Raw genomic sequence first — 60948 nt, 5'->3', positions numbered from 1 at the left:
GTCCAGCAGCAGCCTGCAAGGCCAGAGTCTGTGATTCCACATCAATGGCTCCTACCAGTCCTGAAGAGTTTCACCAAGCAGTCAGGCTAACAATACATAATAACTAAAACCAAAATACTCTGCTAATTATTCCAATACTTAGTGTTTCTTACATTTGAATTTGATCTTGCGAAGTCCTGTCAGAGAAACAATGAAATGATCCCAGCTTCACCTCACAAAAGCTTTTAATTTGAAGAGAGAATAGATTCCTTGCCCACCACCCCCCTCCGGACTCTCTTGAATACAATTTTGTAAAAGATCTTCATGGCTAAGTTAAACATTGGACAAGAGCATGGCAGAATGCCAACCACTTTATCTCATAATATTATAATAATAAAGATCTCATATAATATTATTACCCTTTTATACTCATTTTGGCCTTTTCCCTGTTGTCTCGGAACATCTCCTTTGTCATTCGTTGATTTTATTCTTAATGATAGCATTACCCTGAAACACAGGCTAGACTGAGGCTCATGCACATAACCATGCAAGAAGACAGAGCGATCACATTCACCCACGGTGCTTTTCAGTGTAATATTGGTTGTCTTCAGTGGAAGTTGCACCTCCTCTCTGTCTCTCTCCATTGTGGGCTCTAATATACGCAGAAACCAGGAGCTCAGGGAGTCTGAGCTAAAAAAGACTGGAGGCTGAGGAAGCAAGAAAGTAAGAACTACCGCATACGTTTGCCCTCATCCCCAGGCATCCACGTCTGGGCACTGTCGTTACAGGACACGGGGATAAATTGTTCTTAGGGCAGACCCAGCACAGCCAGTTTTATATATTATGCAGCACCTGAATTTGGCTGTGGGAAGTGGTAAGAATTAAAACCTGAATCTCATGGAATTTTTGCCATTGACTGAAGCTTTGTGATTAGCAAATTACACACCATCACAAATCATATCACGCATTCACTGGGGAAACATTCCGCAATCGGTTCCGTTTCCCTGTTCAAGCAGCTTTATGCGCTACTCGTAATGCTGTATAGAAATGGCATACATGACATTACATGCACATAAAAATTCCTCTACAAAAATTAAACACTTGCTAATCTTGTGGGGACATTGTGCTAAAAGTGGTGTATCCATCAAAAGAAAACCAAATTCCATTTCATGCAAGCTCATCAAGAAAACATACACAATATGCAACCATTTCACAGCTGCCAAAAGAGATCAGTCTAATTTCTTTTTTTTAGCTAGAAGGGGAAATCTAACCAGGCAAAGCTGTTGGGAGCCAAGAAGACTATTAAAAAAAAAAAGAGAGAGAGAGAGAAATAGAAACCATCCACAATTCCATGCAAAGGCAGAAGAGTTTCTCAGTGAAACGCATGCACTGGGCCAAGTAGTGGTGACATTATTATGGCTGCACACAAGGCATGTCAATTAGTGAATTTGTTGGAGGGTTGTTTGTAATCCTGGGAACTAGAGCTACAGAAAACATTTTGTGCAGTTCCGTTTCTGGTATTCCTCTGTCCTTATCCCTCCCATTCTCCCCCTCCTCCGTCCGCTTCTCAGCCCTTCCCCATACAACAACTGGTTGCATGCTAACAATATTTCTGTGCCTATGCAAATACCGTTCAATCCAAGGATATCCCATGGAATCTGAGCTTATCGTCTATTCGCGTGTACTGGGTAGTCAACAGCTTCCACAAGACAACCATTCTCCTCACCCAGCTTTAATTTCCTTAAAAATATCTCAGGAATGGTTATGAATTGCTTAAATGTTTTAAATCAGTACCAAGAGAATCCCTCCCCAGCCACCCCCAACCCACGTGCCATTAGAAACCCATTCAGCCCAAAGAGAGGCCAGATGTTAAAATCATTTGGAGAAAAGGAGTAGTTGGACTGTGGGCAGGGTGGCCAGATTATTCCACCCTGCTGGAGAATGAGAGCTGTCGGTTCCCTATACGTAGCAGCTAAACCAAGGGAGGGAGGACAAGGGCTGCACAGTCCTTGCCCAGGCTCTGCTAGGAAGCAGAGTGGAGAGGGTGCAGGCATGTGAGCTGTCACACAAAAGATGGCTCCAGGAGACTTTGTGCGTCAGAGATACACCTAGGAATCAAAACTTTTCTGCTTTCTGGGAGAAGGCAATTAATGACGTACTCCAGGAATAAATGACTCCAGGAACAAGTGACCCATGTCCAGCTTTGGATCCCAATGCAAGCAGCCCTTATAGACACTATGGGGATATGCTTACATTTTTCTGCTGGTGGTGCTGTCACTCTTCAGGCCCACAGGGTTTCCAGTCACTTAATTAACCTCTTGGGACCTCAGTCACCGCCTCTGAATGAGGTGATATGTCCCTAGCTAGGTATTCCTCAGATGAAAGAAGTGGTATTATTATAATTACTACAGTACCATCCTGCTGCAAATGGACTGCTTGTGCTTGGTTACCTACCGCAGATTCCATCCGTGAGCATAACAGTCTTCTCTTTGTGTTTTCACAGCCTGGCTCTTCAGAGGAAGGCCCTTTGTTCCCAACTAGGATGATAAATGGGGTTTAGCTTTATTTTCTCAGAGGGAAGCTTATGTGATTGTGCTGTCTGTCATCTGTCTACGCTGATAAGTTTTCAACTGCCACAGCCAATTATAATTATTTCCAAAGAAAAAAATTGCTAGAGGCAGACATCTCCATGATAATTGTACTTCTACGGATTTTGTGAAAAACAGCGGCAGACTGGGTTGGGGCTAGGAAGGAGGAGGAGGGAGAGGACAAAGCACAAGACCACACCGAGAGCATGCCATGACAAGAGAATCTGGGAGGCCTCAGCTGATCCTCAGCCCATCCTGGGTGAAGGCAGCCAGTCAGTCTGCAGGCGCCAGAGAGTCAGTCGGCATGGGTGTCTCTCCAAATGGCTCACAAGACGTACCGCCTCTTGCCCGCGGGTATTATTTCATAGGGGACATCACTGCGGCTGCAGCTGCCACGGTGCAGGGGGGCAGCAGGCACAGACCTTCTTTCTGCTGGCTGTGATGGATGGAAAAGATGTCGTTTTGATGCAGACAGTGGCACTATTTTGCCCTCGGCCTGTACTTGCAGGTTGCAAAGCTTGGATGGCGGCTGGGCTGGGCTGGTAGGTGCCTCCAGGGAGGACAGATTGGCTAAGTGCAAGGCATGGTGAGAATATGCTCCATGCTGTAACTAACTGAACATAATTAAGTGCATCGCTAACAAATACTTGTAACGTGGGGGACAATGTGTTCTCTGTGCTCAGAGACCTGCCAATACACTAATGAAAGCTGCTAAGGCCAGGTTTGTAAATGCATTTAGGTGACTGAGCCAAGATATTTGAGAGCCTAATTCTCTCAACATCAGAAGGGATTCTGACTTACACTCTGTGGGAAGTCATACCTTTACACAGCTTTAAAGCTATGAACCTTTCTTCTTAAATATTTTAGAAGAATTGACCCTCTCTCTGCGCGAATCTTGACTGAAATGAGAGGTTTCTGGAACTGCCCTTGAGAACCGAGTAGAAAGTTACAGTTTTTGCTTAACTGAACCATTCCCTGGAATCAAACATACTGTTTCACCATTACAGAACTTTCTTGGAAGGGGCAAAATGCCTAGGGTGAAAGCGGATCACCATCTTTACCACCTACATACCGTAACATAATTTCTATAAGCTTGTTGATAATCTGATCCAGTTCCCCAGGCGTCTCATTTAAGTGGAGGGCAGCTGCAGATAACATCCAAGATAGTTGCTCTACCTAGCTGTCCCAGGCAGTGGCCGGTAGCGGATGTTCGGTAACCTCAACTGCAAATCTTCTCACTGAGTTTAGGAGCCCTCATGGCAGGAGAGTGTTTCACAGGCTGAGTTTTCAGTGGCCACTAAGTCACTAAAGGGATAAGCTGCGTGAGGATTCCCAGCAGCTACAGCGGCAGGTGAATGGAGAACACAAAACAAAAATGGAAATGCAAAAAAAAAAAAGGCATTCAAATACAGAAATACAGAACAGGAGCAGAAAGACAGTAAGGGGGGGGGGGGGGCGTGAAGGAAGCACTATTTCCCTAAAATAGTTATTTTTGAAATGGAGGAAAAATGACTGCATTTTAGCCCTATCAAACAACTGTGAAAGGTTAGCACTTTTTCACATCATTGCTTTATTTTTGGCTAGGTCTCCAGCAACTACTACTCAAAGTTAATTCAGGCTTTCATCTTTGGGAACTTTTTTAATGTGCTAGTGCTTAGAAGGCCATTAATATTTATAAATGTCACTTGAATCCCATTTCTACCCTCTTGCCCAGGCAGGATTTCTCATAAGAAGAAAATATTGTTGCTTTTCTTTTCCTTTTTTTTTTTTTACTGGTTTGTTTTTTTTTTTTTAGTCCCATAGCAAGTTCAGGGTTGAGCCTGTTCTAAAAATGTCGTACTCTGTAGAGCTGTGATGTACAGCTTTGGTAGCCTGCCTATGCCCCCGAGACAGGTCTGAGAGTTAGATCTTAGGCCTGGAGAAATGGAGTCTATTCTCAGCTCTGCCACTGGCTAATTATGGAACCTTAGTCAGTTCATTTAACCTTCGCATGCTTCGGTTTCCAGATCAAAAAAGAAAGGGATAACAGACTCCTTTGCGAATGCTTTGTGGTGCTGGAGGGAGAGCAGGGTATTACCCATCACGTTGCTGCTGCACTGTGACTTCTGGGTACGGATGGTTTCTGTGAGTGTTATGATACGTACGTCGAGTGAGTCCAGGAACAGAGATGGAGGTCTGGCCGCTGCATTTCTTGCTGAGGGAGACAGCTCTCACAGTCAGTTTGACAAATCACAGCTACAGACACCTGTCGCTTTAGGCATGCAGGCTTTTATGTTGCTCTTCAGCATCTTCCTGCCAGCCGTGGCAGTCGCTGCCTCCTGTACATTGGCTTGTGTATGTGATTCACGCCTGCCGTAGCTTCACTTTTGCTGACTACAGATAATGATCTCCACTGCACTCCAGAACTGCACTCCAAAGAGCAGTAAACCAGTATAAAATGGCAGATCAGTGCCTAGTAGTGGTAATAAAATAGTTGCCTAATTTAAAGACCCAAAAGCGTGCATCAGAAGTCATAAATGAGGGACGCATGCACAGTTTTCAAAATATATGACCTATTGCTTTTGGAGCACTTGGACCCTACTATGCAAGTGAGAGATGGGTCTGCCCTTTTCACATCTTCCAAGATGTGTTTCTGTGCAAGCTTCTAGAGCATGCACACACTCGGTGAAGAGAGACGCAATACTGCAGGGCAAAAAGAGAGGGAAATAGTCACAGTGATGTTAGAAAAAGTGGTTAAAAGCACGCAGCTCTTCTATTACAGCAGGGTTTGCTTTGCGTACCTGGCTCAGAAAGGAAGGCAGAACCTTTCTCTCAGTAGGAATCAGAAGCATCAGAACTGCCTTGTGCTGCACAATCCTGCTTCCTGAAACCATCAGCAAGCAGAGGCATTGCAGACCTTTCTCAGCAGCAGAAGGCAGAGCATTACAAGACAAAGTATTGCAGATGCACACCTAGCTAGATGGCACAGCCACCTCCAAAAAAGCCCAAGGAAACTGCATGCACAGAGAGTTATCTTCCGGGGATTTGTGAAACCTGGTTCAGTAGTATAGGAGACAGCACCTGACACGGAGCAACGCTCTCTCACGCAAGACTCTTGGCTGTATGAAATTTCCCATGTGCGCTGTTTTGCTTTTAGGCTAGCGTGGGTGTGTTACGTGCTACCGTAGCAACAGCGACGTACTGCAGCTGTAGCCTTCTCCTCTTTGCAGCAGGAGTAGAGTGTAGTCTAACAGCGTAGTCGAACAGGAGCTGGTGGAAGGCCAGGGCTTACGGAAAGCTAAGGGGGATTCAGACGGGAGCGCAGAACATCTAAACAAGAATTACTGTCCTTGGGAGTAAAGCACATCCTGGAGAAATATGTAAGTCAATTAAGATGTTTTGGGAACCATCTGAAACTACTCGTAGAAGTGTGATAAGAAGCACCCTCACGCGAACTACCTTCATTATAATAGTAAAAGTCACAGTCCTCGAGCTGGAGACCCCGGCCCAAGCAGAGACCCCTCACCTTTGAGCATGAGCAGAATATTAAAGTAGCACTGTAGCTTTAAGTTGAAATAAGAGAAATGTAGACCAATAGAAAACTGCTTTGTGTAATTACTTATGCATATGCATAACTAGACTGTATAAATACCGTCCCTGTATGACTGAACTTTGTGCTAGCTTTGTGGACCTACCACCTAGCACCCATCTCTGCGCAGACATGAAATAGAATACCTCTGCCCTGTGTATATACTGGCGTCTCGCACACCGGGTAAACGACCTCACACTTGTGGGGTAACAAGAGCACCCCCAGTTTTCTCAAAGACAACATGCTGCGCAGCTCTCCACAGAGCTGACCCTGTCCCCCAACGCCTGCCTGCGGCTCTCAACGTGCTGGCACTCAGTCTGGGCACAGATGCATGAGCTACCACTGAAGCAGACATGTCTTCCCTACTCCCTTCCCTCCGCTCCAGCCTGTTTCTTCTGGCCGCCGGGGAACATCATCTGAATCAGTCTGCCAGGAGCAGGATCAGCTGCTTTGTGCCAGCCCCCTCCATCGTTTCTGGAGTCAGATGGCTCCCACTGCTGAAGGCTTTTTTACTAAACTTAATGCTGGCGGATGTCTGAGTGCTTTATAAATATCTGGAGAAAACAAATGCAGTAGTCAAGGCACTGGCATCCCTTCATCACTTAAGGAGGGCTGGGGAAGGATTTAAGAGAATAGAGTCTCAGGAAGCAGGGGTGTGTGTGGAGGAGAACCACCCAAGCCAATATTAATGTTGCAGCTAAAAAAACCCCAGATGTAGTAAAACCATGTGTGACATAAAAAATACGGACATGCAGTTTCTTGCAGAATTTTGATTCTGCCCTGGCTTTCATCCTCTGTTGAAGTTTTGGACTTGTTTATATATATATGTACATATGTGCGTGTGTCCCCCAAATATATTTAAGAATCCTTTTTTTAATGCTTTGCCAACACATCTGCCCGAGAACAAAGTATGTATTTAGGCTGCAAGTATTTATAAATCCCAAATTTTGGGACAATGCTACCACTAAAAAAAAATAAAAAGTCCTAAAGAGGGCTACTTCTGGGGAAAAAAAACCATTTGTTGGAACGTTGCTGAAATAGTAAAATGTGTATTACCCCAGACGTAGGAAGAAGAGAGCATTTATCCTCAATTTTAATTGAAGGGCAACAACAGATCGCTTACAAATTATTCTGTGTTTTGTGCTATCTTTAAAAACTTTGTATTTCAGTTCTCTGTAGAGTGTATCAGTCCGATACCGAAACGCCAAGCGCTGTGGAGCTGGCGGTTGGCAGGAGGGGGGCTGAGGGCCCCTCGGCGTGTGAGAACCGGGGAGGGCATCGGGACAGCGCGGACTGAGACTCCTGCCAGGGGCAAGCGTGCCGCTGGCAGGGGCAGGTTTTCCGTGGGGCTTTTAACGACAGGCAAAAACCCCTCTGCTCTCCTTCCCCGGATTATTTACAAGTGCCACGTCATGTGATTAACGAGAACGGGAAATGGAAACCGAAAGCGCTGGCGGTCCCCTCATCCCGGTTCGGGGCCGCGGCCCTGCTCGCCCCCCTGTCAGGCAGCCGCCGCAGAAAGCGGGCGAAGGGGAGGGTTTAAGCGTTGCTGGCGGGAGGGGATGCCCCCCCGAAGGGGGTTCTGACCGCGTTTTGATCAATAAAGCGACTGGGGAGCCGCCCTCTCAACGCTTCCCCTTTGATTGGACTCGGCACCCTCCTCCTCGCAGCCGCGACCACGTTAGTCAGCCATTTTATTCAGCCGTTACTCGAAACACCACCTTCGGCTCTGTGCATGCAGAGAAGAACAAAACAAACATCCGACCCCAGAGCTCAAGCAGTCAAGGCAAATACGCCCTGATAATTACTTAAAACACAAAACCCGAGCTTTGTTGAAGCTATGGCCGCGGGATGTTTCGCTTTCCCCGAAAGCGGGAAGAAGCGGGGCCAGCTCCCCGCCCGTGGTGCCGAGCCTGCCCCCAGCGGAGGGCCCCCCTGCGACCCAGCCCCGCGCTCCCCTCGGCGTCACCCTGCGCTGTCCGCAACCGACAGGCGAGCGGGCGGGGCCCAACGGCCGCCGGCAGACGGTTTACTCCGTCACCGCGCGGCGGGGGCGGAGAGCAGGGGCGCTCATCACCACCCCCGCGCCAGCGGCCGCAGCCAATCAGCGGCGGAAGACGCCCCCTCCTCCCCCGAGCGCCCCGCCCCCGGCGCGGATCCGCCCGCTGCGGCGACCAGCTCCGGAGGCTGTCGGGCTGCCTCGCCTCGCCGCGCTGCCGCCGCCGCCGCTCCGCCATGTGGCTGCTGGCCGCTTGGGTGCTGCTCAGCGCCGTGGGCGCCGGTGAGTTCTCGCTGCCCTCATTCTCTCTCCCTCGTCGTCCCGACCCCTGCGGCTGGGGCCGCGGCAGCCGGGTCCGAGACACCTTCCGCCCACCCCCCGCCTCCAACGAGTTCTTGGTGCAGGCGCCCCGCCAGCCCCGGAAGTAGCCCCGGCGAGGCCCCGGGGGCGGGAGGGGGATGTGTGGGTGTGAGGGAAGGAGGGCAGAGCCGCCTCCCCTGGCCCGCGCAGCCGTTGGGCGCGCGGGTGTCGCCCTGGCGGCGGGGGGAGACGGGCCGTGAGGCGGCCGGTCCCGTGGGGCGAGCGGCGTGGCGCGGCGCGGCGCGGCACCTGCCCACCCTGCCGCCGCGGCTGCGGGGAGCTGCGGCTCCCTCCGCTCGGCGTGGAGGCTCGCATCGCCCCTGCCCGGAGCTCCCGGCTGTCGCTGGTGGCCGCCGGGCAGCGACGGTGGCAGCAGGCGTGTGTGGGACTGCGGTCTCCTTAGCTGTAGCTCGCCATCCGTTGGCGGGGCGTGCCTCCCGCCCCACGCCTTACCGCTTCCCTCGTCCTTCCCGGGTTTGGGGGTGGGTTGCTTGCAGAAGTTGCGGGGAAGAGGAGGGACACCGTGACCAGCGCAAAGCTCCTCGTCTTCTTGTGCTGGTAGCATTAGGGCGGCTTGGCTTAATGTGCTTTCTTGAAGAAATAACGGTGATCAAACTGGTCGTCTGCTGTACAGTTTCTGGAGTTGATGGCATTTCTTGATCTTAAAGTTTGGGTGTCATTGATGTGTAAATGACATCTCGCAGTCTAACTTCTTGTTTTTCTGTGCCTCGAGAAGAAACTCGGGAGGGGGGAGAGTTAAAAAATTGCAACACTTTCACCGAGATGCAAATGCTAGATTGTTCTTCTGTCAGTAAGCAGCACATCTAAACCTGCATGTTTAAAGCTAGTATCTAAATTAATGTCTGGGTTCCTGAGTTAGCAGTAGACTGGCTTAAATGCTGAGTGCCCTAGCATGTTTTGTAGTCAGTGAGAAATGCAGGTGTCCATCAGGTGCAACTACCAAGCTTAGCCAATTTTGACATAACGTGCAGTAATCCCGAATTTGCACTGCATATGTCATTTGAAATAACCTTTCTGTGGCAGTTTCACAACTGCGTATTGTTTAGAAGCAGCCCCCCAAAACTGCTTAGTGTAAGGATCTAAAATTACCATCTTTATGTGACACCTCTAAGTTGATAATCCATGAGAAAGTTTGAGGCTAGGAGCCCGCCTAGTAGTCCACTGCCTGCAGGATTTGGGAGCTGTTGCTGAAGGATTCTGATGACTTCCTCATACCACAAGAATGTCACTTTTTGTCGGAAGCGAACGTCGGAAGTTTATAGGGGAAATATCACCTGTCGTAAGCAGGTCAGGTTCCCGTTAGTGAGATGGCAGCCATGCAACCCTTTCTGCTAAAGCAGTCGGATTTGCAGAGGACAAAACCGGCAAGTATTTGTTTGTGTGCTTCTGCTGGTGCCTGTCTGCAGCCTGCTCGTTCGTTATTTCCCCAGCACTCTGCTGGTGGAGCAGTTCACATGAGTACTTCTTAATTGGCTTCAGGCAAAATATGCCAGCTCTCATAGACTACACAACAGCAAACCAGTGGAATCAGTAATTTACAGCTCCCTGCCGTTCTGTGCTGATATTAGGGAGAAAATTGTGATCAATTTGTTTTAATTCCTTCAAGATGGTTGTTTTTTATTTGCTTTGGTAAATATTTGGAAGTATAGTTGCTTCCTTGAGTTGAAAATCACCTTTCTTCTCAGTGATGGAGCCAGCAGAGAATAATTTTTCCTACAAAGTAGAAATGTGCTAGCTCTAAAGGAGAAGAAAAAAAAAGAACAAAAAACAAAACCCAACAACCCCACACTCAAAACCTTTTATCGTGAAGTAGTGTTAAAATAAAACAGATGTGAAAATTATTTCAGGAAGAACCACTGAAGCACTACAGCTTTTAATTGTGTGCATTTATTTTTCATTAGTGCATAGTTTGGGGTTTGGGTACAGTTTCCTTTTGTTCTGCTTTTGTTACTTTTATTTTTTGAGATACAGTTTAAAAAATGCAACACAAGGAGTGAACCGGAGAGTAACTCTTCATTGTTAAGTGCTGTCATGCATAATCCATATTTAGTCAGTTTGTTATAAGCTTTTGATATTCAGCAGTAATCCAGTGACTTGTGTGAGAGTATTAAATCAATGTTTCAAGGATCAGTGCTTTTTAAATTTGATCGGAGACTGTTGCTTTGAAAAAACTGAGCTGCTGCAAATAGTGACACAACTTTTATTAATTTTTTTCCCCCCTTTTTTTTTTCTCCTCCCTTTCCTGTAACTGAATTTAGTCATCAAATGCATATCACAATTCTGAGCTGGTTTAGGCATGTGAATACCAGTAGTTCCTCTGAAGTCACTGGAGGTACACCAGTTTGTAAGTCTGTGTGCTTACAGTATTAGGGGTTGTGTTCTTGTTTTACAGTACGTATCTTTTCGCATATTTGGTTTTATCAGGTGGATATAGTCAAGCATGTTGAATGATTAATGCCACTGGGACTTTGGGGAGCAATGAATATTAGGACAGCTATTAAACTAAGTTACAGTTTCATTCAAATGAGGAAAAATAGAGAAAATACAGGATTCAAAGCCTTCATATTTTGCAGTCAAGTTAGTTTAATTAACCTAATTTAAACACTGATTAATTTAAATACTGATGTTACAATTTTTGGTATTCTCAAGAACTGATGAATGGATCTTCATTTCAGATAGAATCTTGGCACAGGATTTAGGTCTTTCTTGAAACAGTGGTCAGTCAGTACTACTGTTTTTGAACTGTGGTGCAATGTGGGAGAGAAGTGATAAAAAACAGCAGTGAACATAATCCTATGTGAATGCTGCATTAAATGCTATTGTTAGTAGCATTAATCACAACGATTTAATACAGGACATTTGTTGCTACAAATTCTCCGTTTTCAATTCTATTGTGTATAGACTCAAATACTAAGTAAGTAATAATCTTATTTAATATATGGTATTGTGTGTGCTCCTCCTCCATTGGAAAGGAAAAGAGAATTTGCAAGAAACGATCTAAACCTATGGGCTTTTGGCTCCACCTTCAGAGATAAGAAGGAACAAATGACAAACCTTTGTTGACTAAGCTGCCTTGCCTGCCTTCTCTCAGAAGTGTAAAAGTAGAATTTTTTTTCCCCCCTGTCCTTAACTAAATGTAAAGGATGCTTGTGTGGAGCTGATGCCTGGACCTCTGTTTTTAGATACCTGTGTGATCAGTGGCAAAAATTTGAACATCAGTGGGACAACCTGTGGTTAATGTTATGAGTATGCTTTGCAGAAACCAGGCCTTAATGCAGTATTTCTGTGTATGGCATTTTAGGAGAAGTGTCCAAGTAAGTGGCAGCCCAAAGTTTTATTACTTTTTTTTAAAATTTATGATAGGTTATGTTACCTATACATTAAATGAATGTGAGAACAGCTAAGTCTGTGTAGAGGGGCTGGGGCAGAATTATAAGAATGCCTTTTTTCCTTCTTTTGTTGCTCCCTTAAAGCATGGTTCTCTTTTTGTGGTTTCGCAGGAGAATTTGTTCTGTTTTCCCAAGTCATGTGTTGCAATTCTTTTTTCTTTCTTCTTTTTTGCATTAAGAAATAATTCTGAATGTGTCAATTTTCATTTTTCTTTATAGGTTCTGCCCAGTTGACATTTAGCATCACAGATGTTGTTGAAAAATCTGACTGTAATAAAACTGTGATTTTACCTTGCTGTGTGACCAATCTAAAGGAGAACAATACAAAGGTCATGTTTGTTAGGTGGAAAAAACAAGGAAAAGTAATTTTTTCTTTTGATGGAGCAAGACGGCAGTTTTTCAGAGATCCAGTGGTTAAATCAGCTAACTTCGTATCTGAGAAGGATTTACCCAAGGGTATGGCCTCTATAATGCTTAACAGTGCAGAAGCAGATGTTGGAAATTACAGTTGTGAAGTAACAGAATCAAACAGAGAAGGAGAAGTAAAAGTTGAACTTAGAAGCTACTCAGGTGAGTTGCCTGCCATTGTTTTAGAACCTGTTGGGAAAGAAAACAAGCAAAATCTTATGGGAAAGAGAAAAATAATGAATATGACAATGTATTACTTTAAATGGAAAATACAGAAAATGTAGCACCCAGGACTTCTAACTTGAATGCTAATATGAGTTATTTTGGATTAAGTTATAGGGGAGTGCTTCTGTGGGAAAGATCCGAACACATTTTTTCATTCTATAATAATGTCTGAAGATCACTTGTCTAATGTAGTAAAATCTATGCTTTCCCACATCTTCTAGATTATATAGTTGGTGATATTTTCAGCACGCTCATGTTATTGCATTACATACTGAAACATATTCCTAGTGTCTTTGTAATACTGAGATATATACGTCCATTACAATGGCTTTTCTTTGAAGAATTGCATTTTGCAATCTTTGCTATGCTGGAAAAATTACAGATAGAGCTAATAGAAATTCTGTATGAGAGCTCTAAAACTTGATCTGAAAGTATGCAGTTTTCCAGTGAGGTTGAAAATGCTACTACTAGATGGTAACTTGTTATGGTTGCCTAGCATTAAATGTCATCTTCAGAAGGCAATGTTAAACTAAAGTAATGGTGACTAAGTGATGAAATTCTCATTTAGTGAGCCATTTTACCTTATCTTGTCAGACGCAGCCCATGCACTCTAGCACCTCAGCTATTGAATAATGGGATCTGCTGTACATGTGCAGTGTGTCTAGTATTCTGCAGAAGTGATGGTGTCACCAAACATATATGTGTATTGTTTATCTGTTCTGCACAGGAGACTGGGCTTCTTGCTTCTGGAAAGTTGCTCAGAAGCACTGAGTATGTTACATATGTGTAGTGTGTGGAGTCTTACCTGTGCACTGTAGAATTGTCCTAGGATGTTTTTGCTATTAATTTTTGCATTTGTCATTAAAATATTTATGAAGCTCAAACAGATGTTACTTGTGTCTTGCTGCAAACATCTGTGTAATTCACAGTTGGGTCTAATTATTGAGTTAACCATATAGACTGCAAAACAAATGTGATCCTGAAATGGATTGAGAGGGGCACAGCCACTGAAAGAGTGAGGATGCTACAAAATAACTCAGTTCTTAGAACACTGCAAAAACAGGGGAAGAGGTATAGGCAATTTCCTTCCTCTTACAACTTCTTCCTCACTCAACCTTTTTGGACTGTTTTTGCTATTCAGTGTTAAGCTCTAGAAGAGGAGACAAGGCTTGAGGATGTAGTAGAATCAAGTCCCATTTGCAAGTTTTATTGTTTTATTTTTACTTTCTCTTTGTTTAGAATTTTGAAAGCCATGTAAAGACTACAAAGCAGGAAACTGATGTAATTTTTCTAATCTCATTTTCTAGTTGCCAGCTGTGGCGAGGAAAGTACCCCAACACCAAAGGAAAAATGTGGTTGGTGAAGAATTCATAGTTGCGAGGTCACATTAGGTTTAAGAGTATATGCTAGAAAATGTAAAACTTAGTCTTATGTTTGAGGATTTAGCTGAAGGTAAAACAGTCACTTGTTCTCTCTTTAAATTCTTCTGCATAATTTTTGTTTGTTTGTTCCTTAGTGTTCTAGAGAGACTCTTGAGATAATAAGCTAATAGAGGAAAGTGTAGCAAGTGAGTTTTGAAAAGGGTTAGTGAATAATGGAAATCCTGTAGCAGTCTTCACTCTGATTTCTGAGCAATTAATTCATGCTGTTACTACTAATATGTTCCAATTGATGCTTTTACAAAGATAGCCTTATGAGAGCCAACTGTTCTCCATCTCCCTTTACAGAATTCCTGGATTCACATAGGAAGTGCGTAGCAGAGTGAGCAAGACTTCTATGCTAATGCCCCTGTCTTTGGGCACACTCTTCCTGATCGGTTATCCTCACAGGAGAGTGACCGTAAAGTTTCTCCTTTCTCTTTTCCCGTTCTTCTCTTTTCCCGTTCTTCTCTTTTCCCGTTCTTCTCTTTTCCCGTTCTTCTCTTTTCCCGTTCTTCTCTTTTCCCGTTCTTCTCTTTTCCCGTTCTTCTCTTTTCCCGTTCTTCTCTTTTCCCGTTCTTCTCTTTTCCCGTTCTTCTCTTTTCCCGTTCTTCTCTTTTCCCGTTCTTCTCTTTTCCCGTTCTTCTCTTTTCCCGTTCTTCTCTTTTCCCCTCCCCTCCAATGTCTGGAAGTCTCTCTTGTTAGTTTGGAACTGACTTCCTTATATTGGCTCTCAAAATAATACTTTTTGCCAGGAGTTTAGTTTATTGCGATGAAGCACCAGAGTAAGGGAAATGTATTACCAGGAAAATGTGTTCATCTGTTCTTATTTGCGTGTTGCATGTACCAGCGTATTGCAAGCATTTCCATACAGTAAGTGCTTTTAGACTTTGAGACTGGACCATATGTGGTTCCAAGTTGCATGCTGAAGTCCTAGCAGATACCAGGCTTCATGGCTGCTTTTTTTCTATTTGTAATACCTGGTAGTGTCATCTGGAAAAGCTACAGAGGAAATTAAACTGCTTTTCAGTCTCTCCTTGCAGATACTGTGACTTGTTAATGAACTGAAAGTTACATCAAACACCATTGCTGGGATTTGCCTGTAGGATTTGGCTAATCCAGAGAATGGCAACTGTGCATTGAAGTTACTGTTTGATATTAGTTGCTTTTTTGAAAATGCAAATGAAGCAAAAAGCCTTCCTTTAAACAATCCATTAAATTAGGCTTCTTTTGGTGATAAGGAAGTTGGCAGATATTCCTCCATTTCTCTGCCTGTAGTATATTTTGTGATTGCCTTGTATTTATGTTGTAACCACAGTATCTTCTTCTGTGACCTCTTGCGGGGGGAGGGGAGAAGGAAGAGAGGAATTTGTGAACTTAAAACTGTCCTCAAGGTATTTACTTGGCATTGAAAGTTGTGAGTTATTGCTACTTAATTCCATGTTTCTGGAGCTGCAGATAGAGCTTTTAAATATGGAGAGTAAATGCAAAGAGTATGCATCTCGATGAAGATTAGAAATTTCTTTGGAAGCAAACATGCAGGCAGAGGAACGGTGGCAAGTCTAATGTAAGAAATGGAGACTTTGGATTCCACTGAGTGAGTCTAAATGAAGTTATGAGCAGAGATGCAAGAATCAACTGCATTTTCTAGTTCAGTGGAGATATTTTCAGAATTTTATGTTGGAAGGTGGCTTACACAGTCGTACAGCACGAGTGACTGAACAGCCTGAGGCATCCAAGATGCAGGGGGAAAAAAGCTAAATGGATGATGGTGGGAAGAGCTAAAGGAAAATGTGTGATTTCTGAAATTAACAAAGTAGTGTTTCCTTCTCACTTAGGTTAGCTCCTGTATTCCTTATCACACATCTGGATTTCTTCAGGAATTAACAGCAGTTGGAGGTAGAGTAGAGTAGCTGGGGAAGCATCAAATTGGACTTTTCAGATCTTGCCCAGCTTCCCTGCTTAGCCTAAATACTCAATTTTTCTGATCTACTGTGCTGTTTGTAGTTCCACAAGCTAACTAGCTTGTACTGCCAGGCAATAGTATAAGCATATCCTCTGCTGCAGTGGTGGTTAAGATCTCCAGTTTGGAAAATGTTAGGGTAACTAGAAATACTGAAAAAATAGGTTGTCACCCACAAGATCAGAGTGAAAAATACATAGGTAGAAGTCATAGCTTTCTTAGCCTATTATGACTCTTAATGCTAACTATTACATACAGTACTGAGCAATCTAGAGCATAAGGAGCAAAAAGGAGCAATAAATGTAAAGCTAATAACCTCAGTTTTTGTTTTCTCCCTCCCATTTTTCTTTGTTTATTCTCTAGGATCATGGTTTCTTCTAGTGGAAAGGGCTATCATCATAGCGTTGCTGCTGTTAGTTATTATTTTGTGTTTGGCTCAGATAAGTGTTATTGGTAAGTATTGACTCTTTAATTCTTTGCAATTATTGATTTGTTCTAAAATCATTTGCTTGCATAAAGGCATCCGTGTAAGATGAAAGATGGTGCTTACATCTAAAAGATGTCTGGTAGAATTAATGCAGATAATACACAGAGGGGTGGTATGTCTGCTTTGTCACATACCATGGTGTTTGATTTGCTTTGGAATCCTCTCCTGATCATCCACAATGTGTTATTTACATTGATTTCTGGGCTTTCTTTTGGCGTGAATCAGCTAACACCATGAGAAAGTTAACTTTATACAGTTCTCAAGATAGTTCCTAATAAGCACTGTTACAGGCTCGGTCAATAAGAGCACACCAAGCTACACTCTTTTGTGCTACATAGCCTTCCATTTCCTTTTCAGTGAGCCTTTCACTCTGTCAGGACGTATAACATGTTTTTAGCATCAGGCTACGAAAACACTAGCCTGGCATGGCATCTGCAGAGTTTAGGACCTTTGAACTGAAAACAAACGTGACCTCATAAAAAAGATAAGTGTTTTGGGGCCTCAGTGTGCCACACGGTGCCCCAGTCATGCAGTGTGGACGCAGGCACTGTGTTGAAGGGGGTCTAGCCCTAAGCAGTGGGATCTGGGCCACTGCTCTATTTGCTTGGAGGCTGGGGTTTGCTTCTTGGGCTTAAGATTTTTAGCAGCTGTATGCCTTTGTAGACAAAGGTATGATGTGCAGCCTAAAGGGTCTGTGTTTAGAGCTAGTCTGCCACGTGATGTTTCTGTTGCCAGTACTGTTGCAAATGATGAGCTTTTTTGCATGTGTGTGATTTTTATGGGGTATAATTGATAATGTCTACTGTCATTGGTTAGAACAAGGAAGCTTTTCTTCACTGTTGGTTTACCATGACAATGAATCATTAAAACAGAAACATGTTTCATTTTATGATCATAAAATCAGTATTAGCAAAAGATGGTGCTCTCTTAATGTAAAATTGTTCATTAGTCTCTTAGCACTGGCTGAGTTATAATTTAACACTGGCATCAATGATTTTGTTAAATGTTTTTAGAGGCAGTACATTCACCAGTGTCAGACATCCTTAGATGTTCTTTATACACTGGTGTCCAACATGTGTGCAGTGTAGAGTATGCTTTATGTCCTAGTCCTTCAGATGGTTCCCTGTGGTACAATTTGTTACATCAGTCTTTGAGTTTTTTTCAGCCTTTTTCAATTTGTAGACTTCTAAAAAATAAAAAAATACATATTTCTGCTTAGAGTCAAGTCCATAAGAAATGGAAAGAAATCACACTCAGGGTGATTTATAGTAATCACATACATACTCAGCCATCTAGATATAATTTCCTTTATTACCTTTTCATGAACCTCTGAAAGTGGTATGTGACTTTTCAAAGGCCCATCCATGGTCAGAGGTTGACAACTAATACATATATATATGTGTGTGTGTATATATATATAAAATTATTTTATTTCCATAGTGTTAGATTCCTGATTTTCATTATTGTTTATAATGGTTTAGGAGTCTCTGAATTTGTTCTGATATGTTCAAGAATTGTCATTGCCTTTTCCATTCGTAGCAGAACTTTAACATTTTTAGCGTTTTGATGGGAAAGTAATAATTGTCCCAAAATAAGCATGGAAACATCCATGGAGAAGCACTGTTGAGCCTGCTTGGATTTTATTGCATCTGTGCACTTTATTGTGAGGTCTGTCACCTCTGTGGGGAAAAGTAATTGTGCTACCTCTAACTTAATAAATGTGGGTGTACTTACTGTTTGGTTTTGTTGTTTGTTTTTTTTTTTCCCTTTAATTTGCACTGGTTTAGTTAACCTGTGAATCCAGCAATGCTACAGTATACCTTTAAATAATTTGTTAAACTGGGTTTGATTTTTCTATGTGACGCTTGGGAATGTATGTTTTCTTGGTTTTGTGTTTTATGGGGGGGTTGGTTTGGGGTTTTTTTTTGTTGTTGGTTGGTTGGTTTGGGGTTGGATTATTTGGGTTTTTTTGCTTACAGGATTGGCTTTTAGAATTTAAGTATAGCATATCCATTACTTATTTTTGCCTTTGTCTTGCTTTCCTTATTTAGTGTATTTATAATACGAAAAAATGTGAATTTCCAGTACAGATATGCGGGAAGTTTTTTCTATTACTACCATTCCAAATAAGTTTTTGGTTTGAATGACGGTAGTACTTGGGAGTATGACTGGAGTCCTGCTGTGTTAGACATTGTGAATATAATGAAAGATAGAGTTTTAATTACAAGAGAGAGTATTCTGTAACCCTTCCATAGATAATAGATACTATTAAACATTTTGTCATATGTAGCCTCTAGAATATTTACTGTAGATTGATGATTTTTTTGTGTGTGTGCTAATGCAGTGCATGTAAGTGGGATTTTAAATTCTGTGTGTGCTCCTTGTTTTTCTTTTTGAAGTTACTTAGAGTATTTGTTTGTTCTCTGTGATTACCAATTTCAACATATACCAAGATTGTTGGTATGTTAGTTGTCAAGCTTGGAGGAAGAGCTGCCTTTTTTTGTGTCTTAGTTTTAGCAGTGTGTAAGGCAGAAACAAACACGGCTTATTATGATGTGGTATTTGTACTGTTGTTTCTTTTCCAAAGACTACTAAAGTGCTGCTGCTTTGAAACCCTCCACTGGAATCAACCATTTCTGAGATGGCAGCTATTTAGCAGTGCAGTTTTACTGAAAATTAGTCTTGTCTATGGCATCTGAACATGTAGGTCATCCCATATCTACTAATCCTCAAAGCATTCTGGTGAGATGGGAACATCACCTGGTTCCCTTGGGGACGGAGGTGATACGTCTGAGCTCGCACAGTGTCACAGGGAAGAGAATTAAACCTGGAGTTTCTAAATACCTGTCTGACACTCACCTGAGTAACAAATTCACTGTAACATTATTTAAATGTCAGTTCATCTACTTGAATTAACCTGTAGCATGTCCCAAGGTTATGATGATAATATATCACCTGGATTGTATAGAAGGTGGAATTAAGAATTTGACTAAAACACTGAGTGTCAGGTTTCTTTTATCTGCGTAAGCCATATTAACCATATCAAACAATGAAAACAAATTAAATCTTGGTAATATTTATAGTTCTACTTTTTTAGGAGTTTGTTTCTTTTAGGGCAACAGTCCTAATCATAAAATCTGTGTATTTTAGTGAGAGAATCTGCATGTCTGATTGTTTTCCTCTCTGTCTCTCTTTGTTTTGTCTTTAAGCATTAAAATATGAAATTGTACCTCAGAAGAAGATGGGCATTATTGTAGCAGGCATCATCTTCACAGTTGCTGCTGTTGTAGGCACTGTTCTTTTTGTCCAAGGTAAGTGTATTAAAATTGCCTTCCTAGGTTAAGGGAATAAGAGCACAAATTAATCTCTTCCATGCAGTAGTATGGAAGTTAGTACCACCTATTAATTGCAATCTACTAATTTTAAAATAAAAAAAAAAAAATTATAGAATAACAACAAAAACAACATTGTGGTTTTCAGGCCCTCAAATGATCATAGGGAGATACAGACTCCAAATCTATTTCTATTTTCCGTCCCCTTACCTTGGGTGAATAGTAGGGGCTAGGAAGTGACTTCTGGTGCTTCAGTGGGATTTTTTTTATGGATTCTAAAAACTTGATGATATTATTGATTTACATTCGTTACTTTGTGCTTTTTTCCAATCAAGGATTTCTTTTTTACTAATTTCCATACACAAATGTTTGCAGATGGCTATACTGCACAGAATCAAGTTGGTCTTGCCCTAATTGTAGTCCCTGCTGTGATTTTGGTACCGCTTCAATACTTTATGTTTGGAATTGGTGAGTATTTATTTATTCACTAGCTCAAGAACATACCAATAGCAAAACTGAGCTCCCTCCCCCCCTCACATAATCTACATACTATTTTCATTTTTATAAATAGGTGCTACGATAGCATGCTGGGTTCCTGACCTTGCTAGTATCTCAAAACATTTAAACTGTGTGTGTTTGGCTAAGTTGCTTCAGGGAAGAAGTATAAGTTACCTGCCTGAAAAATGAGATTTAGGGTAGGACACCTGAGTGATTCCTGCTCTTCCTTCCTGGGTCTTGGGACTGGGATGAATAGCTAACTCTCAGAATGTATGAAAATTCATTTTTTTCTACTTATGGTTTATTTATAATTTTATTTTTATATACATATATATATGTGTGTGTGTACACATACAAGAGCCCTGAGTGACTTGCAGTGATTTGTGAGTTTTGTTATCACACTGGCTGGCTGAGCTTGGAATTTAGGATAATCTGATTTCTATCTTTATATGAATGACCTCTTTTGTATCTCTTTAGTTAATCTTTAAAAATTACAATTTTGTTTCTCTTTCTGTCTCTCCCAGTTTTCGATAGTCTACCACAAGCAACATTTGTGCTGATAGGTTTGCAAGTTCTTGGTTATGTAATTGCTGTGGTTGGTTTTGCATTGTGTGTCTCAGGTAAGCAATTTGTCTTGTGTAAAAGTGTCTTTTTACTTTTGTCTATACCTGATGTTTGTTTGTAACACTAAAATGCTGTGAAAATGGCTTCACTACGTTGAGTGTTAGCAAGTAACTTCTGTAAATGTACTTTAGGACTACTGTGTTAACGCTCTCTTATCTGGTGAAAGAAGAATAGCCCAAAGGCAATATTACCTATATCAGTTTCATTAGTATGACTCTATCTAGCATGACTGCATGCTATGAGCAGTTGCTTAAAAAAAAAAAAGTTAATTGTTTTAATTTTGCAACAGTTAGTGCCCTAAAGAGTCACCTAAAAACAATGTTGACCTTTATTACTGTTATTCTTACTGAGGCCTAGGGTACTTAGAAACTAAACTAGAGTCATAATAATTTTCTCATGTTCAATGAATAAATCAGAAATTCCTTGTTAATCTCTACTTGTATGCGACTGATAACTGAGTTGCTGGCAAACAAATACCATTGAAACAGCTTAAGAAGGCAGATGCAGAGACAGTAAACTTGGAAGCATTCTTGGACTGTTTCAAGTCTGGTTGTGGCTGGCATTCTGTTTCAGCACTGGAAAACAGTCCCTGTTGTAAAGGAACACCAACTAACCACGGCACACAGCGATACCCCTAATCCCTGCCTCTAACCCTCCCTTTGTCCCCTGCCTGCCTTTCCCTCCACCCACCAGAAAACTCCACAGCAGAGAAAAGGATGAATTTAGGACTAGGCATCCTTGGCAGTATATTTAGTAGTAGAATACATACTTGTGTTCATTGGAAGCACTTTATATCCCTGGTTTATTGTTTCTTAGAGACATTCTTCATTTTAATCATTTATTTGGTTGGGGATTTAAGAAAAACTATTTCTCCTTGAAGTGGTTTCTAAAAGTTTGTCTAATCTGAGTGAAATGATAGTCCTTTCAGTGGAGTTGTGATTTGAGTTTTATGCTTATTGTTTAGTATTTACAGAGGTGTTTGTAGGGGGCACCTAAGTGTTGTCAAATATAATAGTAAACTGATGGGAGATTTCTGGTAAAACATTAATCCTCTAGACTAATACAAAGTGGCAGATGTTTTTATTATGCTCTCAAATGGAAAGTCTCCCTAGTTTTTCAGGGTGACCTTTTCACAGGTCAGATAAGGTAGATGTTATCTGTGTCTCTGGGAGTTTAGCTCAATGACCCTTTAAGTGTCAGTTGAGCTCGCAGGTAGTTACAATGACTTCCAAGACCCTGGAAACAATGATCAGAGAACAAGGAGTTTCTGTAGTGAACTATGGTTAGGTTGGAATAGCCTGTTCCTGCTCCATGATATCCCTGTAAACATGGAGCATTCCTGTTATCTGTGGTGGATTTGTCTCAGAACTACCCTCATATTCTGCTCCCTTCCTCCCCTTTTTTTACCTTTTTTACCCTGTTTTATCAGTAACAATATTGTATTCTGTAATATAATGCAATTATAGTTCAAAACAATTGGGATTGAGATGTCAGTTTAAGTTTAAAATACAGTTAATGAAAGAATGTTGTCAATTGCAGTGAATGACAGTAGAATAGCTAAACTGTAGTAAAATAGTACAGCTAAGCAGGATAAATCAGTAAATGCCTCTATCATGAAAGAATGTATACAGGAAAAGAAAGATGCAGAAGTATTTCTGGGATAGCTTTGAAAGAGAAATTAATCACATCTGTTTTTATCAGGCGCATGTATTTTAGTTTTCAGTTATACGTGAAAATAAAAGTTTATGCTTTTACTTGGGTCAGATGATACAGTTTCTTGTATCGTGTTTTTAACAGCCTGTCCTCCGTTACATGGGTCTGTTGTGATTGCTGGCTTAGCTATTCTGGCTATTGCAAATTTGCTTAGTCTGACTTACGTGTTTATTATGGGTAAGTAGCACCTATATTCTGCATTATTTTTTTAGCACTTAAATATTCAGAAGAGCAATTTTCTCTATGGTACTTTTCAGAGGTAGACATATCTCATTTGAACATAAGGTGTGATTTCACAATTACATAGTTAAAAAAATTACTGAAAAATTGTCTGTATATATTGGCTTTGTTTCATAGAGACTCTGGGGAGTCTTGAGTAAAGAAATTTACAGCTTATAATAAACTGTCTTGAGATCAACACAGGTTTCTTAAGAGTGTTTCAGCTGTAGAACAGATGTTGCTGTTTAAGCTCTGCGTTTACACAGCTGGCTAGCTGAAGCTTAGAACAAAGAGAGCAAAAGGATTTCAAGGATTCAGTAGAGTGGGTTATGGGATGGTGCAGACAAAAGCTTATCAGAATATGAATTTAAAGAAGCAAAATCTGACTAGTGATTCCTACTGGTTAGAGGTAGGTTAAAATAAGAGCAATTTAAATGCACACCTTTCGTTTTAGTGAATCCTGTTTTTTCTTATGCTTAATTTTAAAAGCCAGGAGCAAAGAATAGCAATGCTTTGTTTCAGAAACTGGTTTGTTCACCAGATCTCAAAAAGATGAGAGATTTAAAGGTATAAAAGCCAGTCAGGCCTGCTAAATAAGCAAAAAACCACAGCAGTGCTGTGTGATTGGAATATTGTGCAGACATCTAAGCTGGCACACCACAGCATAACATATTATGTGGACTTTACAGCTTGGGTCTGAGAGCAGAGAGACTTTATTTCTTTCAAGATGTGCATGAAGCCTCTTCAGACAGCTTGTTAGTTTGGACGCAGAGCCATGCAATTGAGGATATACTCCTTCCAGGCTCAAGCTGACGTGTATACAGTCAGCGCAGTCCCTAGTCTGCACTGAATTAGGCAGTCTTCCAGGTTTAGTATGTGCACACCATGTGTGGGCATGGTCAGAAATAATAGACCCTGAGACAGGGAGGATTTCCATTAAAGAAGAAATTAAGGCAGAATGCCTAATATTTGATACATGTGATAGATGAAGACAAGTCAAAAATGCGACAGAGGTGAAGCAAGCCTTTTAACAACGATAAAAGTAATTTTTACTGACTTTGGGCTACTCTTATGTACAACTTTGATGCTGTGTGCTAATGGCCTGCATAAATATTGCATTTGTAGTTTGATTATGCTGGCTGAAGAAGTCAAATGTGACTGCTGGGGTAGATTCCAGCACACCAAAATAAGCACAAAGAATAGCGTGTAGCGTAATTTGTTTATAGAGCTAAATGCATGTGAGGCAATTCCCAGACTGTACGTGGTAAGATTATGCAGATCCTAAACAAGAGGAGTGCTTAGAGGCTTTAAGTATTCGCAGATCATAATATTCAGTAGTTTTGGTAGGGGAAGCTTCAATTTTGTGTGTTGCTACTCTGTTCCAAGTTTTATGAGTACATATTTTTACTTGGTTGATCATGACATTTATTCATCTGCCTGGTCACTTTTTTGTAATTATTTTAGGTTCCAGAATGAAAGAGCATCCTCGTCCAGGGGTAAGCTTAAAATTAATAAATTTGGGGTGACTAGATGGCTCAGGGGATTGTAGTGAGATACTGAACCTTTCTTCACTAGTTCGAATTCAGACCAGGTTGGTAGCAAGCAAAAGTTCTGGCTGTGTAACAGATGTCTAATGTTGAGTGAGTTGGTGGTCTTCATTGTCCCTATTGAGTGTGTCTATAGTACTGTAATTGCCACCCTTACCTAACAGCTGCTCCTGACTGTTGCACCCAAATGGAGTTTCAGGGCCTGTCACAGGTGGTGGATGTGAAGGAAAGTTGGGTTTTCTTTTACAATACACTCTTTCACATGAATTTATAAAGACCTTTTGCTCACCTTAATGAAAATGCTTTTTCATTAAGGTGTGTGCAGAATACCGTTGAATTTTTTCATCTAGGTGGCTTATAACAGAGACTTTGAGGTTTTTTCCCTATGGTCTTTTACACCAGAACCCTTTAATATTCTCTTGAATTCCCAGCTATACGACTGCTATAGCCTTGATCTCTTTTTCTTTTCTTATTTTTCTATAATGCCCCCTAATGTGATGAGACCATTTGAAAACATAGTGTCTGTCTTTAGGTCACACAGAACAAATGGAAGAGCACTTCATTTTTTTAAAAGGTTTTCCAGTTAGTTTTTTTGAATTCTAGAGTAATCATTCCTAAAACAGTAATTTTCGTAGACTTCTGCAGTGCTTTCTAGTGATCCATGAATGTGAACTGCCCGATTTCTGGAGTTTTGCAGAAGCAAGTAAAGAGGCGCAACTGTAAAAGACCAGTAAAATTTCCTTGTAGCAGGGGAGCATGGCAAATGCTAAGTCATCCCATTTCTTGGCTGGCAGCCATCATTTGAGACACATTTCCAGGTCTCCTCTTCAGTCTACAGACTGAGACCCAGCTGTTGAAGAAAGATGGTTTCTAACAGTGGGGCAGGAGAGCTGACCGCAGTTAGGACAACAGAGGTTTCTTTTTTTCCTTTGCTTTTTCTCATCCATTTTAATTTTAAGCAATAGTATTTCAGAGGATTGGTCTCTTACTTATGTAAAGAATGTAAGTGCACAGAGTTTTAAAAAAAAAATTTAAAGAAAAAGAGGAAGTTCACAAAGTTCATTATGTTATAAAAATGAGCTGAGAAATGTATTACAGATACGCTTCTTTGAAAACACAGTTTTGCTTTATCTAGCATGCTCATGTTTACTTGTAGAATGGAAGCAAACAGGGCAAGAGGAGGTTTTTTTTTAAAACTTAGTTTTTGGTTGTAAATAAGCTTTGAAATAGAAACCAACACGTTAAATAACATCCTTTGTGGAACTTCATCCTCTTTATGAGCTGTTCTCTTCACAAGGTGGTTTTACACTGCAGCAAGGATTTGACAAATAAACAAATAGCCACAATTATGTAGTAGTGAACGCCATGTTACTCTGAGTTTGAGACAGCAATGAAATCAAAAGAAACTTTTAAAACTTAGAGGTCACTGGAAATCTCAGCCACTAAAAATACGGTTTTTGCAGGTGCAGTTAGTGGAGAGTCAGATACAGAGGAATTCAGGTGACAATAATTTGTGCCCATGAACTTATGGAAGTTACAGAAAGACCTAGTGGAAAATCAAGTGTGTTAATATGTTGCTCATTTCCATCAAGGGCTGTTCAGCATATATTGCTGTACTTTGAGGCAATAAATAGGTGTGAAATAATTTTGAAAAGACACTTTGATTCTGTGTAATCTAAAGACTGTGGAAAACTTAGTGCCTAATTTTGACACTGAGGCACACTTATAAAATGACGCTTGACACTTTCTTGAGTCTGAGGGGGAAAAGGTGCGTATTGTGAAATCTGCCATCTTAACCAATTACTGATATATTTTTTTAACGCTTCCGTAGATTGCTTGTGTTGTTTCTGATGATTGTCTACCAGACTAAATGCACAACTGTGGTGTATTTCCTTCTGAGGAGATTACACTTGATTGCTTGGCTACTATTTTTTTTTTTTAGTCGTGCTTTTTTATTACTAACCATTGATCAAATCACAGAAATAATCAGTTAGGTTTTAGAGCTTAAAAGTAGTATCTGCATGCCTTTTGCTGCCACCTAGAGGTATTTCATCGGAGGAAAAATTTACAGTGTGGAAAAAATAATCCGGAGAATGCAGTTATTGACTGATTTAATTTTTTTCAGAACTGTAGTCATTAATTGTATTAATGTTCAGCTTTCTTCATTTTTGTAGAATCATTACTTACTGTATATGTCAATTAGAGTAATTTAACTGTGGCGAGCCAAAAGAAAACATGAAGGCTTTTTATACATATATATATTTTTAAATGTTTTGCAGAAAGCTGTAGAAGAACCACTAAATGGTAGGTGATATTCAAGGCTTATCTTCTAATTAAGGGATTAATTATGGAAAAAAGTAAAAAAATAAATGTAGTTCTCAATACAACAGCACTGAGATATCAGATTGGTATGCCAATTTATGTGGCTCTGAGACAGTAAGACTTTGATCCATTGATGAAATTATGCCTGCAGCTCCAGACTCCTTGTTCTACTCTACTGTGCTTGCTAGCCAGTGCCATTGCTTGACTGTTTTAGGACAAATTAATATTTCAGGATATTATATCCACCCTCTTCACTTTGCAAAAAGTCCAACTTTTAAGAGGAAAAGAGGGACAAGTCTTGAAAGCTGATGTTAATTCTTCTTCATGAGCATTTGTCCTGGTGGAATACTTATGATGATAGCAAAATCTGTCCTTGTCACTGTGTTCTTTCAATATTTCTTTGGGTTGGGGAAACTCTTACCATGGGAAGCTCTGATAGCGCTTAAGATGGGGAAAGTTTATGGTGAGAAAGGGATAACTCTGATTTTTTTTTTTTAATTGCTATTCTGTTTACTAATTGGCATGCTGAGTAGTAGCAAGTTCTAACCCGAATTTTAGAATTAATCTGAATATTAGGTATGAAGCATTTCTTGCTGTTAAGCTCATTACTAATCCATTTGCTTGGCTTTTAAAGATGCAAAAGGAGTGATGTTAGAATGATGGTAAGTCCAAATATATCTCCAGATATTTATTCTAATTAACATGTATTTGGGGATTTTGATGTTTAGAGTTACCCAGTGCTAATATGAAACTCGGAGGACAGGTTTCAGTGCAGGTGCTGTTCTTAGTCGAATAATATTTCATTGAAAAGAGAGAATACATATTTTCTGTATCATACATAGGGGAAGAATGTGTATTTCTAAACAGTGAAGAGGAGGAGTCAGAGGGGACTATTAAATAGTATGTTTCTGATCAAATGTGGAAGGTCAAATAGTTTGTGTGCTTCCTTTATGCTTATATAGTATGTAAGATGCATGGACTGTTTAATTGGTGGTGGGTTGTTGTATTTGTTTTTTTGAGGTGGAGTTGTTTTGTTGTTAATATAACTAAGCCTTCTCTACGTATTTAATTGGTGATCTCCCATTAAAGTTCACAGGAAGGTGGTTTAAAAGTAGACTTTCTCTCCCCCTCCCCCCCTTCAGATGTTATTTAAATTCTCTGGGTTTTGTTAGATTGTTTGTATTCCAGTCAGATTTCACTCAATTATTTTTCACAGTCAGATAGTAGTGTTTAAAAACAAACAGAACTGAAACACATCTTAATAACGTTTAAGAAGTGCTTAAATAAGTTCAACTTATTTTTGACAAACCCGGATTTTGAACTTTAAGATCTAAAGGTGCACTGTGGCTTCTGCCCCTTTGTTATGCTTGATGTTTAAAGGTCTACTAGATATTGTAAAGAAAGATGTATGTTGCAGTGTCCTGGCCTAACTTAAGATTTCTTCCTGTTTGAAATGTCCTCAATGCTGGGATTAGTCCTTTCTAATTTTATAACGGCCTGTAAGATTGCAACACTGACTGCATGTAAATAGACTCCTCCTAATATATAATAATTATGAAATGAGAGAGATAATAATAATATATATAATATATAATAATAATAATGAAATGAGATAGACTGTATTAACTTGGTGCAAAATTCCCAAACTGGTACCTAAAGCAGGTGGCCAAGTTTGCAAAGATTCTTGGTTCCTGCAGCTTGTATCCATAAGCAGAGTAACAGAGTTTGCCTGGCCAGATTGCTGTCTCATTGAAGAGCTTAAATTTTAGATTAGATGCTCAGGTTTGAAAATGAAAACAGTCTTTTACTGATTCTTTTCTATTCAGAAGCTGTACTTCCTTTTCATGGGAGTAGGATAAAAGAGCAGTTGTTGATGCTATTGGTACTTCTGTTTCTTCCTGGAAACTGAGCATGCTTTTCATGAGGTATCACTACACCCTTAGCCTAGTACTCCTGCATCAAAATACAACACTTTGCTAGTCAAGATAAAGAGTAAGGTCACTCTAAATCTGTTAATTTACTTGAAATATTTTTATATTGTGCCACTTCTAGAAGGCATGAATTGACACTGTGACAGTAAATGAGGTACTAGTTAGCCCTAGTTGGAAAAAGGTGTATCAGTTGATTTTACAAACAGGCTTCCTTACAAATACCATGTACTGCTACGTTTATGTTACTTACGACTACTACGTGATTCATCCAGATATGCCAGATAGGATTATTTTCTAAACCAATAGCAATACAAGCACTTTTGCAGTACAAAGGACAACTGCATTGGTGTCTCTTAAATGCATTGATAAAATGTATACCAGTTAGTGTAATCTGAAGTAGGAGGAGTGGAAGGTAGGTCCTGCTTCAGAAGTGGCTATTGCTTGTTCTTCGTGGCAGTGGTTTGAGATCAGGAAGCAAATAGATATTTGCCAGTCTATTGCATTCCAAACTGACCAGAAAGGAGATAAGGATGGGATCAATATGGTTACCACATACTGCTGAAGAACAAGGTAGAGTTTTGCTTGGAGATACAATTTTAAATAACTTGACTGTTTCTTCTTGGGTCTCATTTAAGCTTATAAAAACCTGCCTCCTCTTCTAGTGCTGAGGTGGAGCTTCCAAAAGCACTGAAATTGCTAATTATCCATTTCACTTTGACTTTTAGGGTAGGGTTAGAAGTCTGTCTGCTTTTTCTGGCTTGAAAGATGGCTCTTAAAAATAGCAGGTTTTAGAGATTGAAGGCAAGGGCTCTGACATGCAAGCTGGAGGGAGGAACCTTTTGAACTGTACCTTCTTTCTACCTTAATCTTCCCTTGAAAGTTCACACACACAAGGGGGGATGAGTCAGATGCTGAAGCACGCTAGCTTACAAAATGGCATGTGAAAGTAGACCAGCATTAGGAGTAAAGACAGGACAGGTCAGACAGCTAAGGCTGGGAGCCGCTGCAGCTTATTGCAATTCATGAGTTGGAGCTCCAAGACAGTGACCACTTCTCTGTTGTGGAGAGGCTGAAACATCACTTGCTGTTAGTACCACTCTTTTCCATTATTGAAGTGCTAAGCATGCTTTCAACGTTTGAAATAAAAAGAAGTCTTTTTTTTAAGTTGCAACTTGGGTAGGCAGCACAAAATGTTGCTGCTTTTCCTGAACAATCTTTTCTTTCATTTTTTTTTTAATTCCCAGAACTGCAGAGCGATGTGATGTGTGAAAAGTACACCGCTGTTGATACACCGTGGCCTTGAAGATGCACTACTCAAAGAGAAGAAATTCAGGAAACTAAGTTGCTTTGCATGTGTGGCAAAAGTGCTTTTGACATAAATGATGTAATTTTATAGTCACAGCAGCTGTAGCGAGGAACATGGGTGTTTGCCCACATGTGATCTTTATTTTCTTTTGTTATTGTATATATGGTATGGTTGAGGGTGAGAATACAAAAAGCACTGTTTGCCCCCTACAGGGTCTCCCTGCAGTAATCCTTAGTGGTATTATTTTCACAAACTGTCTTTAGTCACTGCTTTGATACTGGGCCTGCTCAGCCCAAAGATTGCAATACCATTTAGACTATTGTTTTCTTTATTAGTGTGCATGAGCAAGGTATGGTCATATGTCTATGATGCAAGCAGGAAGTAGAGATTGTACAAATACTTCTTTTCTGACATTCAGCAAAACTTTTATAAAAAAAATAAATGCTTATACACAAAGTTGCGTAAGTACAAAGTTTACTCCCACCTCTCCTTAAGTTATTAACAGAGTTCTCCTAATTCCACAAAACAGTACTGTTCCTCTCCATGGGCAGTAGTCATGTATGCTCTGGTGGCTGATATTTTAGTCCAGTGAGAGAGCTCTTTGTGCCTCTTCCGTATTCTTTGATGAGAAACTGCTCAGCTGTTGGAGCCTAATTCAGCACTGGAATTATGGAGCACAGCAGCTAGTAATTTTCATGCTGAATGTGGTTCGTGTGTGTGTTCATGTTGTGCAGTGTGTGGTACTGGAAGCAATTTCAGGCTTTCCTAACTCAGTGAATTTGTAAAACTCATTGATGCTTCATAAAAACAGGAGTTGTCCTATTTAATGTATTTTTGACAGTGTGTTAAAAATCTGTTTTCTTGAATGGAAAAAGGAGCTATTTCATTTCTGACCCGAGTTTGTGATGCTGCCATTACATCGCAAATACATAAACCAGAAAATAAGTAGGAGGAGCCGACAAGAAGTGAGGAGGCTCAGTTTCTGTATATATGTGAGTGGTACAGGTAAAAATAAATTTTCTAGGACTTGCACATGAGATTTTACTACGTTTTGTAACTGTTTTGAGAGTTGTTCCAATATAGTTGGCTTTTCTTGGACTTTATGTATACTTTGTAGAAATCTTGACACTGTCTCCTGTTCGTACTATGGTACTATATTTCAAAGCACACATGGTTTTCTCCTTCTAACAATTTAAAACTTTGTTTGGAAAGCTGTTGCCAAACAGTAATGTAATAAAATCCATGTTTTTAAAGATTCTGAGTAATTTAGCAAGTCTCAGAGTTGGATGCTATAAACTAAGGTTCATACCCGTGTTGTGGTGCATGTCACAGAGATTCAGGTCTCTGCATGTTGGGCTCCAAGTCTTGATGCAGACACCTTGCATCAAGAATTCAACAAAATGAATTTGAGGGTTCTGATTTTACGGTATTTACTCTCATGAACAGTCATTTTGCTAGGGCTGCAGGACTGAACTGCTTAAAGCAACCCATGGTCCAGCCCTCACTAAAATCGGTGGAACTGGCCACAGTGAAGAGGGTTATTCATGTGATAAAACATTTAAGAAGCACGTATGGTTTACACTTACTTTCATACCTTCAAGTTTGTCAGTGGGAGTATTCATATAAGATTTGAGCTCCCTATATATGAATGTTTTGATACAGGTTTTTCCATAATCACAGCAATATCTACCTAAAGATGGGAGATTACTCTCCATTAACAATTCAGTGTGAGAATTTACCTGATTAAGTACCATGCAGGGCTCCCTATTTATAACTAGTGATTCCCTCTGGCAATTTGAAAGCTGAGGAGTTGAGGAATAAAAACCAAACCCACTGGAATTCTGTTGAGGTATTCTGCCTTATAAAAACCATTATGTATAGTAGCTTTATGTTAACTTCTGTAAACCAAACTGCAGTAGAACCTGTTTGTGTCACTGTGGAATGAGGCCGAGCTGTTACTGCATTGCTGAAACATGAGGAGCTAGGTGACCATATACAGGCTGCAGAATCAATTGCCCCAGAAATGGGAGAAACCCACCAATCTGTTGTTGTGTTAAGGGCTCTGCTCTGCATTTCTTGTGGGTACAAATTTAAAAGCAAGAGTTGAAAAAGTCACTGATACATCCATCCCTTTCCCACCAGTAATTTAAAACCAAAGTTGTTCGTAACTGTATGCTTCCATTTGTGTGTGTACATATGTGTGTATATACAAATATATAGGCATTTTAAATATCTATAGATCTATAGTCTTTACCCAAGAAAATGTTTTTATTTATGAAATATGAAACAATTTTGTAAATATTGTGCTAATATACTTAAAAAATAAAGTAATTTTAAGTTGTTTTTGTGAGATATTTTCTTGTTGCTATCACATTGAGCTTCTGTAACTGCTTCCGTAAATTCATAGTCATAGCTCCTCTTCTCCCTGCCTTTACACCCTCTCTCCCCCCAGATTACTCATTGGATAGGCAAGAATGTTCTCTCTGTTACTTAGGCTGCTGCAGATGGTTTTGGTTGGAAGATTGTTGTGGGCTTATCCATGGCCCCACCCTTTGAGGTGCTCCAGGCTGTGCTCATGCACAGCCACTGATGCTTCAAGGTGTACCTGCTGCAGCATGGACTTACGCACAGCCACAGATGCTTCAGGGTGTACCTTCTCCAGCGTGGACTTGTCCTTGGGCCGCAGTCCCTTCGGAGGTATACCTGCTGCGGCACAGACATAACCACGGCCACAGACGCTTCGAGATGTACCTGCGGTGGCGTGGGCTTATCCGTGGGCACAGATGCTTTGGGGTGTCCTGCTCCCACATGGACTCATCCACAGATCACAGTCCCTTGGACTCGAGTTCACACCGGAGTTCCAGCCCGTCCAGTACAGCAACACAGAAACAGCGATGCCCTGGCCATCTGCCAGCCCAGGCACATGGCCACTGCTGTTATCAGAATGTTCCCAGGCACAGCAGAGTCAGAATAGCAGCAGCACGGCAAGCAGCGAAAGCAAAAAGCAGCCACTAACGAGCACTAGTCTCTAATATACAGTAAGGCATGCAAGCCCCCTGGTGAGCACAGGAGCCTGTCAATTAATAGCTAAACAGCAAAAAGAGCTATAAATTCTAGCACATTCCAGTTAAACCTGTTGTTATCTCGAACTCTTTGAGCCCCACGTTGGGCGCCAAAAATGACTGTCGTGGTTTAACTCTGGCCAGGAACTAAGCCCCAGCCAGCTGCTTCCCCCCCCCCCCGATGGGATGGGGGAGAGAATCGGAAAAGTGAGAAAACTGGTGGGTTGAGGTAGATAAAGACAGTTTAATAAGTAAAGCAAGAGCTGTGCACACAAGCAAAGCAAACCAAGGAATTAATTCACTACTTCCCATGGGCAGGCAGGTGTTCAGCCACCTCCAGGAAAGCAGGGCTCCGTCATGTGTGACTTGGGAAGACAAACACCATCACTCTGAACATCCCCCCTTCCTCCTCCTTCCCCCAGCTTTATATGCTGAGCATGATGTCATATGGTATGGAATAGCCCTTAGGTCAGTTGGGGTCAGCTGTCCCAGCTGTGTCCCCTCCCAGCTTCTTGTGCACCCCCAGCCTACTCATGGGCAGGCCAGCCTGAGAAGCGGAAAAGCCCTTGACTCTGTGTAAGCACTGCTCAGAGGTAACTGAAACATCCCTGTGTTATCAACACTGTTTCCAGAGCAAATCCAAAACAGAGCCCCATACTAGCTACTGTGAAGAAAATTAACTCTGTCCCAGCCAAAACCAGCACAGAGATCTTGGTGTTTCTCTTGAAAAAGGTCATCCAGTTGGGGAAGAAGTTATGTAGATTACCCTGTAACAACTTGAATTGGGCTGACCAACTTCAGCCATGAAATGATGTCACCAGAATATGCTGTGGGAGGAAATAACGGGCTGAATAACAAAGCTCTTAGTGTAACTTTAGAAACACAGCAGAGCAGTGCATACTTCTAGTTGGTCTTTGCAACACTGAAATGACATGTCTGTGAGAAGATCATTTCTTGTGTTATTGCTAAAGCACTACTGCATAAGTTCCAGATTTTCTGAAGTGTTTGATGTTCGTTTGAGAGTGGAGAAATGAGAGAAGGCTGGAAGTCCTGTCGGGAAGTGTTTCTGCTTGCACATCTGCTTCAGTGGAGATGAGCTGATGGGAACAGTTATAATTATTAGCAATTCCCTGCTTGTTCAGGGTGATTTGAACCATGGCTGTTACTTCAAGATCTCTTCTGGAATCTTTTGTGATTTCCCTACACATACTTTCCTCTGTAAAGGGGCAATGAACCACAGTTTGAGCTATGAAATGTAAAAGTTCTAGAATTTTGCTGTGCGGGGGACCTCACTGCAGGGTAAACTGTAAGGCTGGAGTGACCCTGGTCCTAAAGCTCAGAAAAACTCTGTGCTTGAACCTTGGGGTGAGAAAAATGGTGCTAATATAAATGTCAGTGGTTGGAGAGTATCTCAGTGCAATCACATCTAATACCTGTAATTCAGACTGTTCCAGTCGGGTAAGCCAGGAGAACCAACCCAAACCTGAACTGTCCAGTCCAGAAGCCTTCCGAAAGAGCTTTGGTGCTTTAGCAGAGCTCCATAATTGAACAATTTTTTTTTTTTTTCTCCAGTAAGTAATTCTCTTGTGCTTAGTGTTCTTTGCCTTTGTCATAGATACAGCTAGTACGATCCTGGAGTTAAATACATCTTGCTTCAAAACTTTTGTGATGAAAAAAGTGCATGAGCTGGACTGTCTCTCTCACTAAGTGCTCATGGTTGTCTTGTTGCCTACTGTGCATGCTCCTGAAATCCGGCGAGGGTACAGCGTGACCTGGTAGCTGTGCTCCAGAGCCTGCACAAGGCGCTTGCAGTGCCTGCACCCATGTGTCGGCACTGAGGATTGGCCTTCACAGGCCACCTTTTCTGCCACAGCTGGGCTATGGTATAAGGGGGAGGATAGTCATAAAGTATGAGAAAAGGGCAGAACAAGACTATATTTCAGTGGATTGGTGAATTAGCAAGAAACTTTAATACACAAATGTAAATAGCACGGAGACAAGGATCATCTGCTTTGGGGGAGGATAACTGCAGTGTTGAAACAAGTTTTGGTTTCCTTCTGTTCTTCTGCTTGCTTGCTTGCTTTTAAAGACTACAGATAGGAGGCTTTTGAAATTACTGGGCTGGAGAGTGGGTGCAGTGAAGGGAAGAGAGACTCTGTCATGAATACACATTTGATGGAAGAAGTATTTTAAAGATCTCAGGAACTGCAGATTTGCTGGAAGAGTGTGAACAATTTCTCCAGCTTGACTCTAATAGTGGCACTTTGGGACCCTTCTGGAGTTGTAAGACTATAGAGTGCTAGCTTCTGTATGTGACCAACCAACTGACCAAGCAGAGGTACTTGGGGACATACAGTTGTCATGTGAAGTCAGAATGCTACCTCCACACCTCAGTGATGTCACTTGGGCATAGAAACTAACGGGTGCAGAGTAAGGTCTGGCACGCCTTCGACTTGAATTGGAAATTGTGTTTAAAGAAGTACTAAAGTTTACCTGTCATTCACAATTTATGTAGTTGCAGATAAAGATTTTGAAACTGATTGCTCTAGCTGGTTAATCTTCCCCCCCCCTTTTCTTTTAAGATTGCACAATAGGTAGGTGCAGGTTAAACTTAGCATGATTACCAGATCTGTGGAAAAATGAAGGATGACAGCATATTCCAGAACTTACCTTAGGGTCAGCTTGGTGGTAGTTTTAGCTGGTTACATTCATTTAACTTTCCTTTTTTTCTTCCATAAATGCAGGAGGAATAGCTTTCAGAGCAAGAGCATTTGGTCGTTATGTTGGGCATTTGGCGGTTTGTTTTGTTTGGGTTTGGTTTTTGGTTTATTTTTTCTGTGTAAGAAAGCAGTATTCTTTAATTTAGGTATATGCAAAACCCCAGGAGAAATTCACTCTGTTGGTGACCAGAAGGTTCATCCAAGCACAAACAATGAGAAGTTCAAAGACAACAGTAAGGAGAATAGGGAACTTTAAGGTCTATCCATTACAATTTCATTAAAGTTTGAGCATAGCCAGTCAAGATAGAGTTTCACTGAAGCAAAAGGTGATTCAGGATTCTCTGACATCTTTTACAAGTTGAGGTCTGTGGGAAAGAGAAAATTCATCATATTAAACATGAGGTAGAAGTAAAGGTGCTGTGTGGTGTACAACTTCTGCAGGTACTGGGAATCAGGCTAGGTAGAACTTGGAAGCTTTGATTCGAGAACACTGAGAATTTAAGGATTATAATCCAATTATATCAATTACAATTAAAGGAGCCCAGCATGGAAACAGATGCCTCTGAACCCTGCACTGCAATTATAAAATAGTGAGGTTTTCCAGAACACAGTCCCTCTATAGCTGGAGTTACTGCTAAGAATGGAAATGTTGCGTCAAGTACGTTGAGCTTTGACAGAGCGAGGCAGTTCTTATTCTAGGAAGTTTGTGACGTTTTGGCTGGCGTAGAAACAGGAAAGCAGGTACAGCTGTAGGAACTTAAAATGTCCTTCCTGCTTGCTCCTCCCTTACCTGGTACGTAGGTAGGAAAAACAAGTTGTTTTTTAATAGGCTGAGAAGGCTGAACAGTACCGTGATACTGCTATTTAATGTAACGATGTAAAGAAATTTGGATTTAAAAAGTTGAGAGGAGGAGGAGAGCAATTGCTTTTTCTCTACAGTACCCCTTATCTGCCCTTTCGTCTGATACTGCAGTCATTGGAGAGCTTCATCCCAGCAGAAGAAGATTGGGCAGGGGGCACTGGGTCCCCACTGCTTTCCCCCTCCTGGTTTGACCCCCCCAGTGCCTCCTCCAGTGCTTCCACAGCAGCAGCGTGGCTGGTCCTCTCTCAGGCTGTGGGGGAGAGGTGGGCATACAGCTCATCATCTCCTACCTGAGTGCCTGCAAGAGGTGGGGAAGGGATCCCTAGCCTAGCTTTTGAGGAAGAGGATGAGGATGAGTAGGGATGGATGTGCACTAGAGCCAGTTGTTTGGAGCAGGGTGCAAGATTTGCCTCGTAGATGTGCCACCCTACCACCCTTACAGCTGTGTTTGGTAAAGGTGATGCCTTGATACTACTATAGCCCTGTTAGGTTGCCCTTTATGCTACCCTTTTTTCCTCATACCAGCTCTCCAGAGAATGACATAAACCAAATAGTAATGGGCAATCAGGGAATAAAAAAAAAATCACCGCATAATTCTGGACCATGAGGCTGCTTTTGGCATTTGCAATGACAGTACACCAAAGTACCAAAGCATAAACAGCTTTAAATGTCATACTGAGCGTGAAATGGAGCTGGGTACAGTGTCAGTACGGAAGTATGATTAATGTATGATAGGATACGTCATGAGTGTGCCAGTCACAGTGAAGGTGACGGAGGAGAAGGTGGTTCCTGTCCTGTCCCAGGGCTGGTAAATGAACTACAAATACTTCACTGGAGACAGTGTGAGCTCTTGACAGGCTTCACAAGTGAATTAACAGTATGATGCATGGCAAAAAGCCGGGAGGGAAAAGATGCTGAAACAAAACAAGCAGCACAAGAGAAAAGCCCTGTGCCAAAAGGTACAGGACACTGCTTGTTTATTTACCAACAGTACGAAAACACCCTCTTCACCACGTGCACTTGGTGAGGGACTGGTCCACGCCTGGACCTGCTCTTAATCCATATTGCAGCCTCAGGCTGGGAAACCTGAACAAAATAACCTCCTCGGTACATAGCAGGATCTGCCAGGCCAAAATCTGGCCCCAAGTGAGCAGCAAAGAGAAAGCGCTGGGAGCTCACAGGCTTAAAGAAAAGAATCACAGAATCACAGAATCATATAGGTTGGAAAAGACCTTTAAGATCATCGAGTCCAACCATAAACCTAACACTGCCAAGTCCACCACTACACCATGTCCCTAAGCACCTCATCCAAATGTCTTTTAAATACCTCCAGGGATGGCGACTCAACCACTTCCCTGGGCAGCCTGTTCCAATGCTTGATAACCCTTTCAGTGAAGTAAAATTTCCTAATATCCAGTCTAAACCTCCCCTGGCGCAAGTTGAGGCCATTTCAAGAGCAGACCCTGGCAAAAGGGAGGAGGTGGGGGAGGCTTCAACTGCATCTTTTCCATGTCAAGCTTGTTGGGGGGATGAAGGGGGGGTCACAGCAGCATGAAGCAGCTGTAATTGGCGGTACAGTTTACCAAAGTATGGGCTAGGCCTTCCCTTGCCTTTAGCACAGCCCTGTGCTGCTCTGACACCTTTAACTTCCCCAGACGTGCTCTGACAGGACGCTTGGGCCCCTTTGGCAGGTGGCAGAAACCTCCATCTTACTCGATACCCCCGTTGTTTGCCGTCACCAGTTCAGCTCAGGTTGGTTTTGGCCTTCCTGAAGATGAGGAATGAGATCAGTTGTTTTGTTCCAAAGCATCCCAGCATCTCGAAGTCGCATCTCGGTGTAAATGTCTTCATTTGAAAAGTGTCCCCCCGCCTCCTCCCCAGGGAGTGCTGCTGCAAGTGAGGTGCAGCCCATCGCAAGGCTTGTACTTTGCTCCAATCCCACAGCACTGGAGAAATGTTAAGGACAAGAGGAGAGTGTCAAAATCGCAAGCTCTGAAAGCATTGCCCTAGAAGGATTTCATACCAATTTGAAGACCTGGGAACCTTTTGCTGAAATATTTCCTGATCTCAAGAGGTATGGTTTCTACCAGGAGCTGGTATGCATTCTGCTTTGATGAGATCTGAATGATCCACACAAAAAAAAAAGCAGAAAAGGAGCTATTTTCTGGATTTTTAGGTAACTTTACTAGGCCAGTCAATCTGTGGCTAATGTTTATTTTTTAATAAAGCAACTGTACATGCATTTTGCTGTTGTAAGCATGTTTTTAGCATAGCACTCCTGAACATGGTGCTCTCACAGATCTGAAAAGAAACTCAGCAAAAGAGTAGCTTTGCTAATGGAAAGATTGTAAAAGCCGTACATATAGGCGACAGTCGTATCTCATTGGAGTCTGAGCATCCCTAGGTGTCCAAGTTCCCTCAGTGCCAGAGAGGACTGATAACATTTGAAAGCCCTTGAGGTCTGCGTCTTCCAGTAGCTGGATGTCTGGAGATAACATTGCCACCTCTGAGATGACCTCTTACTGGCCAGCTTCCTGAAGGCGTTGTGGGGACCCTAAAGATGCAAAAAACCAATTTTGCCAGTCGAGGACTGAAGATGAGAGCAGCTGAGTGTTGTCACCAAAGTGGCACGAGGGGGATGGAGTGCAGCAGTGAGCAGATCTCCACCTCCATCACCTTATTCGTAGCGATTACTCGATCTCTTCACACCTGCCACAACAGTGATCTTAGGGAAGTAAAATGGTGGCCTACCTCATGCAGTACAAAGCAGGCTTTTTTAGTAGGGCATTAATAACCTACTTCTTTTACAATGCTGGATCGTGCTTCCCATGGTCCGATTATACCAAAGTGACCTTCTTGCAGCTCTAGTGTGTAATCAGGTCACCCGAAATATATAAACAAGAGCAGTGGGACAGGTGGGGGAAGAAGACAGCTGCTTTGAAGGTACCACCGCCATATCATGCAGATGGTATTGAGACCAGTGCTCCTTCCCAGGCTTCTCAGTCTGGAAGCCCAAACTCACAGAGCGCTCCGAGAGCTGTGCAGTGCAAAACACTCTTAGCTAAAAGATGCAATCCCTCTTGCTGTTACTACAGAGTTACTCCTTAGTGGATTTCCCCATATTCTAGCCTAAAATAGCTCAAGTGGGGATGCTTCCCCACTTCCCTTGGGAGCCTGGGCTTGTGAGCCTTCAGAGGGTGCCTGGTGGATCAGGTTCCTGGTTTAGATTTTGTCCCATCGCTTGTAACCCTCACCCAGAGCAGCTGCTGCTGGAGCCCCCAGGTCCTCGTGGGCTGCTCACCTGGCAAACACTGCCAGCACGGAGACAATCCCCGTTACTCAGCCAAGCTGGCCAGATTCTGCGAGGTGCAGCCTTTGAAATGCTGGTTGAAGCATCCCAGACTCCTACAACATGGCACCAGTACCAGGTTTAATTTGCTTTTGGTTTAATAGCAGGTCTTCCTCTGTCGGCACTGCATGAGTAAACTGAAACTGCCCATAAAGAAATTGCCTGTGCTGACAAAAGCAAAAGGTTACTTTCACTTTGGTGTAAAGGCAAATAAAAAAACCCCATAACTGCTTTTAGGCTTGAGCCTGCTAGATGTTTGAGGGCTATGGTAAGAAATGTAGGTAGTCTGCCTGGGAACCTGTAGTCCCTTCCTTCCATTGCTATAGGCCCAAACCTATTCCCATTTTGGGACCTGTCAGTGCTTTTGAGTCTCAAAGGAATTGCATAGTCCATAGGTGAGAGAGAGACCACAAGCAATGAATAAAGAATGCAGACCAAGTCGAAAGCTGCTCCAAGAGCAAGACATCAGAACATCAATATAAAAAAAATAACTTGGAAGCTGTTAAATTATTTAACCTGAGCCTATAACTATGTGTACGTATGTGTTCATGTATATATGCAACCATGTAAATATTTTCTGTGCATTTGCAATCAGGAGAAGATGGATGACACACAGCCAGCTTCAGCGGGCTGGGAACAGCGGTGCAAGTGCCACCACCTGGAAATGACCATCTGTAGCTATAGCAGAGGTCACGGAGGGAAAGGAGAAAAAAGGGATGTGCCACAGCAGGTGGATGCACACCAAAATCCAGACGGTGCAAACGGAGAGGTGTCTCTGCAGCATTTGAAGAATTTGATTGAATCACAGGCTGGCTGAGTCACCTCATGCTGTTGTTGAGAAATGCATCGCATCAGGCTGGAGGAAGAAGAGGATGGCCTAAAAGAGGCTTGTCACTCTTCTCTTCTGCTCAGAGGCGGTAGGGCCCCAGCTGGATTTTGGGGACTGTAGATCAGCTGTAGCTCTGTTGGAGGCGATCCAGGGGAGCCCAGGGAAAAAATGACCCTAAGACTATAAAAACATGGCCTTAGAGAAAGGATCGGAACTAACAGGTTGTTTAATTTAATAAAAAAGTCTGTGGCAAGGCATGACAACAAAAGGGATGAAAGGGGCAATAATCACTTCCCCAGACCTGTGGCAGAGAGGACAAAAAGCTGCCTCTGCACTGGGATGGAGAGACAGACCAGACGATTTTAAAGCTACCTTTCTCCAATGCTAATGTTTATATTTTAACAGCTCAGAAAGAGCAACCGAGGAAAAAACTTTCCGCCGTGGCAGTTCCTTCCCAGCCATCTCAGCGGGGAGCTGCTGCCAGGTGCAGTGCCGGGAGCACACACCGACAGGCTCTGCGGGCTCGCCGAGCCAGGCACGGCACCAGCACGTGGTGGGACGACAGCCTGGGGAGACCTCTGGTCCTTGCCGCCCTCTCGTCCCAGAGCTGCTCAGCCACCGCAGCCGCCCGGGCACAAAGCAGCTGAAGGCGAGGGACAGTGAGGACGGGGGGAACTGGCACCAGTGCCGCTGCTTAAAAATAGTGGTTGAGAATGGCTGGTCTTGCAGAATATGAAGGACTCCAAGCGATGACAAAATAAGGCAATATGTCTTTATCTGTTATTTCCTCTGCAGCCACTTGTGAGATCAGTGAAGCAGCACCTCAAGGAAGGAAATTTTAAAGGTTTGTCCAACTTTAAAAAAATTAACCTGTCTGATTGATGAAGTGGTTGATTTTTAGAGAGTCAGCAAGGAGACTGGCAGAAATCCATACCGCTTGTTCTCCCATCAGATACATCGAGTGCTGACTCCGAGTTTGCAGGGAGCTGTGGGTGAGCCCTGGTGGGCAGCTCAGCCCCCGCAGCCGCTCGCTCACTCCCCCCAGTGGGATGGGGGAGAGAATCGGAAGGGCAAAAATGAGAAAACTCGTGGGTTGAGTTCAAGACAGTTTAATAGGGAAAGCAAAAGCCATGCAGGCAAGCAAAGCAAAACAAGGAATTCATTCACTACTTCCCATGGGCAGGCCGGTGTTCAGCCATCTCCAGGAAAGCAGGGCTCCATCACGTGTAACAGTGACTTGGGAAGACAAATGCCATCATTCCAAACGTCCCCCTCTTCCTTCTTCTTCCCCAGCTTTATATGCTGAGAATGATGTCATATGGTATGGAATAGCCCTTAGGTCAGTTGGGGTCAGCTGTCCCAGCTGTGTTCCCTCACAGCTTTTGGTGCACCCCCAGCCTACTCATGGGCAGGACAGCCTGAGAAGCAGAAAAGCCCTTGACTCTCTGTAAGCACTGCTCAGAGGTAACTGAAACATCCCTGTGTTATCAACACTGTTTCCAGAGCAAATCCAAAACAGAGCCCCATACTAGCTACTGTGAAGAAAATTAACTCCATCCCAGCCAAAACCAGCACACTTGGGAATCACAGTCTTCCCTCCCAGAGCAATGGTAACAGCCATAGGTCTGCAGACCCCATGGCCACAGCTGGGAAAATCAAATGCTGCAAAATCTACAAACTAAAATAACCTGCATCTTTTTTCCTCTCTGTTTTTAATTCCAGTCTCAGATGTTTTTGAAAACTCAAGGCTTGTGATAATGGGAATTGCGTGCTCTTTGTATTTCATCTGGTTTACTTATGGTCCTTCCTTGCAAAAGGAAAACCAATTATCAAGACTGAGTGTAGTGCAACTATTTAACCTCTTCTAAATTTTAACCACGCTCAGTTTTTAACTGTTCCTGATATCGTATGGCATGTGTGATGCCTGGAGTGATCCCCATGCACATTTCAGAGGAGAGTCCTCGCTCTTCCTGCAGATTACATCTGATGGGGGGGAGAGGACTTACTTCATCCCATGGTAGTCATCTAGCAGCTGAACAGCTGAGTGTCAGCCCCTCATCTAGGCTCCCTCAACAGCCAAAAAAGAGAAAAAGCACATCCACAAGGCAAGATATGTCACTTGTTTTAGGATGGGAATGAGTCACCCTTGGGCAAGTTTGTCTTTGATGTTCATAGCCGAGATGTAGACAATACCTTTTGGAAGAAGGCCAGGCCAGGTGGTCGCCACCGTCAGGGACAGCCACTAGCTGAATGTCCCAAAAGGGGAACAGCCACTCTTAATTTAATCATGAGTCTTTTTGCTGGTGGTGCTTTCTTTAAAGCCTCAGTTCCTGGTGTCACATAGCTACACAGGAATCTCTGCTTTCACTAAAACAAAGACCATCCCTCCTGGCCACTGAATCCTTGAAAATGTCAACTTTCCACTTATTGCAAACATATATATGTGCACACACGCACTCACACCAGCTAGGCGGTATCCCAATGTAGTTGTTTTTAAAGACACCTAATGAGTTTTGGCTGGCCTGGCATGTAATTTCTGAGGTTGCATTTCAAGGGTTGGTATGGTGAGAAGGTATAAGATCAAAGCAGAAGGTTTAGATGGACTTGAGCTCCTCAAACAATGCATCAACACAGCAGAACGGTCTCCTACACGTGTATACCTGTGGTGACGTAGGACTTGGAGCTGCACTGATTGACTTATTTTCCATTTTGCAAAGCCACACTACAGCCCCATTGCTTTACCTTGGCCTGTAGGAGATCTGAGAGATCTGTAAAAATGGTAATCAGATTGTGAGGATGGATGTTGCTATTCTGAGGGCTAGACCTGCAGGCAAAACCTCCTGTCAAGATGGGACAGACATGACTACAGCTGGGGAAAAGTGTGTGAGAAAGGACACCGTGGAGGGTCTGAAACTAAGTTTCATGGAAAGGGAAAAAAAACCCCCTTGTGATTCCTGGGATGGGCAAGGTGTGCATTTGACTGGAAGACTGGGGACTTGAGGACTCATGCGTGAGGTCAAGTAGGGTTCTGGATTATTAGAGATCATGAGGACAGTGGGAGCAGTGAAAATCATTTCCATGAGGTGTATCTGCACCCAACTATTGCTTTGGTTTGTAGCAGCTCCTTTTTTGGGGAACAGCCTTCAGGACTCATGAAAAGAGAAGCAAAACACTGTTTTTCCCTGGGAATACCTCTGAAAACTTGTGTATGTCCCGTGCCAAAAAGGCACACAGCCATCCTCCTGTGAGGAGGAGGATGGCCAGCATTACATTTTAATAGTCGGTCCAAGTGTTTGGGAGAACGGGGCCCATCTTGCCTCCAGATGCTGTTTGTCTTTGAGGATAATGCTCTTCAAACTGGCAGGAGTTCTCTTATGCAGGGGATTATATCTGCTAAAACAAAGCTAAAAGAGAGCAATTGGGGAAATATGTCATGATTATTCATAAAGGCCAATTAAAAAAATGTTTTTAGTGGCTTAATTCTCCCTTAGTGAGTATGGTTGTTGGATCCATGCTTTGTTTTGATTCAGATGGTATCTGCAGCAGGGTGAATCACTTGAACTGAAACCCTGTGCTTTTGAAATACCAACTTTTCTTTAGAGAAGCAGAAAAATAGAGCTGGAATTTAAATTCACCTGATTTAAATAAGCAGTTTAAAAATGCCTGCTTAAAAATTCTGGTGCATTTTAACCTCTCAACTTATTAAAGCAAAGAAAAAACAGCATTTGGACAGACTGTTTCAACAAATACGCAGGTCCTTAAACTGCTTTGAAACATCATGACATTGCCAAATGTAGACTTTGGGGCTGGGAGATGGGATGGGAAGGTTAGCAGAAGGAAATGTCTACCTTTCTTGAACTGTGTCTTTTGGTTTTTACACAAGACAAAAACGATGTTGAAGGCTTATTAGGTACTGCTTTGGCCCAACCAAGCACAAACCAGGTAAGACCGAGGACCACAACAGCCTTTGGCACAACACCTAGCTTTCCCAGCCTACCAAGGGCCATGGTCTAGAAAAACCTTAATCTTCGTTCCCTCGGTGCAGGGGATGCTGGCAGCATTTTGCCTGCTGGTGTGCTACTGATAAATTAAAAAATAATTAATATTACTAAAAGATTATTTTTCCCGTACCCAGTAGTGTAACACACCAAAATAAGTCCTGTTCACTCACCTGAGAGCTGAAGTGCAGGAAATGAGTGCCACCTCTTACGCAGCACCACTATTAGGGTACAACAGGTAGAAAGACGGCCTTGAGGTACTTGTCAATGCTGCCTCAAGCCCTCTCCCCACGCTGTGTTTTTCACTCATTTGTGACACTCAGAGCAGAGAAACATGGTAGGAAACAGGGTTACTGGCACTAACCACGCTGGGTGTTGGCATCGCTCGCCGTGGACCAGCGTGCTCTTCCCTTGCTCATGGGCAATGCAGCCGAGGGCACGCCACAGCTGCCCTCTCCCGAGGATTCGAAGCTGCCTTTCTGTTTTATTTTTCTTTAGCAATGCGCTGGCAGTAGTGTAGCCCTGATTGATTGCAGCTGTGGTTAGACAGACTCAAGGAGCCCACTACTCATTCCTGATTTTCTGTATGGCAACCAGTAGTTACTCCAGTGTAAGGAGACAGAGGGACTTCTACCATTGTATTGTGGTATATAAGGTATTTGATACATCTATGTACAAACGTACATAAATACACGTATGTGTATGGTATGCACATTACACTGTACAGGAGTGGTGAATGCACCATACTCTGTGAATACAGGCAAGGGTAGCCTTGTTTTGCAACCAGCAATGGTACATCAGCTTGGAAAACAAGGAAAGAGATGGTTAATCAGATCTTTTTTTTTTTTTCACTGTACATTTGCTTCACTCCAATAGCTTGCAGGCTTTATTAGTAGGCTTTATTAAAAGCCTAATCCTTCTGTCCACTCAGCTAAAGGCTGAGAAGCCCTTAATGCACGGTCCCAAAGGGAAACCTTCAGCAGAAACCAAGAAAGCAAACTTGACAGCCCAACCAGGTATTTTAAGGGCCAAAACTATGTTTCCCCCCAGGAGAGCTTCTACCTACAACAAGCCATTTGTAGAGCTTTCCTTGACCATCATGGAGAGGTGGAAAGAACTCCTCTGGCAGAGTCCAGAGCATCGGCCAGGCTCCTCGCTGTCAGGGCCAGGGGTGTGCAGGCAGGGAGGCACGAGCTGGTGTCACTCCCCCACCAGCGGCAGACGTGGTCTTGGGTTCCCCAACCTCTGGCGTGAGCCCGAGGAGGGATGCCCATCTGGGATGTGCGCAGCAGTCGTGCGGTGTCAGCTCGCTTGGCAGCTGTACTGCAAAGGGAAAAGCATCTGTGCCACCACCCCAGCTGTAGCTACTCCCTGTTAGTCATAAAAATTACACTATGAAGAACAAGCATTTAGTTGAAACTGGTAAATTAAAAGTGTATCTGCGGATGTAAGTTGTATTTTATTTGAGTCAAAGCCTACCTAATACTGCAACAGCTGCGCCATGTTTGGTAAGCTGCAAGGAAGGTACACGGACATTTCGAAGGTTTCCAGCAGAATGAGAATGCTGCGGAATAACACAAGCTTTTCTAAGAGGAGTGAAACCATCAAGTCTCAGAAGGAGAGGGCAGAGCAGCAGGTATTTGCAGCAGGTATTTGCAAAGCGCAGGCTTGGGGCTGGCCAGCAGCAAAAAATGACAAAAGGAAAGAATTCAGTGAATTTGCAAGGGTGGAAAAGGGGAATTAAGGCATAAAAGCTGTGGCGAAAATAGCCATATCCTATTATTTCCCCCAAATAAAGGAAAAACCAATGATGCCACAGAAGTGACCGAAACCAAGCAGCTGAAGGTATCTATGGAAATCCCTGTGCCCTAGGAGTTTGTAAGTGGTATAACTCCATCCTGAAATGCAACAGGTAACAGATCAGTTTCTCACATGTCCCACACCCCATCCTTGCACAGACGGACCATCAAGCTGGTGCTAGATCGGAGAAGAGATAAAGCTAAACCTTTCTTACCTTTTAAATGGGAATTGTGAGTGTTCTTTTTTTCCTCCATTTTTCCTACATAAGCTCTTCACCACGGTGTGTAATTTTTTTCTAAATGGCAAACCATGGTTGCGTTTCAGCTAGCTTGTAGCAGGGGGAGTATTTTATCTGAGTCACCAGAGCCATCTGTTTTAGACAAATATTTGTGTGAATATCTCTCTTTTATAGTCAGACAATTTCTTTATTCTCCTGTTTAAGGATCAATTACATGAAGAAAAAGGCGGGGTGGCCTCTCACCAGCTTGCTTGCCCTCCCTCCATGAGCACCTGCTGGCATTAACCCATGTGCCTCACCTGAGTTCAACACCACCAAATACTAAAATGGTCCATGGAAAGATTTTTAAAGCTGGGTTGGAACTATGGCTTAAAGTTTAAAAAGAAACATATTTGGCCTCCTGGGCAGTTGCAAATAATTTCTCTTCAGTTCCCTGCAAACTGCTCAGGAGATAAGAACATCATGTGGAGGTGGGTGTTCCTCAAAATGTTGACCCGTGCCTGCTTCTCGTGGCACTCGGGTATCATTCAAGGTTGACAGCCAATGTTTCCTCATTTCGGCAAGTGCCTTCCCTCCTTGCGAGGGGTTTGAGTGGCTTCAGCCTCAACCTCTTCCCTTGGTTCCTGCTATCGGTTGCGTCAAAACCCGATGAAACTAGAGCTGAACCTAAGAGCTTGGCCTCTCTCTGTCGTGTTTACACCTCGAGCGCTTTACTGGGAGAGGCTCAACTTGCGCCACAGCTCCCTCCATAGGGCTGCTGGTAACGATCTGCATCTCCATCAAACGCTGTAGCTGAACTATGTCTTTACCAGCCAGCCAAAGTCTTTTCGTGTTCAGGTAGTGGGTCACCCTGGATCATGTCACTGGCTGAAACAAGTCAGGGGAATAGGGATGAGAGTGAAATAAATGGGTTTACATGAAAATGAGTGGTGCCAGTTTAACAACTCCCAAGAACTGGAACAACACCGGTGAGACCTGAGAAATATCCAGGGTCTCGCTAGGCTTGCAGCGATTTAAACTGCCTCTATTTGATAAAAGTTTGCTGAGTCAGATGGGAGGGATGCCCCCCCCCCCGCTCCTGGTAATGGGAGGTGGTTTACCTTCAACAGCTGGTTATAAAAAAAGAAAAATAAAAGAAAAAGCTGCCTCAGAATCAGGTATATCTGTTGGGAAACACTTTGCTGGGCAAAGAGGAGCCATCGGAGGCACTCTCAAAGTCAAACATTTTGGGGAGTGGGAGCCAACTGCAGGGACAGTAGCCAGGGCTCCGGGGTAAACCTCTGCAATAAGATATACCCGCAAGTGGGCGGCAGCTCAGTGCCACGAGGCCTGGCACCTTGGACAAACTTGTTTTGGGCAGGCTTTACCTTATTTCAGCTTGTGTTATGCTGTAAGAGCAAATTGCCTGACTGTTGCCTAACCTGCTTTTAGCTTTAGCTTCACTTTGTGCAAGGAAATGATAGCAAGGGTTTGTCAGACCCTTACCACCCAACTGGTCATCGTGTAACTACACTTGCAGACAATTTAAAAAAAAAAGAAAAGACTGCTCAACCAGACTGCTTAAAATGTGTAAAAAAAAATGGCCTCAAATGGGCTCTTGACCAAGAAGAAAGAAACCCCACCATTGATGTCCTTCTCCTGGCAAAGAAACAGGGATGTAGAGCGCATGCCATACCAATGCATGGAAAGGGTAAAATAATAAAAATTTAGCAGTAATTAGATAATTGGGATTATGAATTTCAGTAACATGGTAACTGAATTAATAGAACCTGTTGGATTTTATTTCAATTAGACTGGCAAGGCTTCTTCAAGATGGTGAACATACTCGTTGCTCCATGTAGCGGATGTTCTTCCTCAGCCCACGTAAATCTAATTAAACTTGCGTAGTGCAGCAAAGCAGAAGAGCTTTCCGTCAAAGTACTCGCAAAACCTTTTTCGACCAGGCCTAGGAGAAAACTGTGGGGCCAAGTGCATCAGCTAGGAAGCAGGGAAAAGCAAGCAGCATTGGCTTTCATATCCTTCTATTAAGTGGCTCGATCAGGAGATCAGTCCTGCTGTACATGATGATGAAGCTTTCCAGCACTAACAACAACACCTGGGAAATGGGAATAGGGGTTGGAGCAGGGGCCGTCAGGAGGGGTGGTGGCACACCGCAGGGGTGGGGATTCACACCCATTGCAGCTCTGCAGTCCCGGCCTTTGAAGGCATAAACCTTCCGGCAGGATTACTCAACTCCCACCGGGGATTTTCCCCTTTCCCCGCTTCCCTTTTTTTTTTCTCCTGTGCAGGCATCCCCAGCTGTGCTGCAGGGGATCTTCCCCTCCTTCCAAGTTTAATCTTTAAATCATGTTTGTCACTGGTGCTTTCCCAGAGCTGCGGTACCCAGCCCTGGTGCTTTCGGAAGAAGAAAGCAAAGCACATTGGAAATGGGTGGAAATGTGTGCCCTGGGAGGGCAGTGGCAGTGGGGCAGCCGCTGACTGTGAGCCTTTGCATGCCTGTGCTCTGCATGCTTATTTAAGGAAAGTATTGAAACTGAGAAAAGAAAAGAAAAGAAAGAAAAGAGAAGAGAAGAGAAGAGAAGAGAAGAGAAGAGAAGAGAAGAGAAGAGAAGAGAAGAAAAAAGAAAAAAGAAAAGAAAAGAAAAGAAAAGAAAAGAAAAGAAAAGAAAAGAAAAGAAAAGAAAAGAAAAGAAAAGAAAAGAAAAGAAAAGAAAAGAAAAGAAAAGAAAAGAAAAGAAAAGAAAAGAGAAAAGAAAAGAGAAAAGAAAAGAAAAGAAAAGAAAAGAAAAGAAAAGAAAAGAAAAGAAAAGAAAAGAAAAGAAAAGAAAAGAAAAGAAAAGAGAAAAGACATTAAACACCTGGCTAAAGCCGTAGTGCTGAATTGACCATACTCCAGCCCCCAAAAGATGAATCAAGTATACCGCTAATCCAGACTTTTCTAACAACTACAATTTGCCTTAAAAGTCCATGTGTTATGAATACACCACTTTTTTTCAGTAACACGCAAAACAAGGGAATAATTATATTACACATAAATATATATGAATATTTTCCATTAGCCTTTAAAGGACCTGGTTTTAAAAAGATCTTTACTGGCTGTCACTCAGTTATACAAATAATCTGGAGATTTAGAAACCAAAACCAGGGCCAGGCCAGGCCAATTTTTCATGTGGTGAAACTCCACTGACTACAAGTGCATTTAGGGCACAGCAGCGAAAGCATCCCTCCCAGGAACAAAAGGAATGAGAAAACGTCGGGGAAAACTAAGTTCCCTCCGACGCTGCCTGGCATGCTGCCTTCCTGCCGTGCGGCTGTGGCTTTTGAATCAAACCTGCCATCACCATTATCAGCGCCTGTTGTAAAGACCCGGTGGCTAATGAAGTGACCAGCAACACATTGTTGGACAATGAAACGTGCAGGCAATAAATACAGAGCTATTGACAGAAGTCTGGGTTTCTATAGCTCTGTTTTCATGTGGGGGGCTCCAGACCCCCCAGCAAAGTGATTTACAGGCTCCAGGTTGGAGGCAGCTCTGCTCTGCCCGCCCCGTGCAAATCACAGGTTAAAGGCAACCATCTCGGGGTGGACGATGGCAAACACAGCTGGTCCAAAACCAGCTTACGAGCAACAGGGAAACCAGAAGAGCCAAAAGGAGAGATGAGCACCCACGTGCTGTTGCCGCTGTGCCATGACACTGTTTACCAGGGCTGCTGAGATGCCAGTGTACGGCGCAGCTGTTCCTCATCTTTGAGTACAGATGGAAAGTGAGTGATGGGAGGCTGCTTGTTTGCTAAAATGCCCAAACTCCAGGTTGCGACGGACAAACGGAGCAACTACTGAGCCTTCATGGTCTGCCAAATCAAATAACTCATGGGAGGGAGCTAAAAAGAGGCAACATTTCTATGAAACAATGCATCTGGTAAAAAAGCTCCATAAACAAAGCTGGTAAAGATAACTTGATCCTTCCACCAGAGCTGGCTAGAAGGGGATGCCACAGTCCGCCCAGGCACAGTCCCATTTGCACTTCTCCAACCCCTTCTTGGTGTGGCTGCCACAGGAGGGACACTTTCAGCTCTGCAGTCACCGCTCCAGCGTGCCGGGACCACCGCCTGCCCGGAGGCACAGCCTTGGCCATCCCCAAACCTCCACCCATGCTGCTACACTGGGTACTGGCTGCCCACAGCAGCAGGCTGGGAATGTGCTTTAAAGGATAATATCCCTGTTACACGCACATGGGTTAAGCATCCCTTCGGCCAGGCTAACCCGCTGCGGTGCCCACGATGCTGCCATGCCAGCCAGGCAGCCGTGCTCAAAGTCGCTCCCCGTGAGCACCTGCAGACTTCCTCCACTGAGGCATTAGACCACGCACCCCCAGCTGCAATACTCGACAGGGTACCGGCCACCAAAAAAAGAGACACGCACACCGTGAGGACAGGTGATAAGGCTTTTCAGTTTGCTTTGAATCTCGTGTCTTGCAGGCTAAGCTCTCCTTGCAGCTCTCCCAAAACTAATCCCCAAAAGCAACGGCCCTGTAATGGAGTTACTCCCCGTCACCTCTTCATTTTAGTGCTATAAATGATTAACGCCAAGGAGGTGAGCTGTAGGAGGAAATAGTGCTGGTGCCCTCTGAAGGCACACACGTGTGCGCACGTGTGTGTGCATTCTGGGGGGAGGGCTGCCTGGTAGCTCCCTCCCACAGAAAATGCAGACACAAAGACCAAACTTCTGCATTTACCATGCTCTGGAGAAGAGCAGTTACTGAGAGCGGGCTAATCCGGACTCTGCTCTCAACAGCTGAACTTCCTTCTGCAACATCCTAAAAAACCAGCCAGCCCCGCGCCAGCCTCTGACAGCTGATGCTTTATTACTACTGTTATCTGAAAGAGACTTTGCTGGGTTACTGTGGCACCCTCCTTGCTTTGCTTCCCTGCCTACAGCCCTTTCAGAAAGCTTATTTTGGGAGACGCCCCCCTTCCGAGGGACTCCGACACCTCCCTTTTCCTCCAGCCCTGGTGACATCCCTATAGCACGGAAACCGCTGGGAAACCAGCCTTTGATGTCTTTAGTGGCAACTCTTCCTGACCACCACTTTGCAGAGAAGGAAATAAGTGTTTGTCATCACAAATGGCTCAGAAACAGAAGATTTTCACACAGCTTCAAACCCAAGCAACTCAGCTTACGTAGATCTACTTCTTTTCTTCTTTCCCTCTGCAATAAGGGGAAAACAAAGGATATAATGAGAGGTCGAGTGCCAGATTTGCTTCCTTGCGCTCTGCACCCTGCTTGCCTTATGTGCCTCTTCATTACATGTCCTGAGAGGTCGGCACAGGTAAATCTCACTCAGTAACTAAAAGCAGCAAGAGCACAGTAGGACATTTGCAGAGCCTCCCACCCCTCCTGCTGCTCCTAACTGCTGGAGGCCCTGGGAGAAAAACCCTCTTCCCAGGCTGGTACAATCAGGGATTTCCCTTCCAAAGGGATGGCTGGCACTGGAATATTTGCGCTTGGTTTCCCCTTCCCCAACTCTATCTGAATAAAAAGGAATTGCTGGAAGTTTGCAGGCAAATTTCCTTTCCCAAGTGTCCACGGTATTTTAAATCTCATGGTGTGCCATCAGGAGAAAGGCAGACTAGATATCAACCATTTACAGCACAGAAAGCTCAAGGAAGTTTAACAAGTGAGACATATTAGTGAAAAAATCCATTTTTATTTAGCTAGGGAGAAATTAAGACCAGGAAAGGTGGAGCACTTTGGTTCAGATTTTACATCCATGAGTGCCGCTGCCACTTAGGATTCCTCTCCGTGCCTTGCAATATCAGGCTTTTAATTAAAGACTCAGGTCCTTCAGACAAGCAATTAAGCGCCAGCCCAAGCGTGCCCTCACATCTCTCTGAATGAACAATAGGAAGCTGATGAGATGCAGTAAGGGGGAGGAGGAGGAGGAGGATTTCTGCCCCAAATGGCTTGTAGTGCCTGGCTTTATTTTTTGTTAATTTAATTTTTTAATCAGAGGTTATCACCACTGCTCAGTGACCCACAACCAAAGCTTCCCTTCGGTTATCAGATGACAAGGAAGCCATTTGCTTTTTGCAGGACAAGTCCAACACAAGGTAGCCCTTGCATGCCTGGTGTGTGGGCTGCCCTGTCCTGCTCTTGCAGCCAGCCCCTCCAAAGCCCGGGTGGTGCCAGGGCAGCGTACGGAAGCAGGCTGCACTATGGGCGTGCGCCTCCCTGCAACGCCTGCCGGGAGGAACGGGCTTCAAGGGATTTGCCTTGGGAACCTGGGTGCCGGTATTTCCATCCCAGCAGCAGCCGTTTCCATGAGCATTGAAGTGACAGAAAACGAGCTCCTGGTGCGGGTAGCGACCTTCCACCAGGGAGGAGGAATGCGGTCGGTGCAAGCGGTTCACCACCAACCACCGCTGGTGGTTTTCGCTACTCGAAGGGGGCCTGGCCGGCACGGCCGCGGGTCAGAAACGAGCCCTGGGTGCAGGGACCTGGCTCAAGGGTCTTGTCCAACCCGGCCCCTGTGCGGTGGGGAGGAAAGCCACGAGCTGCGACGATGCTCACACAGCTGAGCCCCGGGGCTTGCAGGCTGGAACAGTGACTGTTTTTTGCCCTACACCAATTGGTTTAATTAAAGATACCTCCCCATAATCCTGCCAGATGCATGCCCTGAGTCCGCTGAGCCCATAACCAACGCTACTCCTCACACCCACTGGGCTGGTACAGCCAAGGGACCGGTCATTCTCCAACCCACTCCGATTTCACCCAAAACATGCATTTCCGCACAGACTTTTGTTGGACTTCAAATCAGCTTGAAAGTGCTCCTTAGTTCGAAGCCGTGCAAGTCCCTCATTTGCAGCCGGTTCAAAGCGGCAGCTGGCAAGCTGGTTCAAAGCGTTCTCCAAATGGTGAAACACTTAAACCACAGAAATGCAGCGGTCTGTGGCTGAACACCTGGAGTTTGCCAAACCGCAGCTTCTGGAGGAGCCTGGAGCGCACCCAAGCCTTCCCTCTGCAAACCTGGGAGCATCCGCTGCCCAGGGTTACCGCTGAGGACATAAGGCCCAGCATGAACACAAGATTCATTTTATTTGTACAAATGCTTCCTGTGACTGCCAGATGGATTAATCTGAAGAGGAAGGCATTAACCTCCCTAAGTACCTGCAGCAAGCCTTCTTTTCTTACATCTAATTCATGCTGGCAAAAAAGCCTATGTTGGATCCAATTTGTGCTATGGAAAGAAAAAATCCTGTCAATCATAAATATGCCATAATAAGCAATTTTAACAAGGAAAAAAATGTATAGACACATGCATATAAAATATGCTTCATAACTGAGGCTTTATTCCAGCAGTGAGTAGTTGCTGAATATCAATGTTGTGGGCTGTTGTATCTGCTCAGAGCCGCCAGTTTTGCTGCTGCCTGCATTACCAACTGATTTCTCCAGGTGGGATGTGCAAGTAAGGCCAAGTGTTGGCACAGGCACCTGAGGATGTAAGAGCCGTGTTTTAGGTCCAAGGGAAAAGCACCACTGCTTAGAAAGGGGAACCAGCTTTTATTCCTGTTTTCCCCCGGGCCCGATGCAGCAAGCACAGCAAGATGAAGCCAGGTGTTTTCTGGATGCGAGTCTCTGGTTCATCTTCTCTGTTGACATCAAAACAAATCGAATAATCCTCCACTTACTTTCAGTAACGTGAAAAAGCATTTTTTTCCCAGCAGGAGGTGCGCCGATGGTAGAGGACCAAACTGAAGGTGCTGTTCAAGGGGTCGTGTTGTATTCCCGCTTCTAAACGAGGGAAGGACAGCTCAAAAACGACCAGAAAATAATTTTTTGACTTGCTGAGCCCTTTGATTACAACCACGTAAATTGAAGAGATGCCCCCCCTCGCCCCTGCATCCCCACCTCGAACGCTTACTGGTGAGGAGCCCCTCCATCCCCCTGCCAGCAGCCGCAGGGCACCCCTTGCCATGGGGCTGGCTCCCCAGTGTCCCAGTGCGATGGCAAGGGCACCTTTGGGGCCCTTTTTTGCCCCCACCCAGGGCACTCCATCCCTCCTTGGAAGGCAATAGCTCCTTGCCCCGTAGTGCGCACGTGGGCCCCTTCGCAGCTGCCTGCCCAGGCACTGGGTCTCAGGGGGGTGCAGCAGCCTGTCTGTCCCCCCAAAAAACCCTCACCTTGTGGTGCAGGGACCAGAGCAATGCTCAGGCATACAGACTAAGACTTTTCAGCTGTCCCTCCTTGTGTACGTGCATGCAATATGCACACATTCGCCCCCACAAAAACTAGCAAAATAGGTGAATGTCAGCGCTGAAGCAAAAAAATCAATTTGACTTACAAATGAGGGTTTTTTACTGCTTTTTGTGAAGCTTTGCTGCACAGGCAGCGCCACCATTTCAACCTTTGCTTCAGGGTGGAAAGGGGAAAAATAAACACCATAAAATTGTGTTGACCGACGAAGGCCGAGTTTTTTAGCAGCTTCATCTCCCCAGACACCAAAGCTGTTTGTTTCTTATGAGATTTAGTGGGAAGCGGCTTTGCCCTCTTACACCCCGTCCCCCGAGCTGCTGCACAGAGTGGGGCCACGTGCCCATGTCAAGGACCGGCTCCGTCAGGTGAGTGACCTGATTGCAGCTCCCCATGCTGCGCTAAGGCTGGTGTCCTCTGCTGAGAGGAGGGCAAAGCACGGGGTGATGCTGTGTGTCTCCTCGGGAGGTGACAGATGACCTCTGAGCAGCAATGGCTGAGGAAGAGGAAGGGAACAGGGTAGAGAAGGACGCACTCCTCCTGCAAATGCAGCACCTGGCATGCTCCCACTAGTTGCCTCTGTGAGTGAAATTTTTGAAACGCAGGAAAAAATGCCCCAGATGTCAGGAGGGAGAGGAATTGCCAGGCAGAACTTGACTCCCCATTAAAACCAAACCAAAACAAAGCAATAAAACCCCAAACCAGCGGACCAGGTAAGTTCGGGCAGTTTGACATGTGCATGAGCGTGTTCCTGGCAGCAGTGTTTCGGCACACGCTGCCCGGGTGTGTGGCTGCTGGGGATGGACGATGCATCGCCTCGTCTGCAGGAAAGCACGGAGTGCCCTGCCGTTCCTGGGCAGGCTGCAGACCTGAGCCTGGCATGTGCACCGAGCTCTGCCAATCTCCGTACCTTGGGGTAAAAAACCGGCGTCGCCGGGGCACCTTCAGGCTGTTGAGAGCCAGAAGCTGACAGTGACGGTGATGGTACCTGCCACTGCCACCGCTGTCCGTGCTGGAGAAGTAAAAAGGGTTGTTGTGTGAAATTAGAAGATATGCAGTAATTCATGTGTCTACATGGTCTCCTCATGTCCTTAGGGATGGCTAGCAAGCAAGGCTATGACTGCTCTGGGTCGCAGCTCCTTCCTTTTCAGTAGGAACACCAGGTTTTTGCCTTGGGCGCTTGCCTGGGCCCTGCCTTGTCCGAAAGCTGCCGTGGGAGAGGTGCCGGCCGCGGCTGGAGAGCTGTCCTCTGCCAGGCAGCAGCCACAACTCCACCGTCTGGCCTCCAGCGACACTGACTCCCCCTTAACGGACAATTAAGAAGCACACCGCTTGGCTTCAAAACATACAATATACTTTATTGCCTGCTAGATAATCAAAGTGAGGAGTAAACACCATAGCTGGAAAAAGCAGAAAAGGACCAGGAGAAGGAAAAGAATATCCAGTCACCAAACAAGTTATCAGGCAATAAACCATACACAATATAAATAATCTGTTTCCCAAACAACTAAATCTTTATTTTGCTAATGGCCATTATATGGTTAATTATCAGTAGTAAAATCTCTGGATTTCCTTTTCTACACAGCATTAGTAGTAAGAAATATATAAGGGACTCTGCAGAAAGCAATACAAAGGAGTTATATACACAGGCACCTTCTGTGGAGCAAGAACAGAACCTCATCTAATAAGGAAGGGCTATCTACAAACCAGAAGACCATGGTAATACAATATTAGCTCAGACTTAGTTTAGCTGCAGCCTTTCCACAAGGTAGGCTAGCCAACTTATGTATACATATATATTTTAATATAGATATATATAGAGATTTATTATTTTAAAAATAATGTGAACTACCTGTAGTTCCTAGACTAATTTTAAAGAGGCAGTGTACCTTTCCGAAGCTTCATTTCAGGAAGTAGATTAAAAATGGTATATAAAAGACTAGCAGACCCAAGCTCGCATATCAACTTCCGGTATCATCCCTCCAAATTTTTTCTAATGCTATAGCTGCCATCCGCATTGACAGCAATGCCTTTAGTCATCTGGATTGCTATTTATGTTGCTGTAATTGCTACCACTAAGTTTACTGGATTATAGTGTTAGTAATTGTTGATTATAAATAGCAATAATGCTGCAGTACACTGTCAAAGCCTGGACGCATTATGAAGATCTAGTCTGTATGTGCATGCAGAGTTTTGTTGTTTAATCTAAAAGAATACTTCTCAATCAAAGTGCTTCCCCTGCCAACCCCCCACGTTGTTCAAACCACGTCGCAAGGGCTCCTCTCTCTAAGGAAGATGTGATGCCTCTCACCCCACACCAGACTTTCAGCAGTCCTTCACACAGCATCCATCCACCCATCCTGTTTTATTTTTAGGGCATAACCCTTCCCTCTCCCACAGCCAGTGTCCTGAGGGCTACTAAATATGACTTACTAAACCTAAAACCAACTATTTGAGGAAATGCGTCTAGTGCTTTTTGGGCCAGCTCTCCAGCTGGGCCATTTCGGTGTCGCGCTCCCCACAGCAGGCAGGCAGGCAGGCAGGCAGGCAGCGGAGCGCTGCCCATTGCTGCTGCCCAAGAGCCAAGCCCAAGCCACCGAGCAGGGGATGGGGAAGGGAGAGATGTTTGCTGGGGACACCATTAAGACCCAGCAAGACCAAGGGTGCCTTTTGTGCCACCTGTTTCCAGTCTGCTCCCTGTTTGCATCTTGGGGTCCACTTGCAAAGGCAAAGAGGGAGTACGCACGTGCAGATGGGCAGCAAATCTTCTGATGGACTTTCTGTTAAAAACAGGGATCGAGCGACAAGGCCCCTTTCGTAAGCCATGTCATTTTGCTCTCAGTCCAACCCTCCCCAGGCTTTGCTGATCCTGAAGTGCTACATCACTTCTGTTCGTGATGCAGACATCACTTAACACGTTCCTTGCCATAAGGGTTTCTAGAAGCCTCTTCCCAAATCAGTGATGACACCCTGAGATGCTGTTGCTCTACTTTAGGTACCACCCTGGTGGTGAGGAGCTGGGTTTGCATGAAGTAAGGGGCTCAGACCCAGGAAAGACCCAAAACACAGCAGCGCAAGCACGGGGGTCTCCCCTTGGGCAGAAAGCCCAGGGGAGAGAGATGGCTGGGGGGGCAGGAGGGATATTTTCTGGCTTCGGGTCTGTTTTCACATGTGTCCAGGTATCTCCCCCAGCCTGCAACGTTTCCTTGTGACCTGCCAAGCCAGGATCTGGCCCGTGTGACTCGGCACGGTCCCGCCAGCACGAGGGGCTGCTCTGCTCCCCCAGGACCCCCGGCCTGGCACAGGCCACCGGGCAGAAACGACCTCCAGTACAAGCACTGATATCCGACCAAAAGCGTACAACACACCCTCAACAGAAGCCGTCTTTTGAGTATAGCGGAAAATGTGTATCAAGAAACGTGTGGCAATAAATAAACTGTTTCCCATAATAAGCCTGGCATTTTGATCGGGGAGCTTAAAAATGGGTATTTATAAAGCATGGATGGAAGAGGATGTACTTGCAGTATTCCAGAATGAAGGACAGACTCTATTTAAAAGCATACCTGTCATTAGCACTTTGCCAGGCAAATACATCCTTGCTGAATTCAGCATCACCCTCTGCATCTTTGCTTACAAAACAGTAAAGCTAGAAAACTCCTGACTGATATTTCACAGTGACCTCAGAAGCAATCGCAGCTCTCCAAGCAGCGGGCATCCTTCTCTATCCCATCCAGGTACCCATCCGGAGCACGAAGGTAAGTACCATAAGAAGAGAGGCACACACAAAAGCTAGAAGCTGACCTGTACGACGTAAATTCTTCTGCCTATATGGGGAAAGCCACTGTGTACGGATGCTGTTTAAAACTCCGTCACCTCAATTCCTGTATCACCACAGAGTATTACTTCATCTTTTTTACGTATCTGGACCTTCTTTTACCCTTGGTGTTACGCAGATGGACGTGCAAACACAGCAGAAGGGAAATGCTCCTTTTTTGTGTGTTTTGGTAAGAAATTTGTGCCTGCAAGGGTTACAGGATTAGTGTTATTTTTCAGTTCTGTTAGTAATTCCTGTTCAGCTGTACAGGACTCAAAGTACATGCTGATACGCAACAGCAGGGAAAATAGGAGAAGCACCCCGCTATGCTGGGAAGGAAAAAAAAAAGGCAAATTTTAAGAGAGAAGCACTTACATTGGATATAAGATCAACTAAAGATTCACCTTTACTGGCTGCTCTTGTGGTTTTTTTGAGTACCAAGGAAAATGGTGTAATTTGGAAGTCATGCTCCGGTTGATCCGCTGCAAAGTGCAGCCTGTTTTGTCGCTTTTGCCTCCACTGCAACCTATTTTTGCTTATCCTGGGTAGGGTTGCTAGGGCTGAGAAGGAGCGAGGAAATCAGGGGGAGCACGAGGGATTAAGGGTCTACTGGAGCAGGGGAGAAACCGTGAAATACGGAGGAAAACACTTTTCCTTCTCCCGGCATCGGTGAAGATTATATTGATTGTGAAAGCCAGGAACTGTTGAACATATTGGTTAATTTGCAACTGAAGTGCAGTTTGATAGGCATCCACCGCATTTCGTAGCTTGTGTGTGAAACCAGGAGCCAAAAATTCCTAGCACTAGGCCATCCTTGCCAGGGTCATTACCAGGCTTGGGGAAAATTGGTTCATCCTTTCACACACCTCATTTCTCCTTTTATAAAAGTGCCATTTCTCCCACTCACAAGGTTGTTGAAGAAATTGCATTTCCTGAACTGCTCTGTTGCACCCGCTTTCATTTTAGCCATTAAATGCTTTTTCTCTCAACACTCTGAGATTGCCAGCTACTGCAGCAGGTTGTCTGTGGAGATACTGCCCTTAAAAAGTCAGCCTCTGGTCGGTACGCAGTTGCACTGAGTTTCTTCAAAGGCTCTTACTGGAACTAAATAGACTTGGGTCCCTCACCCATCTATGCTCCTTGCCATACCTATGCCCATAACTGGGCCAGGCATCACCTGGACCGAGGACCTGTAGGAAGCCAATGTTACTAGGGCCTCTGCTTTGTGTCCTGCCTATGGTTTCACTTACTTTAGCTCTTCGATACAGCACCCAGTCCCCGCTTTTCTTTGTTGCACCTCCCTGGGTGTCAGTGCCTGGGTCCGTACCACCACATGGAGCGGCTTAAAGGGGGCCTTGGGGCCACAAGGGCAACTGATGGGCACTGCATGCCTCCGGCAGCACCTGCAGGGCCACCTCTGCCGCAGCTTGCTGCTGTTTCTTGTTGGGGTTGCAAAGCCCAGGATGTGCACAGCTGGTGCTCAGCAGCACCCTGCACAGCCCTCGGTGGTGCTGCTGGCCCCTGCCATGGCAGCGTGGGGCTGACAAGGGGCTGCTGTGCATTGCAGAAGTTGCTAATGCTGCTTGCCATGGGAGCCAGGGGACTTTGCAGTTGCCTCCCCCTGCCTCCAAGCTGTGTGGTGCTGTGCAGAAGAAGAGCAGGGCTGGTAGAACCTGGGGCCAGAGGCACGCCGGCACAGCTGGGGCAACCTTGGCCTGGTGCAGGACCATTGGTGTGGAAGAGGTTTGCTGACCTATTCCTGTAAGCCTACAACTTCTGCTGAGTGCAGCAAAGCCCTGCCCTGGTGCCAGGCACTGTGACCAGGAGTGCAGGCAGGCAGGCAGCTTGCCGACAGCCTGGCACAGGCAGAAAATGAAGGCAATTGCCTCCCTTGCTTGAGAGATGTGCTCTCCCTTTGCTTCCCTGTTGGATGCCTGTTCCTGGTATTGGGTAGTCTGCATGGAGAAAAGCACAGTCTGTCCCCATGCGACTCCTTGGCAAACCACAGCATCTCTCCAGGTGAATCAGCGCACAGTCAGCAAGGGAGAGCACTGCTCTTCCTAACGCACTGGACTTGCTCCATTAGTCTCCTATCTGTTTCAAAATTATTCCACTAGTCCTGATTTTGG

General features: G+C 43.9%; 1 protein-coding gene across 4 annotated transcripts; it reads left to right on the top strand.

Annotated features, from left to right (window-relative positions):
* The first annotated feature begins 8262 nt into the window (after nucleotides 1–8262).
* On the top strand, nucleotides 8263–32239 carry CD47 (CD47 molecule). 4 transcript variants are annotated; one of them, XM_072884606.1, is made up of 12 exons: nucleotides 8263–8416; nucleotides 12124–12474; nucleotides 13845–13892; nucleotides 16282–16371; nucleotides 19615–19716; nucleotides 20113–20205; nucleotides 20760–20855; nucleotides 22657–22749; nucleotides 24256–24287; nucleotides 26618–26642; nucleotides 27295–27322; nucleotides 29836–32239. In XM_072884606.1, the coding sequence occupies exons 1-11, from the start codon at nucleotides 8371–8373 to the stop codon at nucleotides 27318–27320; spliced, it is 1002 nt and encodes a 333-aa protein (XP_072740707.1). In that variant the 5' UTR covers nucleotides 8263–8370; the 3' UTR covers nucleotides 27321–27322; nucleotides 29836–32239. The 4 variants fall into 4 exon arrangements, with proteins under 4 accessions (XP_072740707.1, XP_072740700.1, XP_072740714.1 ...); XM_072884599.1 differs by lacking the exon at nucleotides 27295–27322; XM_072884613.1 differs by lacking the exons at nucleotides 13845–13892; nucleotides 27295–27322.
* The last annotated feature ends 28709 nt before the right edge of the window (nucleotides 32240–60948 follow it).

This window comes from Ciconia boyciana, chromosome 1 (assembly GCF_034638445.1).
Source record: "Ciconia boyciana chromosome 1, ASM3463844v1, whole genome shotgun sequence".
NCBI lineage: Eukaryota > Metazoa > Chordata > Aves > Ciconiiformes > Ciconiidae > Ciconia > Ciconia boyciana.
This window is presented reverse-complemented; position numbering and strand designations above follow the sequence as displayed.

Excerpts from the sequence above, each read along its gene's own strand:
- CD47 (XM_072884599.1), top strand. The coding sequence starts at position 8,371 with ATGTGGCTGCTGGCCGCTTGGGTGCTGCTCAGCGCCGTGGGCGCCG. Across the intron at positions 12,475-13,844 it reads TGAACTTAGAAGCTACTCAG|TTGCCAGCTGTGGCGAGGAA; the intron begins GTGAGTTGCCTG and ends CTCATTTTCTAG. Across the intron at positions 13,893-16,281 it reads AACACCAAAGGAAAAATGTG|GATCATGGTTTCTTCTAGTG; the intron begins GTTGGTGAAGAA and ends TTTATTCTCTAG.